Here is a 72,089-nt window from a genome sequence, read left to right as displayed (position 1 = left end):
TCCTAGAGAAAACTAAGTTGAAAGATGATGGTAGCAATTACATGGACTGGGTCCGTAACTTGAGGATTATCCTCATTGCTGCACAGAAGAATTATGTCCTTGAAGCACCGCTAGGTGTACCACCTGCGACAGCAACTGCAGACATTGTGAATGCCTGACAGACATGTGTTAATGACTACTCGATAGTTCAGTGTGCCCTTCTTTATGGCTTAGAATCGGGACTTCAAAGATGTTTTGAACGTCATGGAGCATATGAGATGTTCTAGGAGTTGAAGTTAATATTTCAAGCAAATACCCAGGTTGAGAGATATGAAGTCTCCAACAAGTTCTATAGATGCAAAATGGAGGAGAATAGTTCTGTCAGTGAACATATACTCAGAATGTCTGGGTACCATAACCACTTGACTTAGCTGGGAGTTAATCTTCCTGATGATAGTGTCATTGACAGAGTTCTTCAATCACTGCCACCAAGCTATAAAGGCTTCATGATGAACTACAATATGCAAGGGATGAACAAGACAATTCCCGGGCTCTTCGCGATGCTAAAAGCTGCGGAGGTAGAAATCAAAAAGGATCATCAAGTGTTGATGGTCAACAAGAACACTAGTTTCAAGAAAAATAGCAAAGGAAAGAAGGGGAACTTCAAGAAGAACGGCAAGAAAGTTGCTGCTCAGGAGAAGAAGCCCAAGTCTGTACCTAAGCCTGAAACTGAGTGCTTCTAGTGCAAAGGGATTGGTCACTGGAAGCAGAACTGCCCCAAGTATTTGGCAGATAAGAAGGATGGCAAAGTGAAAGGTATATTTGATATACATGTTATTGATGTGTACCTTACTAATGCTCATAGTAGCGCCTAGGTATTTGGTACTTGTCCTGTTGCTCATATTTGCAACTCGAAACAGGGGCTACAGATTAAACGAAGATTGGCTAAGGACGAGGTGACAATGCGCGCCGGAAATGGTTCCAAGGTCGATGTGATCGCCGTCGGCACGCTACCTCTACCTCTACCTTCGGGGTTAGTTTCAGACCTGAATAATTGTTATTTGGTGCCAGCGTTGAGCATGAACATTATATCTGGATCTTGCTTGATGCAAGACGGTTATTCATTTAAATCAGAGAATAATGGTTGTTCTATTTATATGAGTAACATCTTTTATGCTCATGCACCCTTACCGAGTGGTCTATTTTTGTTGAATCTCGATCATGGTGATACACATGTTCCTAATATTGAAGCCAAAAGATGCAAAATTGATAATGATAGTGCATCTTATTTGTGGCACTGCCGTTTAGGTCATATTGGTGTAAAGCGCATGAAGAAACTCCATGCTAATGGGCTTTTGGAATGACTTGATTATGAATCACTTGGTGTTCGCGAACCATGCCTCATGGGCAAGATGACTAAAACTACGTTCTCCGGAACAACGGAACGGGCTACTAACTTATTGGAAATAGTACATACCAATGTATGCAGTCCAATGAGTGTTGAGGCTCGTGGCGGGTGTCGTTATTTTCTTACCTTCACAGATGATTTGAGCAGATATGGGTATATCTACTTAATGAAGCATAAGTCTGAAACGTTTGAAAAGTTCAAAGAATTTCAGAGTGAACTGGGAAATCATCGTAACAAGAAAATAAAGTTTCTGTGATCTGATCGTGGAGGAGAATATTTGAGTAACGAGTTTGGTCTTCATTTGAAACAATGTGGAATAGTTTCGCAACTCACGCCACCTGGAACACCACAGCGTAATGGTGTGTCCGAACGTCTTAACCGTACTTTATCAGATATGGTGCAATCTATGATGTCTCTTACTAATTTACCGCTATCATTTTTGGGGTTATGCTTTAGAGACGACTGTCGTGGTATTAAGACTGACAGTAGAATAGGGGGGTAGGTATGGAGAGGCAAGATCCTAGCTATGGAGTAGTTGTATACGCAAGAGATTTACGAGTTCAGGCCCTTCTCGGAGGAAGTAACAGCCCTATGTCTTGGAGCCCGGAGGCGGTCGACTGGATTAGATGCGTATGAGTTACAGGGGTGCGAACCCTCTGCCTGTGGAGGAGGGTGGCTTATATAGAGTGCGCCAGGACCCCAGCCAGCCCACGTAGCGGAGGGTTCAATGTACATAAAGGCCTGGCGTTACTGGTAACGCCCTACATAAAGTGCTATCATGGCCATAAAGACTATTTAATAACAGACCGTTTGGGTGCAGAATGACCTTAGACCTCCTGGTGGTCGAGTGAGTCTTCATGGTCGAGTGTCTTCGAGTCTGTCGAGTGGAATCCTTCCAGGTCGACTCGAAGGTGGTTTCTTATAAAGATGTCCTTGGGGAGGGTACCTTGGACAGGTCCATGATCCTACCCTAGGTACATGACTTCATCATTAGCCCCCGAATGGATCGAGGTTTGAGTGAGGAAGGAGTTGATAATTTTTCCGACCTGTTTTTCGTGCTGTGAGTGTGTCTTACTCTGGATCAATGACTTTTAGTGACGGTGTCAACTTCCCTTTCAGTCGCCTTGATCCATTCTTTACATCTGTCGAGTGAACTTTATGAACTTGGAGATTTCCGAGCGACGGATCGGAGGAAATCTGCCGTCTGACAAGTTGCTCTGTTGTTAGCGGATTTAGCGGGATCCAAATTTCGGGAAGCGCGCAAAGCGGAGAAGGCTGTGGTACTCGGATGGGATAAGGCAAAGACGCCTTGATCTCCGCGCCGCCTTTTTTGCCACGTATCGCGCGCGCGACTGTTGCGGGATTTGACAGGATTGCCCGGGCCTACCAGTCGGTCACTCGGAAGCGACTTCATATAAGGCGTCGGGCGGGGGGTTTTGAACAGTGCGCCGTCATCTTTTTCTCCCCCGTCCTCAGATTCATCCGCTGCGCTCGCCACCTGCTCAGTGCTGCTGCTCTGTGCCTGCTTCGCCGGCGACAATGGTGAAGGAGAAGATGGCGGCTTTGGAGCGGGCGAAGAAGGCGACGGCGAAGGCGAAGGGGAGAGCGACCAGTCGGGGCGGATCCACGTCGCGGTCCAGCCTGCCGCAAGGTTGGATCCAGGGAGATTGGATCCGCTCGACCATCACCTAGAAGGACCTCGATGACCTGGCCAACGAAGGGCTGATCTCCCACGGGTCAGCAAGGCTTCCGGGGACGGAGTGGCAGCCGCAGCCTCAGGAGGGTGAGTGTGTGCTCTTAGCCACCCATGTCGATCGCGGGTTTTCTCTGCCGCCGAATCTTTTCTTTCGGGGGTTTCTGAACTTCTTTGGGGCACAACTCCATATCACTTCACACCCAACTCCATTGCCTATCTCGCCGCTTTCGTGTCTTTGTGCGAAAACTTCTTGGGTTGTCGGCTGCACTGGGGCCTCTTCAAACACATATTCACCTGTCACTCTTAGACGGTGAAAAAGGCTAGTCCGAATGACGAGAGAACCCAAGTAATCCAGATGCATGGGGGTCTTGGGGTCTAGATGAGGAGTAAGAGTGCTTTTCCAGCCATGACTCTTCCCGAGTCAGTTAGAGGGTGGCAGTCGACCTGGTTCTACTGCCAAGACCAGTCGACGCCAGGGCAGTCGACTGGACTCCCTCCTTTCTCCATGGGTCGAGTGAACAAGCCGTCCTCTCTGAAGGTGCTTCCGGAGGAGAAGGCTCAGGTTAAAATGTTGATGGAGCGTGTAGTCCAGCTCATTCGCGACGGTGTGACTGGCATGGATCTGCTGGAGGTTTTCCTTTGACGGTGCATTCAGCCACTCCAATACCGAGGCCACCCGATGTGGTCGTACTCTAGTACCGAAGACACCACTCGGGTCCACCCAGAGGAGGTCGACGACGCCACACTGGAGAGGTGGATGACTGCCATCACAGGGAACAAAGATAACCCTCGTGGAGCTAGGAGGATCCCACCACTCGACCAGTCTTATGAACCAGACAAGGTATGACCACTTATCTCCGACTGTGATCCTGTTTCGTTCATTCTGTTTTGCTGCAACTCAGTCAATTGACTTTTGTCTTGTTTTGTTGTCTTTCAGATCACTACTGAGTTGTATTCGATGCTCAACGAGGTGCAAGCACAGACCAAGGAGAAGGAAGGAAGCGGAGGCGAAAGTCAGGAGGAGTGGGAATCAGATGGCGATGAGGGTGATGAAGATGCTGGCTTTGATGAGGAAGAGGAGGAGGAAGAAGAGGAGGAAGTCGCACCTCCCCGTACTGAAAGGAGAACCAAGCTCGTTCATGACCCTGCAGTCGAGCGCGGCAAGGGGGTAGTGCCCGTTGTGCAGTCGACCAAACGTCCTCGGACGACCTCTCCGGCGCCGACTGAGAAAGCGTTGAAGCAACCCCGAGCAGCATCATCAAAACCGACGAAGGCCCTGCCGAAGATGAGGATGGTGATTCCCACTATTTCCGGGTAATGGCTTAACTTGTGTTTTGTTGTTTGACACGGATATACTCTTGGTCGACTCGTTCGCTGACCGACTGATTTTTGAAATTGCAGTGCTGCTACTTCTAAGACTTCAATCAAACATGACGATCAAGAAATGGAGGATGTTGTCACTTCCAACCCTAGTACGATCTCTGTAGTTTTGCTTTCAGTCGATAGGATCTTCATCTTTAACTTTTGAATCTTTACTGCAGCTCCACCTAATATCATCATTGACCTCCCTGATGATGACGATGAGGAGCCACTGAGGCAGAGGAGGAACAGGAAGGCGTCTGCTGGCAAGACTGCTCAGGTCGTATCAGCACCTGATACGCTGGTTTCGGAGGGGGCATCGCCACTCGGACCACCGTGTCCTTTGCTGTGCCGCTGACGAGTGCTCGCCCTCCATCGTCGAGTGCAGACCCGCCTTCTCTTTTTTCCACCCATCACGTCCCAGAGGACCAAGCAGGCGCTGCTAAAGAAGCCATACGTCAAGCGGGGGTCATGATGGAGCAAGTGAAGGCGATCCGAGACGCCAGTCAAGCGGCCTATGACGCAAGTTCAGATCTTCAAAGTAATGTCCAGGTTAGTTGATCACTGCCTGTTCTGTTAGGATATGATACCTGAAAACTTTTCTTTTTGAAGATCTTAGTATCTGTACACCCACTGGGTGTGTCGATTGAATATCTGAATTGGTGGGGGCACGCTGAGTGCACCCACTAGGTGTAGTCCCCGAGGCTATGGTGGACTGCTGGCAGTCGACCATAGTCTTTATACTTTGAACTTTTTCTCCTTACTTTCTCCACTCGATCTGGTCGAATGGAATCATGGAACCAGTGGGGGCACGCTGAGTACACCCACTGGATGTAGTCCCCGAGACCGTGGTCGACTGCTTGCAATCGACGATGGTCTTAAGAACCCTTTTTTTTAGGTTAACTGCTGACAGTTAGCTATGGTTTAGGATCATAACCTTTTTGTCTCTTTCGGTCGACTGATCGAACCGAATCGGTAGAACCAGTGGGGGCACGCTGAGTGCACCCACTAGGTGTAGTCCCCGAGACTACAGTTGAATGTTTTGATTCGGCTGTAGTCTTAGAGATACTACGATCTTTCTCTTAGTCACTCGGAAGTGATCTATCTTTGACGTCTGTCGGCTGATTTTTCGCAGAAATCTTGCGAGCTCGTGGCTCGTTATATTGAGTTGGAGAACAAGCACATCCATCTCGAACTTGATCTGAAGCTTGTCCAGGAGAACTTCACGAAGGCGAAGGAGGAGGCAAAATGTATGTTTGGTGAGAACTTTGACGACTGCCTTTGTTTCTTGTCCACTCCCGAGTCTGATCTCACTGCGATTTTGCAGATAAACTGAGGGATTCTCTGAATAAGAAGGACCTTGACCTCGCTGAGGCGCAGAAAGCAGCTTCAGAGAAGAACAAACTCGCAGAAGAAAAGCTGGCCTCAGTCAGCAAACTTGAAGAGGAGAATACCAATATGAAAGCTGCTCTTGACGCGGCCAACAAAGAGGTCAGTCGACTGAAGAATGACAAGATAGCCCTGAGTGACAAGGCCATCGAATTGGCGGAAAAGAAGAACGATCTGGAGGCTTATCTGGGTGGACTCGCCAAGAAGCTATTCCTCATGCTTGAAGGTAATCCCTTGTATCCGACAGGCTTTTTAATTATGGACTTACCACCAAACTGCTGCCTCATCTTTGGGTTGTGTCTACAGAGTTCTGCCAGAACTTTGAGGAAGAGACTGGTCGACTGGAGACGAGCCTGGATCCCATCAACTCTCCTGTGAAGGATGAAGCCGCCATGAACGTGCTCCGTCTCGAGTCTCGTGTTGCTGCTGTGGTCGACTATCTTGCAAGGCTGAAGGTTGCAACGTCGTGCATCGACATAGCACTCTGGCTAGGAGAAACACTTCAGAATGATCTCTGATGACTCGACTGAACGAAGTTCCAAGCCAAGTGCAAGAATGGAAAAAGTCTTCTGCCAGGTGTGGTGCCGATGTTGCTCTGTCTCTGGTCCGTGTTCATTGCAAGGACGCGCGAGAGGACAAGCTGGCTTATCTCAAGGTGGCCAATACCAAGAAGCATGACTTCTGATCCTTCATGGAGACCTTCATCGCTGCTGCCACTCGGATCGCAGATGGAATCGACCTGGACGAGTTTGTTGCGCCTTCCAGTCCTCCGCGGGAGGGGTAAAAAACTTCTATGCTTGATGCCTTAAATTTGCCTCGGTATGCCGAGTGGTTTTTGTAACTGGTAAACTTTAACAGGCTTGGTGCCTGAGCACTTCTGGATCCGTAGGACGCTATCTGAACTTGGGTTTGATGTTGAATATGTTTGCATCTGCCTTCGAACGAACATTGTCCTTCGCTCGGAATATATGCCAGTGTTTGCACTTTTGCAGGTAGGGATGAAACACAGACTGCAATCAACTTGTACCTCGTCATACTTAGGCTGGCACTGGGGTGCAGCTAAGCCCCCGAGTGGGAGGTTTGCTCTCCACTCGGTAGGATTTTCAAAAACTTAGGCGAGCACTAGGCTGTAGCTAAGCCTCCAAGTGGGAGGTTTGATCTCCACTCGGTAGGATTTTCAAAAACTTAGGCGAGCACTGGGCTGCAGCTAAGCCTCCGAGTGGGAGGTCTGCTCTCCACTCGGTAGGATTTTCAAAACTTAGGCGAGCACTGGGCTGCAGCTAAGCCCCCGAGTGGGAGGTTTGCTCTCCACTCGGTAGGATCTTCAAATACTTAGGCGAGCACTGGGCTGCAGCTAAGCCCCCGAGTGGGAGGTTTGCTCTCCACTCGGTAGGGTTTTTGTGGCGTAGCTCAGAAGGAGACGGTAGCAGTCGACCTGCACCTCGTCCTCCTTGCAGAGCGCACGTTGTATTTGTGGCGTAGCTCGGAAGGAGAGGGTAGCAGTCGACCTGCGCCTCGTCCTCCTTGCAGAGCGCATGTTGTATTTGTGGCGTAGCTCGGAAGGAGAGGGTAGCAGTCGACCTGCGCCTCGTCCTCCTTGCAGAGCGCACGTTGTATTTGTGGCGTAGCTCGGAAGGAGAGGGTAGCAGTCGACCTATGCCTCGTCCTCCTTGCGGAGCACACGTTGTGTTTGTACTTAGGCGAGCGCTAGGCTGCAGCTAAGCCCCCGAGTGGGAGGCTGGCTCACCACTCGGTAGGATTTTGTTAAACTTAGGCGAGTACTTGGACTGCAGCTAAGCCCCCGAGTGGGAGGCTGGCTCACCACTCGGTAGGATTTTGTTAAACTTAGGCGAGTACTTGGACTGCAGCTAAGCCCCCGAGTGGGAGGCTGGCTCACCACTTGGTAGGATTTTGTTAAACTTAGGTGAAACAGATTCACAGCTAAGCCCCCGAGTGGGAGGCTAGCTCACCACTCGGCAAGGATTTTTTTTTTTACAAACTTAGGCGAAACGGATTCGCAGCTAAGCCACCCACTGGGGGACTAACTTTATGTGAACAAAAGTAACAACAATCACTGGGAAAATTATAACACTCTTGTCTTTGATAAATAAACTACAGAAGTACTTTTATTACATCTCATCCGAGTGAATACTTAAGTATAAAAGGGGCGGAGCAGCTCCGCGTTCCAAGCTCGGGGCTCATCAATCTGGTGCTCGACATTGTAAAGGCGATACGCCCCATTGTGGAGAACCTTCGTGACGATGAAGGGACCTTCCCAAGTAGGAGCAAGCTTGTGTGGCTTCTGCTGATCCACTCGGAGAACCAAACCTCCTTCTTGGAAGGCTCGACTCTTCACGTTTTTGGCATGGAAGCGACGCAAGTCCTGCTGATAGATGGTCGATCGGATCAAAGCCATTTCTCTTTCTTCTTCTAGAAGGTCGACTGTCTCCTACCGGGCTTGCTATGCTTCAGCTTCAGTGTAGAGTTCAACTCGGGGTGCGTTGTGAAGCAGGTCACTCGGCAAGACTGCTTCAGCTCCGTAGACCAAGAAGAACGGAGTTCTCCCAGTCGACCGATTAGGTGTGGTCCTTAATCTGCAAAGTACTGATGGAAGTTCGTCGACCCATGCACCAGCAGCATGCTTGAGATCGCGCATCAGTCGAGGTTTCAGCCCTTTGAGAATTAAACCATTTGCTCGTTCTGATTGTCCATTCGACTGGGGGTGAGTGACTGAAGCATAGTCGACTCGCGTGCCCTGAGATGTGCAAAAGGCTCTAAATTCTTCGGAATCGAAGTTCAACCCATTGTCAGTGATGATGCTATGTGGTACTCCATATCTGAATATCAACTCTCTGATGAAGCTGACACAGTGCTGGCATCAAGATTCTTGATGGGTTTAGCTTCAATCCACTTGGTGAACTTGTCGACTGCCACCAGCACATGGGTGAAGCCGCTTCTGCCTGTTCTCAGTGGTCCAACCATATCCAATCCCCATACAGCGAGAGGCCAGATGAGTGGGATGGTCTTTAAGGCTGAGGCGGGCTTGTGTGACATATTGGAGTAAAATTGACATCCTTCACACTTGTCGACTATATCCTTTACCATTTCATTTGCTCTTGGCCAGTAAAATCCCGCTCGGTGTGCTTTAGCCACAATGGTCCGAGAGGACGCATGATGGCCACAGGTCCCCGAGTGGATATCGTCAAGGATTATCCGACCTTCTTCTGGCGTGATACACTTCTGACCAACTCCAGTCGCACTTTCTCTGTACAACTGTCCCTTTATCACGGTAAAGGCCTTAGATCGGCGGACGATCTGTCGAGCTACTTCTTCATCTTCTGGGAGCTCTTTCCTTAAGATATACGCGATGTACGGCACTGTCCAATCGGGAGTGATCACCAACGCTTCCATGATCAGGTCGACCACTGCTGGAACTTCAACTTCAGTCGGATCTGTGACACTTTTAGGCTGCGGAGCTTCTTCGGTAAAAGGATTTTCCTGAACTGATGGAGTATGGATATGTTCCAAGAACACATCACTAGGAATGGCTTCTCTCTTGGAACCTATCTTTGCCAAATCATCAGCCGCTTGATTCTTCAGTCGGGGTATATGATGGAGCTCTAACCCTTCAAATTTCTTTTCAAGCTTTCTCACTGCATTGTAGTATCCAGTCATGGCTGGGCTTCTAACGTCCCACTCCTTCATCACCTGATTGACCACCAAATCTGAGTCGCCATAAAGCATAAGGCGACGGACGCCGAGTGAAATGGCCATGCGTAACCCATACAAAAGTGCCTCGTATTCTGCTTCATTGTTGGAGGAATCAAAGTGGATCTGGAGCACATATCTGAGCTTATCTCCTCGGGGGGAAACCAATACTACCCAAGCACCAGAACCATTCAACATCTTAGAGCCGTCAAAGAACATGGTCCAGTGCTCCGAGTGAACTTGAGTCAGTTGTTGCTGTTCAATCCACTCGGCGATGAAATCTGCTACTGCTTGGGACTTAATGGCTTTATTTGCCTCAAACTTGATATCAAGGGGAAGGAGTTCAATCGCCCATTTTGCCACTCGACCAGTTGCATCTCTGTTGTGCAGAATCTCTGACAGTGGGGCGTCGCTGACGACTGTAATGGAATGATCAGAGAAATAATGAGCAACCTTCTTCGTGGTCATGTAAATCCCATATACCAGCTTTTGATAATGAGGTGTCTTTGCTTTGATGGGGTCAACACTTCGGAAAGATAATATACTGGGCGCTGAACTTTGAAGGCTTTCCCTTCTTCTTCTCGCTCGACCGTAAGTACTGTACTGATGACTTGTCCTGTGGCTGCAATGTAAAGCAACAGAGGCTCTTTGCTGATTGGAGCAGCAAGCACCGGCTGGGTGGAGAGCAGAGCTTTTAGCTCGGCAGACGCTGCATCAGCTTCTGGAGTCCACTCGAACTTGTCTGACTTCTTCATCAGTCGGTAAAGAGGCAATGCCTTTTCACCGAGGTGAGAGATGAATCGACTTAACGCGGCCAAGCATCCAGTAAGCTTCTGGACATCGTGTTCATGCACTGGGCGTTTCATTCGGAGTATTGTGCCAACTTTTTCTGGGTTGGCGTCGATTCCTCGTTCGGAAACGAGAAAACCGAGTAACTTTCCGCCAGGAACTCCGAATGTGCACTTTGATGGATTAAGCTTGATATCATACCTCCTGAGATTGGCAAATGTTTCAGCGAGGTCAGTCAATAGGTCGGAACCCTTCCGTGATTTGACCACAATATCATCCATGTATGCTTCCACGTTCCGACTGATTTGAGTGAGTAAACCCTTCTGAATCATCCTCATGAACGTGGCTCCGGCATTCTCGAGGCCGAATGGCATGGTGACATAGCAGAAGCACCCGAATGGACTGATTAAAGCTGTTTTGATCTCGTCGGGTCCATACAGACGGATCTGATGGTAACCGGAATAAGCGTCTAAAAAAGACAGGCGCTCACATCCCGCAGTCGAGTCGACTATTTGGTCGATGCGGGGGAGAGGAAAATGATCTTTCGGGCAGGCCCGATTGATGTGTTTGAAATCAATGCACATGCGAAGTGACTTGTCCTTCTTGGGGACCATGACAACATTGGCGAGCCACTCGGAGTGATAAATCTCTCGGATAAACTCTGCTGCCAGGAGCCGAGCCACCTCCTCGCCAATGGCCTTTCTCTTCTGGACGGCGGACCGTCGAAGATGTTCTTTGACAGGTTTTGCTTTTGGGTCGACTCGTAAACGATGCTCAGCCAGCCCCTTGGGAACACCCGGCATGTCAGCAGGCTTCCATGCGAAGATGTCCCAGTTCTCATGGAGGAACTGGATGAGCGCTTCTTCCTATTTGGAGTCGAGTGTTGTGGAGATATGAGTCGGAGCAGCACTGGGGTCGGTCGGGTGAATGTGAACAGGCTTCGTCTCACCAGACGACTGGAACGCTAACTCTGTGGCGGGCTTCTTGGCCCGCAATAAATCACTTGGATCTGCATTTTTCTGATATTCTTGCAGCTCCACCACTGTTATCTGAGCATCGGCAATCTTTGAGCCCTTCTGAAAGCACTCTTCTGCCTTTTTTCGATTGCCAGTGATGGTGATCACACCCTTGGGACTAGGCATCTTCAATTTGAGGTACACGTAACATGGTCGAGCCATGAACTGTGCATAAGTTGGCCTGCCCAAAATAGCATGATAAGCACTCTGGAAATCCACGACTTCAAACGTTAGCTTTTCTTTGCGGAAATGCTTCAAATCGTTGAAAACCACATCAAGAGCAATTTGGCCGAGTGACTCAGCCTTCTTCCTAGGAATGACTCCATGGAAACTCATGTTGCTGGAACTGAGTCTGGACATCGGAATGCCCATTCCCTTCAGTGTCTCCGCATACAATATATTCAGTCCACTGCCACCATCCATCAGAACCTTAGTCAGTCGAGTGCCTTCGACGACTGGGTCGACCACCAAAGCTTGCCTCCCAGGGGTGGCTATGTGTGTCGGATGATCAGACTGGTCGAATGTGATGGCGGTCTGAGACCATTTCAGATAGCTGGGTGTCGCCGGAGCAACCATATTCACCTCACGGTTGATAACTTTCAATCGACTTTTGCTCTCCACATCAGCAAAAATCATCAGGGTGGAATTGACATGGGGGTATCCTCCATCACTGTCCTCTTTGTCCTCAGCCTTGTCTGACTCCTTTTCCTTATCCTTGGGCTGTTTCCCCTGAAACTGCTGGATTAAGAGTCTGCACTGGCGAGTGGTATGTTTCGGGTAGATGAAGTTACCCTCTTCGTCTTTCTTCGTGTGGATGTGGCATGGAAAATCCATCACGTCGTTTCCTTCCTTGTCCTTCACCTTCTTGGGGTTCCAGGATCCTTTGGGATTCCCTTTAAACTTGCCCTGAGTCACGGCCAAGGCTTCTCCAGGAGCAGCTGGCTCGGCTTTCCGCTTCTTCTTCCGACTAGAGTTCCCTTTTTCCGACTGGCTCGGCTTGTACTTGCCACTCCGGAGCCGATCCTCTTCTTCACCATTGGCATATTTGGTGGCAATCTCCATCATTCGACTCAGGGTCATGTCCCCAGTCCGACCAAACTTCAAACTTAACTCTCTGTTCTTAACGCCTTCCTTGAAGGCACAGACTGCTTGGTGATCAGATACGTTCTCCACCGTATGATGCAATGTGATCCACCTCTGGATGTAATCTCTCAGGGTCTCATTCGACTTTTGCACGCAGGCCTGCAGCTCTGTCAAACCTGCTGGTCGCTTGCAAGTTCCCTCAAATGTCCTGACGAACACTCGGGCAAGATCTTCCCAAGTGTAAATGCTGCTAGGCGCCAACTGATTCAGCCAGGCTCTGGCTGAGCCCTCCAACATAAGCGGTAGGTGTTTCATGGCCACCTCATCATTGCCACCGCCAATCTGAACAGCCACTCGGTAGTCCTCAAGCCAAGTATCGGGCTTGGACTCACCAGTGAACTTACTCACCCCAGTCGCCAACCTGAAGTTGGGAGGGATCACCGCGGCTCTGATGGATCTGCTAAAACACTCTGGTCCTGAGACATGAACTCGGCTGTTGGTGGGTACATCTCTGTCATGGACTTCTCGGTGAGCTTTGTTTCGGTTGACCAAACCTTGCACGATAATGGATCTCGCGTCAAAGCCTGGTTCCCTGGGGTCGACCGGAGCTCTTCGCCCAACACTATGCTGGCGTCTGTCATCTTGCTGTCAAGGGGCGTAAGACCCACCCCTCGGAGGAGGAGTGGGCACTCGACGCCGATCATCGCGATCAAATCGGTCATCATACTGATCACGTCGACCTCCACGCCCCTCATACCGTGGAGGCGATCTTGGTCTATGGGCCGACTGGACCGTATTCGCAGCAACGGATCGACTGTGAATCCTATTACGCGACTGCGATACAGCTGAATTTTGATCTCCTGCTGCCCGGAGCAAATCTCTGATCTGCATCAAGCCTCTGCCAGCCTCTGACTGAGAGGGCTGAATTGACTCCGCTATACGGGCTGCAGCTGCTAGATTCTGAATCGGGGTTCGATATACCTGAGTCGGTTGCGTAAAGAGTTGACGTCGATTGGAGTCTGGTACTCGTTGCCGCGCGCACTCATCGAGTGCTCGCTAGAGGTTCTCCAGTCGAGTGTGCTCAGCCAAGTTGGCCAAACGCGCATCCTCCAAGGCACGAGCCTCGGGGGTTTCTCCTACGATAGGAGTATGCAGAGCATCCATGTTCCGGCGGCGAAGATCTTCCCTTTGCAGCAAAGTGAGTGGCTCGGGTTGATACTCCTCGTGGACCTGCGCTGGGTCACCTCCACCGTCCCCTCCGTTGGTGCAGGGGAAACCGGGAGGACTACGCGGCCCATTGACCATTAGGACCTCCGCCGCTAGATCACTGCTGTCGCACTCGGATGCAGTCTCTACGGAGCCAGTCGACAGATCGAACAAGCCGTAGAGAGATTCGTCGGGCTCGATTGCCGCGACTTGGGTGGTGGCCGATTGGCGGGCCACTGTGTGTCTCACCCACCATTGAAGCCTCGACCGACCAGAGCGCTTGCGCTGGCGGGAGACAGGGAGGGAGGACGACATAGGAGTCGATCGATACGGAGCCGACGGTTGCCGCAGCAGGACGCCATGGACACATGCGCGAAAGTGCGTCGCCCCGCGGACGGGAAGCGCGTCGATGTCGAGTGGAGCCTCCTGGAGCCAAGCGGAGTCGTCGGCGATGAACGTGAGCATGCCGAGACGGATCTCGCGGCCCTCAACCAAAACTCCACCGGAAACCATGATGAAGGCGATCGGAACAATTGCAACTTCTCCAATAAGTCGCTAAGACACCTGCCCCACGGTGGGCGCCAACTGTCGTGGTATTAAGACTGACAGTAGAATAGGGGGGTAGGTATGGAGAGGCAAGATCCTAGCTATGGAGTAGTTGTATACGCAAGAGATTTACGAGTTCAGGCCCTTCTCGGAGGAAGTAACAGCCCTACGTCTCGAAGCCCGGAGGCGGTCGACTGGATTATATGCGTATGAGTTACAGGGGTGCGAACCCCTCTGCCTGTGGAGGGGGGTGGCTTATATAGAGTGCGCCAGGACCCCAGCCAGCCCACGTAGCGGAGGGTTCAATGTACATAAAGGCCTGGCGTTACTGGTAACGCCCTACATAAAGTGCTATCATGGCCATAAAGACTATTTAATAACAGACCGTTTGGGTGTAGAATGACCTTAGACCTCTTGGTGGTCGAGTGAGTCTTCATGGTCGAGTGTCTTCGAGTCTGTCGAGTGGAATCCTTCTAGGTCGACTGGAAGGTGGTTTCTTATAAAGATGTCCTTCGGGAGGGTACCTTGGACAGGACCATGACCCTACCCTAGGTACATGACTTCATCAATGACTGCATTCACTTTAAATAGGGCACCATCAAAATCCATTGAGACGACGCCTTATGAACTATGGTTTGGCAAGAAACCAAAGTTATTGTTTCTTAAAGTTTGGGGCTGCGATGCTTATGTGAAAAAGCTTCAACTTGATAAGCTCAAACCCAAATCGGAGAAGTGCGTCTTCATAGAATACCCAAAGGAAACTGTTGGGTACACCTTCTATCATAGATCCAAAGGCAAGATATTCCTTGCTAAAAATGGGTCCTTTGTAGAGATGGAGTTTCTCTCGAAAGAAGTGAGTGGGAGGAAAGTAGAACTTGATGAAGTAATTGTACCTTCTCCCGAATTGGAAAGTAGTTCATCACAGAAATTAGTTCCAGTGATTCCTACACCAATTAGTGAGGAAGCTAATGATGATGATCATGAAACTTTAGTTCAAGTTACTACAGAACCTCGTAGGTCTTCCAGAGTATGGTCCGCACCAGAGTGGTATGGTAATCCTGTTCTGGAAGTCATGTTACTAGACCATGATGAACCTACAAACTATGAGGAAGCGATGATGAGCCCAGATTCCACGAAATGGCTTGAGGCCATGAAATCTAAGATGGGATCCATGTATGAGAACAAAGTGGGGACTTTGGTGGATTTGCCCGATGATCGGCAAGCCATAGAAAATACATGGATCTTTAAGGAGAAGACTAACACTGATGGTAACATTACTATCTACAAAGCTTGACTTGTTGCGAAAGGTTTTCGACAAGTTAAAGGATTTGACTATGATGAGACTTTCTCACCCGTAGTGATGCTTAAGTCTGTCCGAATCATGTTAGCAATTGCCGCATTTTATGATTATGAAATTTGGAAGATGGATGTCAAAACTGCATTCCTTAATGGATTTTTGGAAGAAGAGTTGTATATGATGCAACCAGAAGGTTTTGTCGATCCAAAGGGTGCTAACAAAGTGTGCAAGCTCCAGCGATCCATTTATGGACTGGTGCAAACCTCTCGGAGTTGGAATAAACGCTTTGATAGTTTGATCAAAGCATATGGTTTTATACAGACTTTTGGAGAAGCATGTATTTACAAGAAAGTGAATGGAAGCTCTGTAGCATTTCTAATATTATATGTGGATGACATATTGTTGATTGGAAATGATATAAATTTTTTGGATATCATAAGGGGAAACTTGAATAAGAGTTTTTCAATGAAAGACCTCGGTGAAGCTGCTTACATATTGGGCATAAAGATCTATAGAGATAGATCAAGACGCTTAATTGGACTTTCACAAAGCACATACCTTGATAAAGTTTTGAAGAAGTTCAAAATGGATCAGTCAAAGAAAGGGTTCTTGCATGTGTTACAAGGTGTGAAGTTGAGTCAGACTCAATGCCCGACCACTACACAAGATAGAGAGAAAATGAAAGTCATTCCCTATGCTTCAGCCAGAGGTTCTATCATGTATGCAATGCTGTGTACCAGACCTGATGTGTGCCTTGCTATAAGTATAGCAGGGAGGTACCAAAGTAATCCCGGAGTGGAGCACTGGACAGCAGTCAAGAACATCCTGAAATACCTGAAAAGCACTAAGGATATGTTTCTCGTTTATGGTGGTGACAAAGAGCTCGTCGTAAATGGTTACGTCAATGCAAGTTTTGACACTGATCCAGATGACTCTACTCCGGGATGTATCTGTATTGCGACTTAGTCATAATACAGATACAAATAGAGAGATAATAATTTTGAATGGAGGAGCTGTCAGTTGGTGTAGTTCCAAGCAAAGCGTCATGGCGGGATCTACGTGTGAAGCGGAGTACATAGCTTCTTCGGAAGCAGCAAATGAAGGAGTCTGGATGAAGGAGTTCATATCCAATCTAGGTGTCATACCTAGTGCATCGGGTCCAATGAAAATCTTTTGTGACAATACTGGTGCAATTGCCTTGGGAAAGGAATCCAGATTTCACAAGAGAACCAAGCACATCAAGAGACGCTTCAATTCCATCTGTCATCAAGTGTCGGAAGGAGACATAGAGATTTGCAAAATACATACAAATCTGAATGTTGCAGGAATGCGAGCTACCTATGGCGTTTCTTACCTGGTCTGCAACGCGAGCTACATCGGCGTTTCTTATTTGGACAGGAACGCTAGCTAGCTCGGCGTTTTCATTTTGGGCAGAAATGCCGCGGGCTATGGCGTTGCTAAAAAGGTTAGATCATGAAATACTTTCATGTCGAGTTCACTTTGTGACAAAGTTTGCTGAAAGGGTCAGAATAGTGATTTCGGCCCGGAAGTGTGACGTGGGGCGGGACGGTAGGGCTTCTCTTTTCTGTATGCGAGAGAACATTGGGTAAGAGAACATTGGGCTTGAGTTGGTAGTTTAAGTATGGAAATAGATCGTCGTTGCCACACGTTAAAATTCCAACAGAAATTTGTTACTCCTACTAAAAAGGTAAAAATATGCTTATGTGGAAAATTGCTAAGGTGGATAGGCTTCATGTCAAGAGAAATAAGATAGTGGGGATGAACTATTTAGGTATTATAGATTTGATACAGTGTTATTAATGCAAGGTTAATGGATGGGCATGATTTTTCTTGAAGCTACTATTGAGAGGCTAGATCATTGACCTTCAATTATCCATTACCTCTGACTATATGTAGTTGGAGAAGAAACTAGATATGCAATCAGATAGATGTATGTGTCACATTTTGAACAAGCCCGGCAACCTTAAAGCCCACGCCTCTCTAAAATTACAGTGGTCTGCTTAGAGTCTTAGATTTCCAACACAATTTTTGTTTCTCCTATTGAGATCGTAAACAAAACGTTTATACTATGCAAGGAAATCATGCTACTCTCACACCAAAGCTCTTTTATTATGAAATCCGATTCGCCGATAGTGTGATTACTACATGAGCTTATCTGCGTGTTTTTCACTTCTATTTGTATTGAGCTATCGTATTGAGCAGAAATAGGGCAAAATTCAGGTGTCTGATTTGAGGTTGGTAGAGAAGAAGATTCGTGAGATGATCTCAGCTTATCACTTTCTTTCCTAGCTATTATGTTAGAGGTTGAATATTAACTGGGATAAGAAAATATGTAGTCCTGACATGACAAGCCTCATGTTTTATACAGCACAATAGCTACTTGTAATTTGTTTGAAAATAGTTTTTGAGTCAGTCGATTTTGGAAGGAAGGAAGCAGCCGCTGGAGGTAAGGAAGAAGCAGTCGCAACCTTGCCGGAGAAGCCCTCTGGGTCTATCTTAGGGTGGCAGGTGACCCCATTATCTATATGAGGGGCATTGGGGTGGGGGTGCAGTTTGCCAGAAAAAATGGTTCATGGTCGGGGTTAGAGGGATGGCTAGGTGTAGCGGCAGCACGACAATGGGCGACGGTTGGGGGGGGGGACAGCAAGGCTAACGCGGGAGTGCCATTGGCTGCCGGCAGTGGCGGCAGGCGGTTAGTCCGGTGGTAGTGTTGGGGAACGTAGTAACCCAAAATATTTCCTACGATCACGCAAGATCTCTCTAGGATATGCATAGTGACGAGACGGGAGAGTGTGTCCATGTACCCTCGTAGAGCGAAAGCGGAAGCATTTAGTAACGCGCTTGATGTAGTCGAACGTCTTCACGATCCAACCAATCCAAGTACTGAACATACGACACCTCCGTGTTCGGCACACGTTCAGCACGATGATGTCCCTCGAGCTCTTGATCCAGTTGAGGATGAGGGAGAATTCCGTCAGCACGACGGTGTGACGACGGTGTTGATGATGTTACCGGCGCAGGGCTTCGCCTAAGCACTACGACGATATGACCGAGGTGTTGAACTGCGGAGGGGGCACCACACACGACTAAGAGAACAACTGTTTTGCTTTGGGGTGCCCCCTGCCCCCGTATATAAAGGAGGGAGGAGGAGGAGGCCCGCCAAGGAGGGGCACACCTATAGGGGGAGTCCAACTAGGATTCCCAATCCTAGTTGGAGTCCCCTTCCTTTTTCCAAGAGGGAGAGAGAGGGAAAGAGGTGGAGGAGAAAGAGGAAAGGGGGGAGGGCACCCCCTCCCCTAGTCCAATTTGGTTTGGGCTAGGGGGGCGCGCGCCTCCACCTGTCCGCTGCCTCCTCTTTTCCACTAAGGCCCATGAAGGCCCATTAATCCCCGGGGGGGTCCCGGTAACCTCCCGGTACTCCGAAAAATGCCCGAACCTTTCCGAAACCTTTTCGGTGTCCGAGCATAACCTTCCAATATATCAATCTTTATGTATCGACCATTTTGAGACTCCTCGTCACGTCCGTGTTCTCATCCGAGACTTCAAACAAACTTTGGTGACCAAAAACACATAACTCATAATACAAATCATCATCGAACATTAAGCGTGTGGACCCTATGGGTTCGAGAACTATGTAAACATGATTGAGATACATATCTGATCAATAACCAATAGCAGAACCTGGATGCTCATATTGGCTCCTACATATTCTACGAAGATCTTTATTGGTCAAACTGCATAACAACATACGTTCTTCCCTTTGTCATCGGTATGTTACTTGCCCGAGATTCGATCGTCGGTATCATCATACCTAGTTCAATCTCATTACTGGCAAGTCTCTTTACTCGTTCTGTAATGCTTCATCCCGCAACTAACTCATTAGTCACATTGCTTGCAAGGCTTATAGTGATGAGCATTACCGAGAGGGCCCAGAGATACCTCTCCGATACGCGGAGTGACAAATCCTATTATCGATCTATGCCAACCCAACAAACACCTTCAGAGACACATGTAGAGCATCTTTATAATCCACCAGTTATGTTGTGATGTTTGATAGCACACAAGGTGTTCCTCCGGTATTCGGGAGTTGCATAATCTCATAGTCAGAGGAACATGTATAAGTCCTGAAGAAAGCAGTAGCAATAAAACTGTAATGATCATAATGCTAAGCTAACGGATGGATCTTGTCCATCACATCATTCTATAATGATGTGATCCCGTTTATCAAATGACAACACATGTATATGGTCAGGAAACATAACCATCTTTGATTAACGAGCTAGTCAAGTAGAGGCATACTAGGGACACTTTGTTTTTTGTCTATGTATTCACACATGTACTAAGTTTCCGGTTAATACAATTCTAGCATGAATAATAAACATTTATCATGATATAAGGAAATATAAATAACAACTTTATTGTTGCCTCTAGTGCATATTTCCTTCGGCTCCCACTTACACTAGAGTCAATAATCTAGTTCACATTGCCATGTGATTTAACACTAATAGTTCATATTTGTATATGATTAACACCCATAGTTCACATCGCCATGTGACCAACTCCCAAAGGGTTTACTAGAGTCAATAATCTAGTTCACATTGCTATGTTATTAACACCAAAATAGTACTAAGGTGTGATCATGTTATGCTTGTGAGAGAAGTTCAGTCAACGGGTCTGCCACATTCAGAGCCGTAGGTATTTTGCAAATTTTCTATGGCTATCATGCTCTGCATGGATCTACTTTAGCTAATTGCTCCCAATTTCAATATGTATCCAGATTGAGTCTCAGAGTCATCCGGATCAGTGTAAAAGCTTGCATCAATGTAACTCTTTACGACGGACTCTTTATCACCTCCATAACCGAGAAATATTTCCTTAGTCATCTTAGGTAACTAAGAATAACTTTGACCGCTGTCTAGCAATCCACTCCTGGATCACTATCGTACCCCCTTGCCAAACTCATGATAAGGTATAGAATAGGTCTGGTACACAACATAGCATACTTTATAGAACCTATGGCAGAGGCATAGGGAATGACTTTCATTCTCTTTCTATTTTCTGTTGTGGTCGGGTTTTGAGTTTGACTCAACTTTACACCTTGCAACAGAGGCAAGAACTCCTTCATTCACTGTTCCATTTTGAACTACTTCAATATCTTGTCAAGGTATGTACTCATTGAAAAAATCTTTATCAAGCGTCTTGATCTATCTTTATAGATCTTGATGCCCAATATGTAAGCAGCTTCACCGAGGTCTTTCTTTGAAAAACTCCTTTCAAACTCTCCTTTATGCTTTCCAGAAAATTCTACATCATTTCTGACCAACAATATGCCATTCACATATACTTATCAGAAAGGTTGTAGTGCTCCCACTCACTTTCTTGTAAATACAGGCTTCACCGCAAGTTTGTATAAAACTATATGCTTTGATCAACTCATCAAAGCATATATTCCAAGTCCAACATGCTTGCACCAGTCCATAGATGGATCGCTGGAGCTTGCACACCTTGTTAGTACCTTTAGGATCGACAAAACCTTCTGGTTGCATCATATACAACTCTCCTTAGATATATTCATTTAAGGAATGCAGTTTTGACATCCATTTGCCAGATTTCATAAAATATGGCAATTGCTAACATGATTCAGATGGATTTTAAGCATCGCTACGGTTGAGAAGATCTCATTGTAGTCAACACCTTGAACTTGTCGAAAACCTTTCTACGACTAGTCGAGCTTTGTATATAGTAACACTACCATCATTGTCCATCTTCCTCAGATTCTCAATGGCTTGCCAATCATCGGGCAAGTCAACCAAAGTCCATACTTTGTTCTCATACATGGATCCCATCTTAGATTTCATGGCCTCAAGCCATTTCACGGAATCTGGGCTCATCATCGCTTCCTCATAGTTCGTAGGTTCATCATGGTCTAGTAACATGACTTTCAGAATAGGATTACCGTACCACTCTGGTGCGGACCATACTCTGGTTGACCTACGAGGTTAGGTAGTAATTTGATCTGAAGTTTCATGATCATCATCATTAGCTTCCTCACTAATTGGTGTAGGAATCACTGGAACTAATTTCTGTGATGAACTACTTTCCAATTCGGGAGAAGGTACAATTACCTCATCAAGCTCTACTTTCCTCCCACTCACTTCTTTCGAGAGAAACTCCTTCTCTAGAAAGGATCCATTCTTAGCAACGAATATCTTGCCTTCGGATCTGTGATAGAAGGTGTGCCCAACAGTTTCCTTTGGGTATCCTTATGAAGACGCATTTCTCCGTTTTGGGTTTGAGCTTATCAGGTTGAAGCTTTTTCACATAAGCATCGTAGCCCCAAACTTTAAGAAATGATAGCTTAGGTTTGTTGCCAAACCACAATTCATACGGTGTCGTCTCAACGGATATTGACGGTGCCCTGTTTAACGTGAATGCAGTTGTCTCTAATGCACAACCCCAAAACGATAGTAGTAAATCGGTAAGAGACATCATAGATTGCACCATATCTAATAAAGTGTGGTTACGACGTTCGGACACACCATTACGCTGTGGTGTTCCAGGTAGCGTGAGCTGTGAAACTATTCCACATTGTTTTAAATAAAGGCCAAACTCATAACTCAAATATTCTCCTCCACGATCAGATCGTAGAAACTTTTATTTTCTTGTTATGATGATTCTCCACATCACTCTGAAATTCTTTGAACTTTTCAAATGTTTCAGACTTGTATTTCATTAAGTAGATATACCCATATCTTCTCAAATCATCTTTGAAGGTCAGAAAATAATGATACCCGCCACGAGCCTCAACACTCATTGGACCGCATACATTGGTATGTATTATTTCCAGTAAGTCGTTAGCTCGTTCAATTGTTCCGGAGAACGGAGTTTGAGTCATCTTGCCCATAAGGCACGGTTCGGAAGTATCAAATGATTCATAATCAAGTGATTCCAAAAGTCCATCTGCATGGAGTTTCTTCATGCGCTTTACACCGATATGACCCAAACGGAAGTGCCACAAATATGTTGCACTATCATTATCAACTTTGCATCTTTTGGCATCAATATTATGAATATGTGTATCACTACGATCGAGATTCAATAAACCATTAACATTGGGTGTATGAACATAGGAGGTTTTATTCATGTAAACGGAATAACAATTATTTTCTGTTTTAAATGAATAACTGTATTGCAATAAACATGATCTAATCATATTCATGCTTAACGCAAACACCAAATAACATTTATTTAGGTTCAACACTAATCCCTAAAGTATAGGGAGTGTGCGATGATGATCATATCAATCTTGGAACCACTTCCAATATACATCGTCACTTCGCCCTCAACTAGTCTCTATTTATTCTGCAACTCCTATTTCGAGTTACTAATCTTAGCAACTGAACATGTATCAAATACCCAGGGGTTACTATAAACACTAGTAAAGTACACATCAATAACATGTATATAAAATATACCTATGTTCACTTTGCCATCCTTCTTATCCACCAAATATTTGGGGTAACACCATTTCCAGTGACCATTTCCTTTGCAGTAGAAGCACTCAATTTCAGGCTTAGGTCTAGCTTTGGGCTTCTTCACGGGAGTGACAACTTGCTTGTCATTCTTCTTGAAGTTCCCTTTCTTTCCCTTTTCCCTTTTCTTGAAACTAGTGGTCTTGTTTAATCATCAACACGTGATGCTTTTTCTTGATTTCTACCTTCGTCAATTTCAGCACCATGAAGAGCTCAGGAATTGCTTTCGTCATCCCTTGAAATTATAGTTCATCACGAAGTTCCAGTAACCTGGTGATGGTGACTAGAGAACTTTGTCAATCACTATCTTATCTGGAAGCTTAACTCCCACTTGATTCAAGTGATTGTAGTACCCAGACATTCTGAGCACATGCTCACTAGCTGAGCTATTCTCCTCCATCTTTTAGGCGAAGTACTTGTCAGAGGTCTCATACCCCTCGACACGGGCATGAGTCTGAAATACCAATTTCAGTTCTTGGAACATCTCATATGCTCCGTGGCGTTCAAAACGTTTTTGAAGTCCCGGTTCTAAGCCGTAAAGCATGGTGCACTAAACTATCAAGTAGTCATCATATTGAGCTAGCCAAACGTTCATAATGTCTGCATCTACTCCTAGGTCTGTCACCTAGCAGTGCATCAAGGACATAATTCTTCTGTGCAGCAATGAGGATAAACCTCAGATCACGGACCCAGTCCGCATCTTTGCTACTAACATCTTTCAACTTAGTTTTCTCTAGGAACATATATAAACATAAGGGAGCTATAACGCGAGCTATCTACAACAGAATTTGCAAATACTATCAGGACTAAGTTCATGATAAATTAAAGCTCAATTAATCATATTACTAAAGAACTCCCATTTAGATAGACATCCCGCTAGTCATCTAAATGATCACGTGATCCATATCAACTAAACCATGTCTGATCATCACGTGAGATGGAGTAGTTTTCAATGGTGAACATCTCTATGTTGATCATATCTACTATATGATTCAAATTCGACCTTTCGGTCTCAGTGTTCCGAGGCCATATCTGCATATGCTAGGCTCGTCAAGTTTAACCCGAGTATTCTGCATGTGCAAAACTGGCTTGCACCCGTTGTATGTGAACATAGAGCTTATCACACCTGATCATCACGTGGTGTCTCGGCACGACGAACAGTAGCAACGGTGCATACTCAGGGAGAACACTACCTTGAAATTTAGTGAGGGATCATCTTATAATGCTACCACCGTACTAAGCAAAATAGAATGCATAAAAGATAAACATCACATGCAATCAAAATATGTGACATGATATGGCCATCATCATCTTGTGCCTTTGATCTCCATCATCGAAGCACCGTCATGATCTCCATCGTCACTGGCTTGACACCTTGATCTCCATCGTAGCATCGTTGTCGTCCCGCCAACTTATTGCTTCTACGACTATCGCTGCCGCTTAGTGATAAAGTAAAGCAATTACATGGTGATTGCATTTCATACAATAAAGTGACAACCATATGGTTCATGCCAGTTGCCGATAACTCTGTTACAAAACATGATCATCTCATACAACAATTTATATCACATCACAACAAGCCCTGCAAAACAAGTTAGACGTCCTCTACTTTGTTGTTGCAATTTTATGTGGTTGCTACGGGCTTCTAGCAAGAACCGTTCTTACCTACGCATCAAAACCACAACGATTTTTCGTCAAGTGTGATGCTTTAACCTTCAACAAGGACCGACCGTGCTCAAACTCGATTCAACTAAAGTTGGAGAAACAGACACCCGCCAGCCACCTGTGTGCAAAACACGTCGGTAGAACCAGTCTCATGAACGCGGTCATGTAATGTCGGTCCGGGCCGCTTCATCCAACAATACCGCTGAATCAAAGTAAGACATTGGTGTTAAGCAGTATGACTATTATCGCCCACAACTCTTTATGTTCTACTCGTGCATATCATCTATGCATAGACCTGGCTCTAATACCACTGTTGGGGAACGTAGTAATCCAAAAAAAATCCTACGATCACGCAAGATCTATCTAAGAGATACATAGCAACAAGACGGGAGAGTGTGTCCACGTACCCTCGTAGACCGAAAGTGGAAGCATTTAGTAACGCGGTTGATGTAGTCGAACGTCTTCATGATCCAACCGATCCAAGTACCGAACTTACGACACCTACATGTTCAGCACACGTTCAACATGATGATGTCCCTCGAGCACTTGATCCAGTTGAGGACGAGGGAGAGTTCCGTCAGCATGACAGCGTGACGACGGTGTTGATGATGTTACTAGCGCAGGGCTTCGCCTAAGCACTACGATGATATGACCGAGGTGTTGAACAGTGGAGGGGGGCACCGCACACGGCTAAGAGAAACATTGTTGTGCTTTGTGGTGCCCCCTGCCCCCGTATATAAAGGAGGGAGGAGGAGGAGTCCAGCCTAAGAGGGGCGCGCCTATAGGGGGAGTCCAACTAGGATTCCCAATCCTAGTTGGAGTCCCCTTCCTTTTTCCAAGAGGGAGAAAGAGGGAAAGAGGTGGAGGAGAAAGAGGAAAGGGGGGGCTGCGCCCCTCCCCTAGTCCAATTCGGCTTGGGCTAGAGGGGGGCGTGCCTTCACCTGGCCGCTGCCTCTTCTCTTCCACTAAGGCCCATGAAGGCCCATTAATCCCCCGGGGGGTTCCCGTAACCTCCCGGTACTCCGAAAAATGCCCGAACCTTTCTGAAACCTTTTCGGTGTCCGAACATAACCTTCCAATATATCAATCTTTTTGTCTCGACCATTTCGAGACTCCTCGTCACATTGGTGATCTCATCCGGGACTCTGAACAAACTTCGGTCATCAAAAACACATAACTCATAATACAAATCATCATCGAACGTAAAGCTCGCAGACCCTACGGTTCGAGAACTATGTAGACATGATCGAGACACATCTCAGATCAATAACCAATAGTGGAACCTGGATGCTCATATTGGCCCCTACATATTCTACGAAGATCTTTATCGGTCAAATCGCATAACAACATACGTTGTTCCCTTTCATCGGTATGTTACTTGCCCGAGATTTGATCGTCGGTATCATACTACCTAGTTCAATCTCATTACCAGCAAGTCTCTTTACTTGTTCCGTAATGCTTCATCCAGCAATTAACTCATTAGTCACATTCCTTGCAAGGCTTATAGTGATGAGCATTACCGAGAGGGCCTAGAGATACCTCTCCGATTCACGGAGTGAGAAATCCTATTCTCCTTCTATGCCAACCCAACAAACACCTTCGGAGACACCTGTAGAGCATGTTTATAATCACCCAGTTACATTGTGACGTTTGATAGCACACAAGGTGTTCCTCCAGTATTCGGAGTTGCATAATCTCATAGTCAGAGGAACATGTATAAGTCATGAAGAAAGCAATAGCAATAAAACTGTAACGATCATAATGCTAAGCTAACGGATGGGTCTTGTCCATCACATCATTCTCTAATGATGTGATCCCATTTATTGATACGTCTCCAACGTATCTATAATTTTTGATTGTTCCATGCTATTATATTACCCCTTTTGGATGTTTATGGGCTTTATTTTACACATTTATATCATTTTTGGGACTAACCTACTAACCGGAGGCCCAGCCTGTGTTGCTGTTTTTTTGCCTATTTCAGTATTTCGAAGAAAAGGAATATCAAACGGAGTCCAAATGGAATGGAACCTTCGGGAGCGTGATTTTTGGAACGAACGTGATCCAGAGGACTTGGAGTGCAAGCCAAGAAGCAGCCGAGGCAGCCACGAGATAGGAGGGCGCGCCGACCCCCTGGGCACGCCCTCCTGTCTCGTGGGCCCCTCGGGCGGCCACCGACCTACTTCTTCCTCCTATATATACCCACGTACCCCGAAAACATCTATGGAGCCAACGAAAAACAATTTCCACCGCCGTAACCTTCTGTATCCGCGAGATCCCATCTTGGAGCCTTCGCCGGCGCTCCGCCGGAGGGGGGATCGACCACGGAGGGCTTCTACATCAAGACCATAGCCCCTCCGATGAGTTGTGAGTAGTTTACCATAGACCTTCGGGTCCATAGTTATTAGCTAGATGGATTCTTCTCTCTTTTTGGATCTCAATACTATGTTCTCCCCCTCTCTTGTGGAGATCTATTTGATGTAACTCTTTTTGCGGTGTGTTTGTCGAGATCCGATGAATTGTGGGTTTATGATCAAGTTTATCTATGAGAAATATTTGAATCTCCTCTGAATTCTTTTATGTATGATTGAGTTATCTTTGCAAGTCTCTTCAAATTATCAGTTTGGTTTGGCCTACTAGATTGATCTTTCTTTCCATGGGAGAAGTGCTTAGCTTTGGGTTCAATCTTGCGGTGTCCTTACCCAGTGACAGCAGGGGTTGCAAGGCACGTATTGTATTGTTGCCATCGAGGACAAAAATATGGGGTTTATATCATATTGCATGACTTTATCCCTCTACATCATGTCATCTTTCTTAATGTGTTACTCTGTTCTTATGAACTTAATACTCTAGATGCATGCTGGATAGCGGTCGATGTGTGGAGTAATAGTAGTAGATGCAGGCAGGAGTCGGTCTACTTGTCACGGACGTGATGCCTATATACATGATCATGCCTAGATAATCTCATAATTATTCGCTTTTCTATCAATTGCTCGACAGTAATTTGTTCACCCACCGTAATACTTATGCTAACTTGAAAGAAGCCACTAGTGAAACCTATGGCCCCCGGGTCTATCTTTTATCATATAAGCTTTCAATCTACTTTTATTTGCATCTTTACTTTTCCAAGTTATATCATAAAATACCAAAAATATATTTATCTTATCATACTATCTCTATCAGATCTCACTTTCGCAAGTGGCCGTGAAGGGATTGACAACCCCTTTATTGCGTTGGTTGCGAGTTCTTTGTTTGTTTGTGTAGGTGCGTGGGACTTTTGAGGAGCCTCCTACTGGATTGATACCTTGGTTCTCAAAAACTGAGGGAAATACTTATGCTACTATTGCTGCATCACCCTTTCTTCTTCAAGGAAAACCAATGCAAGCTCAAGACGTAGCATTTATCAAATGACAACACATGTCTATGGTCAGGAAACATAACCATCTTTGATTAACGAGCTAGTCAAGTAGAGGCATACTAGGGACACTTTGTTTTTTGTCTATGTATTCACACATGTACTAAGTTTCCGGTTAATACAATTCCATGAATAATAAACATTTATCATGATATAAGGAAATATAAATAACAACTTTATTATTGCCTCTAAGGCATATTTTCTTCAGGTAGATTGGCGGTTCTGAAGGTAGAAGATGAACAGTGAACCGTTTCGGAGGTTGAATAAGCTAATCTAGCCATCCAACTTGCATCCGACAGCTCATAGTGAATCGACTATCCCAAATTGGATTTTCTGTTACCTGACATCTAGCCAGACCCATTGGATGGTCATTTAAGTGCCCATTTCATATGTACCCCACAGAGTTATTGGTGCAGTATAATGGTTTTGTTCCTAGTATGTTCCATTGTTCTTAGCATCCATTTGACAAGTTTAAAGTTATTGGTTGGATCACTTGGGTTACATCGGAAGTTCGGCAGGAAAATGTCCCCATGTTATGTGCTTGTTGTCTAGCTCTATTCTTGTTATGTGTTGGCTTCTCATTCACAATCATGGCTACATTTTCACTGCTTATCAGGCCCAAGATGTATATATAGTTATATACTGGTAAACAACATTCAGCAATTACGATTAGAAACATAAATATTAGTAAATTATATTGATTGTTTTACAAATTATGTTCCAAAACACAACTTGCATATTCACAATCCTCGACATTAAAAGTGTTATAACTTTTGATCCACAACTCTAATTGAGGTGTTTTCATTTGCGTACTGACCCTATTGGGCCCTGTTTGTTTGGGATTATGCTTCAGCTTTTGGAGATTTTTCACTTTGGCTTCCTATTTCGGGCCTTTCGTAAAGGAGGTTACCAGACAACATGTGTTCCATCTAACCAAACACCACAAACTCAGCATATGCCTAGACAAGCTCGCAACCAAGCAGTGTTATTTGCATTTCTTTGCAGCCAGGCTGAGGAAGATGCAGGCTAATAGACGATGTGCCAACATGATTTTTAGCCTGCATCTACTCAGACAGGCCCAACTGAGTCACAGATACAATGAGGCAAAAAAAGATGCAGGTAACTAAACATGCTCCTAGTGTTTTGGCTCTCCTCTTGGGTGGGTTCCCCTGTATTTTTCTTGTGTGCCTCGTTGCGCTTAACTTGTATTTGTATTGACTGGCAAGTTTCGTTCGAGTTGGAGTACAACAAATGGTGGGGTTCCTTGCCTCACCCCCACCCCTTAATGTCAAAAGAAAAGTTCATGCACTATATTTCCACACCTTGACCAGAAAAATTCTAGGGAACTAGTGTTGGGGAACGTAGTAATTTCAAAAAAAATCCTACGCACACGCAAGATCATGGTGATGCATAGCAACGAAAGGGGAGAGTGTTGTCCACGTACCCTCGTAGACCGAAAGCGGAAGCGTTAGAACAACACGGTTGATGTAGTCGTACGTCTTCACGACCCGACCGATCAAGCACCGAAACTACGGCACCTCCGAGTTCTAGCACACGTTCAGCTCGATGACGATCCCCGGACTCCGATCCAGCAGAATGTCGGGGAAGAGTTCCGTCAGCACGACGGCGTGGTGACGATCTTGATGTTCTACCATCGCAGGGCTTCGCCTAAGCACCGCTACAATATGATCGAGGACTATGGTGGAGGGGGGCACCGCACACGGCTAAGAGATCCAGAGATCAATTGTTGTGTCTTAGAGGTTCCCCCCTACCCCCGTATATAAAGGAGCCAAGGGGGAGGGGGCAGCCGGCCAAGGAGGGGCGCGCCAAGGGGAGACCTACTCCCACCGGGAGTAGGAATCCCTTCTTTCCTAGTTGGAATAGGAGAAGGGGGGAAGGAGGAGGGAGAGGGGAAGGAAAGGGGGGGCGCCGCCCCCCTCTCCTTGTCCTATTCGGGCTAGGGGGAGGGGGCGCGGCCCAGCCCTTGCCTCCTCTCTTCCTCTCCACTAGGGCCCATATAGGCCCATTAAGCCTCCCGGGGGGTTCCGGTAATCTCCCGGTACTCCGGTAAAATCCCGATTTCACCTGGAACACTTCCGACATCCAAATATAGGCTTCCAATATATCAATCTTCATGTCTCGACCATTTCAAGACTCCTCGTCATGTCCGTAATCTCATTCGGGACTCCGAACAAACTTCGGTACATCCAAACTCATAAACTCATAATATAACTGTCATCGAAACCTTAAGCGTGCGGACCCTACGGGTTCGAGAACTATGTAGACATGACCTAGAACTGTTTCCGGTCAATAACCAATAGAGGAACCTGGATGCTCATATTGGCTCCTACATATACTATGAAGATCTTTATCGGTCAAACCGCATAACAACATACGTTGCTCCCTTTGTCATCGGTATGTTACTTGCCCGAGATTCGATCGTCGGTATCTCAATACCTAGTTCAATCTCGTTACCGACAAGTCTCTTTACTCGTTACGTAATGCATCATTCCATAACTAACTCATTAGCTACATTGCTTGCAAGGCTTATAGTGATGTGCATTACCGAGAGGGCCCAGAGATACCTCTCCGACAGTCGGAGTGACAAAACCTAATCTCGAAATACGCCAACTCAACATGTACCTTTGGAGACACCTGTAGAGCTCCTTTATAATCACCCAGTTAAGTTGTGACGTTTGGTAGCACATAAAGTGTTCCTCCGGTAAACGGGAGTTGCATAATCTCATAGTTATAGGAATTCTGTATAAGTCATGAAGAAAGCAATAGCAACATACTAAACGATCAAGTGCTAAGCTAACGGAATGGGTCAAGTCAATCACATCATTCTCCTAATGATGTGATCCCATTAATCAAATGACAACACATGTCTATGGTTAGGAAACATAACCATCTTTGATTAATGAGCTAGTCAAGTAGAGGCATACTAGTGACATTAAGTTTGTCTATGTATTCACACATGTATCATGTTTCCGGTTAATACAATTATAGCATGAATAATAAACATTTATCATGATATGAGGAAATAAATAATAACTTTATTATTGCCTCTAGGGCATATTTCCTTCAACTAGTACTTCCTTCGGTTCTTTTTACTCCACATGTAAGATTTGTCTGTAAATTTGACCAACTATTGGCCAACTTCATATAAATATGGTCAAATTTGATGAAGTTTGCCTTCAAACAAATCTTACTATGAGAAGTATAAAATGGACCGGGGAAGTACTATCGAGTCGCATAAAGTCGCTAGAGCAAAGATTGACGTAAAAAAATGGACTAGTGGAGTATTATTCAGCCTTGATTGATGATTTTGCCAATGGAACATTAGATATAGCTAGACTTAACTATAGTATCATCACACTTGTTCCTAAAACTATTGATGTCAAACAAATTCAGAAGTCCATGGCCATATGTCTTTTGAATGTCAGCTTTAAAATAATTACTAAGGTGCTAATGAACAAACTGAGTAAATGTGTGTCTCAAGTGATATCTACCACCCAAACAACATTTGTTAAAGGAAGGTTCATTATGGAGGGAGTGGTTGTCCTTCATGAGGCACTCAATTCCATTCATGCTAAAAAAACAAAATGTTTTGGTTTTTAAAGTGGACTTTGAGGAAGCATATGACAAAATAAAATAACATTTTGTTATTCAGATGCTAAAACTCAAAGGGTTTCCTGATAAATGGTGTGATTGGAAAATTTTAAACAAAGGGGGTAACATATCTTAAGAAAAAACTAGAGGATGGGGGTAACACCAGGTTTTGGGAGGATATTTGGGTAGATGATAGAGCACTTAAACATGAATATCCTAGACTCTATGCCCTTTTTTTGATCATAACATAAATGTGGCTGGAACTATTCAGATACGGTGGAGGGGATTCAAATATAGAAGAACCCTTCATTTGGAATCACTTGACTTGTGGAATAATTTAAAGGGTAGATGTGATGAGGTGGAAATGGGAAATGGCAAAGACAGGGTTGAATGGACCCTGAGTGTTGGCAAGAAGTTCTCTATGAAATCTTTACATAGGAAAGTGAAAACTGAGGATTGCAACTTTCCACACAAAAAAATGTGGAAGGTGAAAGTTCCTGCTAAAAGCAAAAGTTTTCTTGTGGTTGGTGAATAGAAAAAGTATTTTAACTAGGGACTCTCACCTTAAAAGAGGATGGAAAGGTAGTAAAACTTGTGAGCTTTGTGGTAAAGATGAAACTACAAAGGCTGGTTGTACTACCTCCGTCAGGGTTTATTAGGCCTAAAGACAACTTCTCTTAGACCAAGACACGTAGTAATTTACTCACATTAATTATTTCATTCCACTTCCAATGCACTCTCTCACATGCATGCAACCAATGAAAAAGCACCATGAAGTGTATTAATTTCTCAGTCATGGCACCAACAACAATGACTTTTAATGCAACCAATAAAATGGCTGCATGCATGCATCTTTCCAAAGCGACGCCTTATAAAAAGGGACATGCTTGTGATGCTAAGAGGCCTAAAACCCAGACGGAGGGAGTAATAGGTAGTATCATATACTAGTATCATGCATATGATACTAGTGCATGATACTACCCCCCTAATGCATAGTATCATATATTAGTATCATGTAGTATTCTATTTATTGTCATGCATGAAACAAAGTAGCAAAGCATTTATTATGATATGGTATCATGATATGATATTCCACCCTCTCTTTCTTCATTTAATGTTATGACACCTCATCAAAATTGCCTAGTTGGCATGCATAATACTAGCTATGATACTACCATTACGACCAGCCTAATCATCTAATGTTTTGTTGTTCTGTTGCTTCCCTGATATGGAGTTTACTTAAATGCACTTTTGGGCGGAGATCCACTCCCTCTTTAATTGAAGAATGTTTTGGGAGCTGGATTAAAACCTTTCCGAAAAATGATAAAAATTAGTCCTGATTGGGATCTCTTCCCTCTTCTGGACCATTTGGAAATGCATAAATGGTGAAACTTTTTAGAATAAGAACTGTAATGATCCCATGACTTTGGTCAAACTAATGTGCCACTGGATTGTGGGATGCTCTATCTTGCAGACAAAGGAACAAAACAAAGAGGTGTTGAAGCTGGGAACAAAGCTGCTAGAACATGTAGCAAATGATGTCTATAAAGCTTCACAAGGGTGGAGAGACAATGTGCTACGCCTAGAGGGATGAAGATTGTTGGTGGACGTTTGAGGCTGCTTGAGGCTGCTCGTTCTGGGAGTGACTTGGTCCTCTTCTTCAGTACTCCTTCCGTTCCATAATGTAAGATGTTTTTCGACACTACATTAATATAAAAAAGCATCTTACATTATGGGACGGATGGAGTAGTTCTTTCTAGATGTTTTCATTTTAAGCTTTTGTGGATGTAGGAAGTGTTGATCGTGTGAGACCATGGCTGTGTTTGTGTCTGTGGTTTTCCTCATTAAACCTGGCACCTGTGCTTTTTTTAGAAAAGGAGGATGACCCCCGGCCTCTGCATCTGGGCGATGCATACGGCCATTTTATTAATTATTCTCACAAGACCTTACAAAGTCATACAACAGCAAGACTAAAGCCATCGTCTAAGCAACAACTGTCGCTACACCTATCCAATTGATGAAGGGGCGCTGATAGCCTGGGCCTAATACCAAACAGACATCGCAGCCAAACCTAAACATCTAAGACCCGAGGTCCCAACCAGGACGCCTGCCTGGTATGGGGCACCTACCAGTCCGGCGCACTCCTCAACCAGGACGCCTGCCGGGTATGAGGCCGCCGCAGCCACCTGTCATGAGTCCATCTTCAGAGTTGTACTGTTGCATCTACCTTGCCAGGTCTCTCTACCATCGACGCCACCACGACGCCAGATAGCTCGTCCTCCTGCGCTAGTCCATCCTCCCACATCGCACTCCGAATCTGCACTGCGCCACGCCGTGAAGATCCGTCGCCATCAATGGATGGATGAAGCACCGGTCCACCAAAGAAACCGTTCGTTGGTCCCGCGAAGCAAGGCGCGACACCAAGAAGAAGGCCGAAGCCGCACCGCCACCCCGCCACCAGCAGCCCCGCCACCAAGAGCTGTTCCCAGCCGCTGCCTTCAAGAAGGAACACGACACCGAGGTGCCGTCGACGCCCAGAACAGGGGAACAAAGGCTTTCGCCATAGTTCGAGGAGGAGGCGGAAGGGAGAGGATCCACCCCAAAGCCTCCAGGAAGGGGATCGGCGCCAAAGGCGTCGACTTTGGGGAGGCCGCCGCGCCAGCCAGGGGTTTCCCCGGGACCCTCACCCACACGCCAGATCCGCCAGGCCGGCAATAGGGGACGCCGAAAGCAACCGCCAAGGACTGGTGCCAGCAGGGATCGGGACAGATCGGAGCAGGGGCGGATCTTCTACATGGAGCCATGACGGATTGCGAGGAGCCGCCACTACGCCAGCGTCCGCAGCCCCCAAGCCGCCCGCACGACCGTGGGAGGCTGCCCACCAGAACCCGCTGGCGTAGCCCGCCGGCTGCACCACGCCCACCGGCCGGGGCCACCTCCCCCGGGAACCAAGGCCCTCCAAAGGAGAGGAGGCGCCAGATCCCGCCGCCACCATCATTGGGGCCGAGCACCCGCGCCTTGGAGGCCCTCAGGCGGCGGCGGAGGGAGGGGAGGAGAGGGGGAAAACGCTGCGGCGGCGCTAGGGTTGGCTTCCGAGTCGCCTCAGAGGAGGCGACGCGGGGGGTGCCGTGGGTCCGACAGACAGCACATGTTCATTATAAAATGGAGAGAGATTTTCACCTCCCGGCCTCTGCACTAATCAGGGATGCATACAGCCATTTTAGTATGAGTACCAGGATAAACATGATCCTCAGATTTTTTTTTAAATGAGTATCAAGATATTTCTCGATGTAGGTTCCCCTACACACCAAGCTTGATCCTCAATAAACGTTCTAGGAATTGAACTAGGGTCGCTAGGCTGCACAACCGCAATGCCCAACCAGGGCCGGCCCTGGGGCATGGGCGACGGGGCGACGGCCCAGGGCCCTGGCGAGGGGGGGCCCATGATGGAGTATATACATATACTATAGCCCAGCAAAAAGCAAAAAAAAAATTACAAAAGAATTAAAGAAAAGAAATACGATGGGCTAGGAGGCCCAGATATAGCTACTAGCTAGCGATCGCTGGATACGCGAAGGCCAAGCGGCACCGTGACTCACGCTGGTTTCTACGTTTCCTCGTCGCCCTCGCACGCCCATCGGCCTTCTCGCTCGTCGCTCGGCGCCTTGCCCCTTGGCCCTTGCCGCGTCGCCGTCGCCTCGCCGGCTCGCCATCGCCGCCACACAGCAGTTCGACGGGCAGGCGGCAGCCCGGCCATCCGGCATCCGGCACCGCGGCAATACGGCAATATCTATACGAGTACGCATCTGACTGGAAGTCAACAAGTACGCATCCATGTTTCCTGTCCATCCCCAAACCTGAATTCGACAATCTCACTATCTCAGTAGTTTATTTATTCTTTATTTAGTATGTACGTATTCTAATCCAATCTATCAATTTTTTGTCATTCTATATAACATGTCTAGGGTTTCAATCATCCGATCTATAAACTCATAATTCTTTGTATGCTATTTTGATCTTTTCCTCATGATTTTAGGACATTAGCCTGCCATGTTACCTAAGAAGAAGCAATTGTCGGGTGCTGAAAAAAGGAGGGAAAAAAAAGAAAGTGATCTGAAAATTCTAGCACTGAAGGATATCTTGGACAGTGTTGATCTTGATTGTGCCCTTAATGACTTCGCATCAAGAAATGCCCGAAGAAACTTTTTTTGAAGCACTGAAGTATTATTGTTGTCGATGGAGTCAGTCTAATTTCGTTCTTATTTGAGGTAATCATGTCATGTTAGTTTCATTTTGCGATCTTTTTAGTATCATTATTTTTTATGGAGTCGGTTCGAATTTGATTATTATTGTTCTCGATGGAGTCATTTGAATTATTATAGTCATATTTTAAACTAAAGATGTGTGATTGAAAATTACTTTTAATAAGTTATATATATAACATACGCATACATATATATTGTCTTAGGACTTAGGACATAGGGGCCCATGTCGTCGAGTTCGCCTAGGGCCTCCCGAAACACAGGGCCGGCCCTGTGCCCAACCACTGAGCCAAGGCTCTCTTTGCGATGGTCTGTTGGTTGCTCTTGTTTGGATCTTGATGCTGGTGACATTGTTAGAGATGTCTAAGAATGCGATTTGATCGCTTCCTTTTGCGTTATCTTCCCTAGTAATAGTGCGTGTGTGATTAGTTGTAGGTCGCGGGGTTGTGCTTTGTGGTCGAACCAGTTAGTTTCTTTAACACAAATCAGAAGGGGGCCCTTCTTTCATAAAAATAAATAAAATGGACCGGGGGAGCATTGTTCGGTCGCAAGAGGTCGCTAGAGCAAAGATTGAATTAAATGCGTTGCACGCAGCAGCAAAAGCATCATAACGGTAGAGTCATGACTTGCAGCTGCCCCAGACCCCAGCTGCACCGCACCGCAGCGCACAGGCAGCACCGCCACCGAACCGAACCATGCATGCCGCGCCTCGCGAGGCGCGCTCGCCACTCGCCGGGCGGGAGCGCCTGCCTGCCTCCCTCCCTCCCTCCCTCCCTCCCTGCATGCGCTAGCTAGCTAGGGCTGCGCAGCGCCGCGCCCGCCAATCGCCGCGCCGCCACTCGTCGCGCCACCTTCCTGTCCGCTCGACACGGCACGCAGCACATGCCGCGCATGCATGCATGCATGCAGAACCCGGGTTAAATTAAAGTATTCCTACCAGTAGCGTCCAAAGTTTCGGTTCTCCAGTGGGGCCGGCCGGAGGAGAGGACCAAACAGTAGGACATGCATGTCCCACGTGTAGACCTTTGGCCACTGAGGTTTCGTGTACAAGGGAATACGTAACTACGGACCGTATGTGTAGGAGTACGTGCCATGCACCCAAGGTTGCTGCAAGTAATGTGCCAGTTCCATGCACCCCAAAAAAAGTAATGTGCCAGTTACCGTATGCTAGCACTGCAGTGTATCTATGGGCTTGTCTAGATTATTTGGACTAGAGTTTCGCTAGGAAACGGACGAGCCATCGGACGTACGCATGGTGGCGTCGTAGGTACGTAGTGCGGTGCTCCTGTGCGCCACGTGCTAAGAGTGTTTCGTCACCACCTTTGATTTCTTTGGACGATAGGGTTAGATCATTTCGGATTACTCTCACAAATTTGTACGTATATGTAAAGTCTATGCCTTATGCTCGCCAACACGTGTGGAGATACGCGTACGCTAGGCGGTTTTGGCGTTGGTTGTTGGTGAGCAATGTTATTATATATAACGTCTACCATACCTAATACCCCTACGCATTTATACAGACTGGGAAAAGTACTCCCAAGCCATTATCTCAAAGGAACATATATGTTCTGTGCATAAGCATGTACATAAGTACATTGCACCTGGACAACAGGATGAAACAGGGGACGGGAAAGCAAGCAATTCCTTAGCGCGAAACATCGACCTTGTCGTGGAAGGAAAAAACGTGAAGGGCTTTGTGGTGGAGGAGCAGCACCCGGTTGGCGGCTAATGTCGCAGCATCTGCCAACGTGACCCCACCCCACGCCCCATGAATGGAGCGGCAGCCAGCCAGTGACCGCGGCGGGACGCGCCACGGGGGACGAGGCGACACGAAGCGAGCAGGCGCGGTGCGGCGAACGCGATCGCGCCGCGCATGCAACGGGCCTCGCGCCTCCCCGTGCCCGCCCGCCCGTCCGGTGCCTCCCCCCACTCCGTCACACGCCTGACGCCCCTCTCACTGGACGCCACTGGAATCCACAGTCCTCTCCCTCCAAAGCAGCGCGCCCCGCGACTCGCCTCCGCCTACGTGTCGGCCCCGTCCCCGCCCGCTCGCCCACGTACCCCGCGCCTCGTTCCCACGTGCCCCTCCCTCTGCGCGCATCCGATTGGCCGCCCACGCCTTCTTAAGCCGGCACGGCACCGGGACCCAACGCCGTGCACTCCGTCCACCCCCGTCAGCAGACTTCGACTCGCACGTGCACGCAATGGCCATGGTGCAGCCGGCGGACATGGCCGTCAAGGCCAACGAGATCCTCGCGCGGTTCCGGCCCATCGCGCCCAAGCCCGCCCTGCCGGCGTCGCCGGTGCAGGCGATCGACGGCGCCGCCGACCGCGTGCTCTGCCACCTGCAGAACAGGCCGTGCCGGGCAAGGAAGCGCGGGCGCCCGAGCGCCGTGCCGGTGTCCGCGCCGGCCGCTGCCGCCAAGAGGAAGAGGGCGGCGTACCCGGTGCCGCTCCGGTGCGCGGCGGCGGCGGCCACCGACGCGGTGGTGTCCACCGCGACGAGGGCCTATGTGTCCGTGCCGGGCAGTGCATGCATGCCGTTTGCGTCCCTCCCGCCGGCGACCGCGAGTACCGGCGGGAATCTGACGATGCTCTCGACGACCATGGTGGCGGGCGACGACGAAGAGGAGGAGAGGGACGTCCCCGTGGAGCGCGACCTGCTGCGGAAGCTGCTGGAGCCCAAGGTGATCTCGCCGCGGGCGATGCGCCCCGTAGGATCCACCATCCACGTCGAATCCATCGTCCCCGGCGCCGTCGACGCGACCAGCACCGCCGCCTCGAAGACGGCGGAGGAGGTGGAGGCGGAGGTGGAGACCGACGCGCTCCCGGCGGTCGTCACGGACTCGAGCAACCGCGTCCGGCTGGTGAACGACGCGTACAAGGAGATGGTGGGCGCGCCCGAGTGCCTGTGGCTCGGCGCGGTGGCCGCGTCGAGGAGGATCAGCGGGGAGGTGGCGCTGGTGGTGGCCGAGCAGGCGACGCTGCCGGAGTCCCCAGGGGGGTTCTCGTGCACGGCGAAGATCGAGTGGGAGTGCCGCGGCGGCGAGCGGGCTTCCTTCCATGCAGCGTGCGACGTCAGCCGGCTGCAGTGCGAGTACAGGCACTACCTCTTCGCCTGGAGGTTTCGCACCGCCGATGCATCATCGTCCGGCAGCAGCCACCGCGCCGGCGGCGACGCATGAGACACTCAAGACCCCAAGCAGCGTGCGAAACTAAGTGCATAGGTCATAGATTAAGGTGCATGTTTTGTTACTGTTAAACTACTAGGTTAAGGTGCATGTTTAGTGGTACTGGTAAACCTAGGTGAACTGTTTCCTTTTTTGGGAAGCCTGCATGGTGCATGCCCGGGTTCTAAAGTACATATGATGTTGACCGGACAATGCAAGGGAAAAATATGACGTGTGCTTTAGTCAATTGCACGTCTGCTGTTGTGTTCTGAGATAGTGAGCTTCTTGTACTCCGTTTGATAATGACTGGTGATTGCCTACGTATGTAGGGACAGGGCAGGATGTACAAAAGCCTAGCCACAGACTGGCAGCAGTCACGATCTACCTGGCCTTCTTTGCGTGCACTAAGTTGACAAATATAGTATTAGTAGCCAAGAAATTCTGTGTGAAGGGGAATTTTACAGGCAAGGCTAATAACAAGCATTTTGATGAGATGAGCGACGAGTTCAGTTGCAATGCGTGCTTATTACACGTTTAATGGAGACATGTTCTAGCTCATATTGCACGACAGGTATTGAACAAAGTGAAATCAGCACGAGCGGCAGGGGAAAACAACATCTTATGAAAATCTCCAGACAACATACAAATCCACAGCTTAGGCTGCTTCCTCCGTCTTCGGGGGGCCCTTCCACTTGAAGTTCTCTGCATACGTTTTGGGCTGCATGATTGAATATCAACCGTTAATTACGAGTATAACAGCCAATCCATCCTGTAAATACAACCTATACAAACAGATCGCAAAATTATGCTTATTATACCAAAGTATCGTGTGTGTTAGTTCCATGAATGAAAAGACGATCTATTTTTGCTATTTCGAAGCAGGGTAAACGAACTATAATTAAGAACTCAGACCCTGTCCAACCTATGTGCAGGAGTAACATGTAAATATTTAGTGTAGAGTTGTAATTTCATATATTCTTTAGGGCCTGTTTGGACTGGGGGTATCCGTACGAGCTTTGGTACTTGGTTAGAATTTAAACTAAGTATCGAAACTATGCTCTTCTTCCAAACTGGCCCTTAATCTTTCTGTCCGAATCCGATGTCTTTTTTTTAGGTGATTCACTTGTATGCGATGACTCTAGAGAATCATATAACCTACTCCCTCTGGCCCAAAATATAAGTGTCAAAAATGATACTCCCTCCGTTCACTTTTGTAAGTTGTTTAAGACAGCTGAAAATTGAACTATTTTAGATGTTGTCTTAAATGTCTAAAACGTCTTACAAAAATGAACAGAGGGAGTATTATATTTTGGGATGGAGGGAGTACTTGCTAACATAAACCTGAAAGCCCTGGTAATATAGTTGTGTTTGTGGGATAGCGAAGTCAAATCCTTTGGCAGGGGATATGACGAGTGCACACACGGTGATAGAACTGCCAAAACAGTGGTCTCCTTGCATCAGTGGGAACATTGGTTCAAACAGTATGGCAGCCAGTACTGACTAGCTTGTCCTCATCGAGTTGCTAGTAACAAAAAGATAAGGGTCGAGGAGCATGGTATCACTCTGTCTCTGGTCAAGTGCACATTCGATGTACTTCTAAAGTTGATGTCAGTTTTGGCTTCTCTCTACAACCTTTGACTTCTAAGTCCTGAGAACTAATGGAGAACCCGGACCAATGTCTAGCTAGTTTTCATGGATGAGATGAGCGCCTTCAGTTCAAAGTGCCGGTCTGCCGGAGACACGAATAATGTGAACGTCAACAAATTTGGTCAGGCGCTGTGACAAAGAAGCAACGGGCTACCCATTAAGTCCCAGTGCCCTCCGTCATGGGGTATTCGCAGACTCCCGGTGCTCAAGGACAGAAAACCGAATCTTAAAATTCACAGAAAGTTCCGAAAACAGGTCATGGCATTGACTTTATTAAGACGTAAATTTTCAAATCCAAATCTAAAACAGTTTAAAAACACAAAAAGAACAAATACAGTGTTTATAGTGTACTGATAATGTGCCGAATTCACAACCCAGTTTGAACTAGCTACTATTCAGAGGTAGATTAGTCTCTTGTTTTTGGAGTAACTGGTCAAATTTGGATCAAATTTTGTGAGACACTAGATGCTCTTACATGGGGTGTCAACAGTGTGTTGTTTCTCAGAATTTTTGGCGGTTTCTAGAAAGGAAAAAACACTTGCGTGCACCGGGAGTACGTAAATTCTCCCGTCCTGCCTTGTCTACACATTTCGGTCCTTTATTGACCCCAAGTTGGTCTTCACCCAGTACCATGACATTTCATTCTCCCTTACCTCTAATATCCCAAGATGCCCCTGGCACCATTGCCCTCCACCACGTAGGTGGCAATACCCAAGACACCGCCCTCACATCCACCTTCCATATATGCCATAATTCCATCTCCACATCATTTCCCGTAGTATAATGGACTGACATAATTTATTGCATCTAACATTGATTGCATTACTTGTGGAGTTACACGCACTAAGTGCTTACCATCAAAATCATCTCCAATGTTTTTCTTTACCAGCAGATTTTACTCGCTTTCTTGCTTACAACTCAATGTTAAATACTCCTATGACGATATATCCATGTTGTATTGGGAAAACAACTCAAAAGTGTGCAAGCACACACTGAAAGTGATGATACATGTAAACACAAACAGATTTAAAAGACATGTAGGATATACAGAAAAGGTGTATTCAGTTTTTGTTTTTTTTAAGATGCAAGATATGAACTGTGTAAAGCAGGAAGATGCATTAACCAAGTCAAAACGAAGGATATGTAGGATATACAGACCTTCAGAAGAGGTGTATGGCGCTTCCTAACCTGCAGAAAGATAGATATAAATGTAAGTATACAATTCTCTTTTTCAAAGAAATATAAATGGCGCATTCCAAGAAGAATGTGTTATCAAATAATACTACACAACAGCGCAAGGAGATTCAACTCAGCATACATTTTACTCCAGAAATAGACTTGATTTATGACAGCTTCAGCTAAAAAATGTTCCTTGCAGAGTAACACCAAAACCCTCGGTGTCGCTAAATTTGGAAAGAATACAGTGAGCCCATGGATGACAACCTCTGGCTCTAATGGGTTTCAGAGAAAAGGAAGATATAAAAGTTTGACTTCTAGTGGACATAATTTACAGCATATCTCCAAGACATATAAAGGATATATCATATATTATCTTCAAAACATTTAATAGCAATCTAATCAAACAACTGACCTTTAAGTCATGTGGCATAAATGATAAATTTCAACGCAGAACAGATGAGAGGTAACTTGCGGAGAAAAGAATTTCAGCTAAATTAATTGAGCAAAATGACCAAGATAAGAACTATTCAGCAAAAATTTCGAGGAGGCATCAACAGGCAGCAGCCGAGACATACTTAAATGCCTATTTATCAAGAACAAGGACTTCACAGTTACTGGAAAATAAACTTCATATGGAGTATATGACTAGCATGAAATCTATCTCTATATGTACTTCATCAAATAGGCCTAGCCCAGTTTGGAAATGCACCTATGGGATGATGGGAAACCTTTACGACCTGCCCAGCTTGAACATTTTAATTAGAAGAAGAATCAAGAATTGAATTATCCTAGATGTTCAAAAGTGTAACCAATCATTGTTTGATCTTTCCCAATATTCCTGAAGTTCCAGTCCTGAATAGAACATCTTATTGGCCAAGTCAACTTATCTACCAGAATACCAGCGAGGGGGGAAAAGAGTCAAAGACCCACCACATATTCCCATCCGTGCTTTTCAGCAAATGCCTTCGCTGATTCGGCACTGTCAAACGTAAGTCCAGCTTCACCAACATTAGCATACGGATCACCAGTCGATGTCCATCCCATCAATGGGTTCTCCCACCTATCACGAATTCAAATGTTAGAACCAGTTTCTCAAAAGAAAAAGAAGATATTTTAGAAGGAATAGTATCTGATAGTATTAGTTTGCTAACCAAACCCTAATCCACAGAAACGAGTGATGAACATGCTAAACGGAATAACTGCATGAGCCGTGACATGAGCCACACAATAAAGGACACGCTAACACCTCAACAAAGAGACCTGCTCAATCGGAGGTAAAAAATCAGCTGTGGGCTTTAATGCTGTCACAGTATAATAATCAATGGAACCTCTAAACATCCAGCACAAATAGGTACAGGATGCATTTAAGTACGTTCCAATCAGGCTACTGAAAGTCTGAAACATAAATGACCTGCAGCAGCAGTGGCAGAGCATTCTTTTCATGTTCTTATCCTCAATCAAGGTAATACACCAGAGGTTTCAAATATTAATTGTGAGATATAACAAGTAAAAGAGCGCAGATATGGCATCCAGTGCCCCTGGTAGAACCAAAACCCATTACATAATTTTATGGTACTACTACACATGTAGAGCACTTCCGTAATACATATAATAAATATAGAAGGAACTCCTCACATGTCATTCTTGTTTAAGTTCAACAAATAAGAACCAATAACACACAGCACCTCAGGGAAAAAAACAGAACACTTCCAGTATTAATAAATACTTCCTCCGTTCCTAAATATAAGTCCTTTTAGAGATTTCAAATGGACTACCAAATACGGATGTATATAGACATATTTTAGAGCATAGATTCATTCATTTTGCTTCGTATGTAGTCACCTGTTGAAATCTCTAGAAAGACCAATATTTAGGAACGGAGGGAGTATAACTATGTTGGAGATGTTTGTTAATTTTTTGCCCAGCTCAACGATGCTTAAAGGGAATGCCTGGGCCTCATCAATTCTTCATAAACATTACTCCCCCCGGTCCAACATAAGTGTCGCAGTTTTGAACTAGGCGTTAGTTCAAAACTGCAACACTTATTATGGATCGGAGGTAGTTCAATAATCAGTGAGATATGGTATAGTCACAGGTATAATCACATCTTTCATCAAGTTGATTGTTCATTCAAACTTACCAAAAGTGAGGTGATTGCAAACAACAATTGTTCAATAGATATACTCATTCTGATAATATCTATGATACGGATTTGTGCTTGCATAGGTGGACTCCCACCATTTCAACCATTGAATGGGCCTGGAGATCTGCATATTCACTAACTGCACACTCATAGCCATAGCAATGAGAGAATGTGCACAGAACTCAAGGCAAATTCAGTGGTTGAGAAGTGGTAGTATTATATATAAGTGCCTCGATAAATACAATACCTACCACTGAGCTAAGATTATAGTAACCCAAAGCGAAACTGCACAGGCATGATGTATAAGAACATTCGGAAGTTAGCTGGAACTACAGTCTAGCTGCACAAGCAGGCAAGTAGTAGCCTAGTACCTCAGTCACTGATAGTTTGAACTATTAACTGCCTCATGTGAGTGCTAGTTTGTTATTAACAGAAGCATATTTATAGTTTTGATCTGCTTGAAAGCTAAGTTTTGAATTTAAAATTTTAAGTCTAGGTTAAATTTACATGAGGCTTATTTTAATTTCGTTTTATTTTGAGGTAGCCCTTCTGACAGCATCACAGGCTTTTGGGATGTATGACCCGTGAGAAAGAACAAGATAACCAACAAAGTACAACAAGAAACATACTTTTGGGTTGACACGAAATTGATTTTCCACCTCCCGACTTTGCCAGAACCTTGCTGAGATGCAGTCCTAGCTGGTGAATAGATTAGAACCTGCTTGATCACAAGGATAAGGTGACCTTTAGAAAAGGGGCAAAATGATGAAATAAAAACAACTTGGGCTTTAGCACCAATCCTCGAAAGTGAATTCGTGAAATAAAATCAGGTATTTAGGCTTTACAGTTTAGGACCTATCCTTCTGAAAGTTTTATAACTAGCACATAACCCATCATACCGCAAACACCAAAGATACAGTTTCTGACCCAAAACTGTCAACTCCCATTCGAATATTCTTTGAGGCAAACATATAACTGACGACTGTGGACAATGCACAAATCTATTCCAAGGTCTAAACTATGGCAGAATACAAAGCAAACTAGGGTCATTTATCCAAAGTCACAGAGCGCAAGGAGAATTGCTGCCCTTGACCTCTCTCTCTCTCTCTCTCTCTCTACCCATTTTTCATTTTCCCAGATATAGGAGTCTCTCATCCGAATCCCCCAAGATGGTCAAACTCAAACACACTTTGCCCCATATCATCATTGGGTTGGAAATTCGGTATAATCTATGCGGGGGAACCCAAACTCCCACACATTCCTCCTCACCACATCTGTGGCCAATTGAAAGAGACCTACTACCGCTAAATTCGCATTTCGATCAAATCCAAACTCCAACCACAACTAACGCATAGACACATCGCCTCGACGCCTATAACAACCTAAAATGCTTGAAGCCCGAACATTTCGAAAGATGCCCACAGAGATCCAGCTGATATAAATCTATCGCGACGAAAGTGAAGCAGGGAAGGTCGAGGGAACGTTACCTTGCGGCGGAGGTGCTCCTCGGGGATCCCGGAGACCATGCCGATCTCCCCGGGCTTGATCTCCACGAGGGCATCGGAGGCCTCCGCGGAGAGCATCCGCGCCGGCGTAGGCGAGAGCAGGGCCCGGCCGAGGGAGGGGAAGACCCGCCGGAGTGGGGCGGCCATCGCGTCGGAGCCGTGCGCCGGAGAGAGGTGGGGGCGAAAGGAGAGATGCGGGGGAGGAGGAGCTTCGGAGCAGACGGCCTGCAAATGTGCGATCAGGCCGCACCGAGAATATGATGAGCCCAGAGCAGTATAGGGTGTCCATTGCTCTCTGGGCTCGGCCATTGGGCCCTGTAGATCGTTATCGTACAGGCCTACGCCATAAAAAAAATGTGGCGCCAGCGGTCACGACTTGAATGGCTTTCAGCAAGAGACCAGAACACGCGTTTCTTCCACCTTCGGGCTAGCCAAAGACGCAAGAGAAATATGATCAAGGCACTTGCAAATTTCTTAGACGTCATCACAGAGGATCCGGAGGAGCTGAGGACCATGATTGCGGATTTTTACAAAAGCCTATATACTTTCGAGGGTGCAGTCGGCATGGACCAAGTCCTATCTACTGTGCCGGTGAAGGTTACTCAGCACATGAATGATCTTCTGACATCACCCTACACTAACGAGGAAATAAAAACAGCTCTTCTTCAGATGTTCCCCACAAAGTCACCGGGACCGGATGGCTTTCCAACTCATTTTTATCAGCATCATTGGGACATTTGTGGAGACGAGGTCACCCGTGCAGTGCTGAGAATTGTTAGAGGTGAGGAGAGTGCCGACTATGTGAATGACACGGTTCTTGTGCTCATCCCAAAGGTTCTAATTCCAACCCATCTTTCTCGGTTTCGCCCCATAAGTTTATGCAATGTCATTTACAAAATTGCTTCCAAGGTTGTTGCAAATAGGCTCAAGCTAATTCTTTCGGATATAATCTCACATGAACAATCAGCTTTTGTTCCCGGGAGGCTAATTACTGACAACATTATCTGTGCCTATGAGTGTCTACATTTTATGAAGCGAAGCAAGGCCAAGTCCAATAGTTTTGTGCTTTAAAACTTGATATGATGAAGGCATATGGCAGGCTTGAGTGGTCCTATTTACAGGCCATTATGGAGAAACTTGGTTTTGCGCAAGCCTGGGTGGTGACAGTGATGAGTATGGTCAAATCGGTTACTTCCTTGGTGTTATTCAATGGAGAAAAGCTAGAACAATTTACACCATCGAGAGGTATTCGACAAGGAGATCCCATCTCCCCTTACCTTTTCTTGATTGCAGCAGAGGGCATTTCGTGCCTTTTAAAATCCATTTCTGAATCGACAATTCTTGAAGGGATTAAGGTTGCGCCAACAGCTCTGGCTGTGAACCACCTCCTTTTTGCTGACGATAGCATGTTGCTTTTTAAGTCAAGTGTTGAGGGTGCGACAGAGGTATCAAACCTGCTGAATATATATTGTAATGCTTCGGTGCAAAGGATAAATCATGACAAATCCTCAATTTTCTTCAGTAAAGGGTGCCCTCAAGAGAGGAGAGTCAATATTAAGAATACCTTGAATGTTCACAATGAATCTCTGAGCGACAGGTATCTAGGAATGCCTACGGATGTTCGCCAATCCAAGATGGGCACTTTTAAGTACCTGCGAGACCGTGTATGGGGAAAGGTGAGAGGATGGATGGAAAAACTCTTGTTGGCGGCAGGAAAGGAGGTGTTGATTAAAGCGGTAACTCAAACTATTTCGGTATATTCTATGGCTTGCTTCAGATTACCACGAGGCCTCTGTGAGAACATAACTTCAATAATAAGATAGTTTTGGTGGGGGAGCAAGCATGGCAAGAGGAAACCTTGCTGGGTGTCTTGGGATGTTATAACAAAACCTAAGCATTTAGGCGGTTTGGGCTTTGGAGACATGGAGATATTTAATCTTGCTTTGCTCGCTAGGCAGGCTTGGAGGCTATTAGACGATCCACACTCCCGTAGCGCAAGACTCTTGAAGGCAACATGTCTCCCGAATGGATGTATACTTGATGCAGAATTGGGAAACCACTCGTCTCAGATATGGCGGGCGATTATCGACGGAAGGGACATCTTGAAGCAGGGCTTAATTAAAAGGATAGGTAATGGAGCTTCAACTGACATTTGGGAAGATAACTGGATCCCGAGTGTGTGACCCATGAGACCTATCACTTCGTTGATCCCTAACCCGCCAAGGATGGTTTCTGAGCTCATTGACATGACCACTGCCACATGGAAGGAAGGCCTTATGAGGTCGTTCTTTCTCCCCTTTGATGTGGATGTCATCTTGACAATATCGCCGTGCACGAGAAACATGAGTGACTTTTGGTCATGGAGCGATGAACGTTGGGGTTTCTTTACTGTCAAATCTGCTTATCAGATGGTGTTGCAACACAAAGCTGCAGAGAGAAAACTGGTTGGAGGAAAACGCGGGCACCTCGAACACGGCGACAAAGAGCGAGGCTTGGACATCTCTGTGGCGGATCAAAGTGTCGTCGAAGCAAAAGATTTTCGTATGGCGTCTTACTCGGAGTTCGGTGCCAACTGCTGATTTACTACACCACCGTCATATGGCAGAATCACCTTTGTGAATTCTGTGCGGAGCAAGAGACTCATGGAGGCGTGCTTTACTAGACTGCATGAAGGAAATATGCCCTAGAGGCAATAATAAAGTTATTATTTATTTCCTTATTTCATGATAAATGTTTATTATTCATGCTAGAATTGTATTAACCGGAAACTTAGTACATGTGTGAATACATAGACAAAAAATATTGTCCCTAGTATGCCTCTACTTGACTAGCTCGTTAATCAAAGATGGTTATGTTTCCTAACCATAGACATGTGTTGTCATTTGATGAACGGGATCACATCATTAGGAAAATGATGTGATGGACATGACCCATCTGTTAGCTTAGCATTATGATCGTTACAGTTTTATTGCTATTGCTTTCTTCATGACTTATACATGTTCCTCAGACTATGAGATTATGCAACTCGCGAATACCAGAGGAACACTTTTTGTGCTATCAAATATCACAACGTAAATGGGTGATTATAAAGATGCTCTACAGGTGTCTCCGGAGGTGTTTGTTGGGTTGGCATAGATCGAGATTAGGATTTGTCACTCCGTGTTTCGGAGAGGTATCTCTAGGCCCTCTCGGTAATGCTCATCACTATAAGCCTTGCAAGCATTGTAACTAATGAGTTAGTTGTGGGATGAAGTATTACGGAATGAGTAAAGAGACTTGCCGATAACGAGATTGAACTAGGTATGATGATACCGACGATCGAATCTCGGGCAAGTAACATACCGATGACAAAGGGAACAACGTATGTTGTTATGCAGTTTGACCGATAAAGATCTTCGTAGAATATGTAGGAACCAATATGACCATCCAGGTTCCTCTATTGGTTATTGAACGGAGATGTGTCTCAGTCATGTCTACATAGTTCTCGAACCCGTAGGGTCCGCACGCTTAACGTTCGACGACGATATGTGTTATGAGTTATGTGTTTTTGATGACCGAAGTTTTTTCGGAGTCCCGGATGAGATCAGGATGTGAAGAGGAGTCTCGAAATGGTCGAGACATAAAGATTGATATATTGGACAGCTATATTCAGACACCGGAAGTGTCCGGAAAGTTTCGGGTAAAACCGGAGTGCCGGAGGGGTTACCGGAACCCCCCGGGGGAACTAATGGGCCTTAGTGGAGAGAGAGAGAGAGAGGCGGCTAGGGCAGGCCGCGTGCCCTCTCCCCCTTGGGTCCGAGTTGGACTAGGGAAGGGGGGCCTTTCCTTCTCCCTCTCCCTCTCCTTCCTTCTCCCTCTCCCTCTCCCTCTCCTTCATTCCCCCTCTTTCCTAGTAGGACTTCCCTCTTGGGGCGCACCTACAGGGACCGGCCGGCCTCCCCCTTGCTCCTTTATATACGGGGGAAGGGGGTCACCCTAGAACACACAAGTTTCTCTCCCTACCGTGTGTGGTGCCCCCCTCCATAGTTACACACCTCGATCATACCACCATAGTGCTTAGGTGAAGCCCTACGCCGGTAACATCATCATCACCGTCGCCATGTCATCATGCTGAAACTCACCCTCGTCCTCAACTGGATCAAGAGCACGAGGGACGTCATCGAGTTGAACGTGTGCTGAACGCAGAGGTGTCATACGTTCGGTACTTGATCGGTTGGATCGCGAAGAAGTTCGACTACATCAACTGCGTTATTGAAACGCTTCCGCTTTTGGTCTATGAGTGTACGTGGAAACACTCTCCCCTCTCGTTGCTATGCATCACCTAGACAGATCTTGTGTGATCGTAGGATTTTTTTGAAATTACTATGTTCCCCAATAGTGGCATCCAAGCCAGGTCTATGCGTAGATGTTATATGCACGATTAGAACACAAAGAGTTGTGGGCGATAATAGTCATACTGCTTACCACCAACGTCTTACTTTGATTCGGCGGTATTGTTGGATGAAGCGGCCTGGACCGACATTACATGATCACATTCATGAGACTGGTTCTACCGATGTGCTTTTGCATAAAGGTGTCTGGCGGGTGTCTGTTTCTCCAACTTTAGTTGAATCGAGTTTGACTACGACCGGTCCTTGTTGAAGGTTAAAATAGCACACTTGACAAAAAATCGTTGTGGTTTTGATGCGTAGGTAAGAACGCTTCTTGCTAGAAGCTCGTAGCAGCCACGTAAAACTTGCAACAACGAAGTAGAGGATGTCTAACTTGTTTTTGTAGGGTTTGTTGTGATGTGATATGGTCAAGGCATGATGTGATATAAATTGTTGTATGAGATGATCATGTTTTGTAACAAAGTTATCGGCAACTGGCAGGAGCCACATGGTTGTCGCTTTATTGTATGCAATGCAATCGCTATGTAATTGTTTTACTTTATGACTAAGCAGTAGTGATAGTCATAGTAACAATAGTTGGTGAGATGACAACGATGCTACGATGGAGATCAAGGTGTCGCGCCGGTGACGATGGAGATCATGACGTTGCTTCCGTGATGGAGATCATGAGCACAAGATGATGATGGCCATATCATGTCACATATTTTGATTGCATGTGATGTTTATCTTTTATGCATCTTATTTTGCTTAGTACGGCGGTAGCATTATAAGATGATCCCTTACTAAATTTAAAGGTATAAGTGTTCTCCCTGAGTATGCACGGTTGCTACAGTTTGTCGTGCCGAGACACCACGTGATGATCAGGTGTGATAAACTCTACGTTCACATAAAACGGGTGCAAGCCAGTTTTGCACATGCAGAATACTCGGGTTAAACTTGACGAGCCTGGCATATGCAGATATGGCCTCGGAACACTGAGACCGAAAGGTCAAACGTGAATCATATAGTAGATATGATCAACATAGTGATGTTCACCATTGAAAACTACTCCATCTCACGTGATGATCGGACATGGTTTAGTTGATTTGAATCAAGTGATCATTTAGATGACTAGAGGGATGTCTATCTAAGTGGTAGTTCTTAAGTAATATGATTAATTGAACTTTAATTTATCATGAACTTAGTCTAGATAGTTATTTTGCATGTCTATGTTATTGTAGATCAATGGCCCGTGCTACCGTTCTTTTGAATTTTAATGCCTTCCTCGAGAAAACTAAGTTGAAAGATGATGGCAACAACTACACAGACTGGGTCCGTAACTTGAGGATTATCATCATTGTTGCACAGAAGAATTACGTCCTGGAAGCACCGTTGGGTGCCAGGCCTACTGCAGATGCTACTGATGATGTTAAGAACGTCTGCAGAGCAAAGCTGACGACTACTCGATAGTTCAGTGTGCCATGCTTTACGGCTTAGAATCGGGACTTCAAAGACGTTTTGAACGTCATGGAGCATATGAAATGTTTCAAGAGTTGAAGTTAATATTTCAAGCAAATGCCCAAGTTGAGAGATATGAAGTCTCCAACAAGTTCTACAGCTGCAAAATGGAGGAGAATAGTTTTGTCAGTGAACACATACTCATAATGTCTGGGTACCATAACCACTTGACTTAGTTGGGAGTTAATCTTCCTGATGATAGTGTCATTGACAGAGTTCTTCAATCACTGCCACGAAGCTATAAAGGCTTCATGATGAACTATAATATGCAAGGGATGAACAAGACTATCCCGAGCTCTTCGCAATGCTAAAAGTTGTGGAGGTAGAAATCAAGAAGGAGCATCAAGTGTTGATGGTCAATAAGACCACTAGTTTCAAGAAAAGGGCAAACGGAAGAAGGGGAACTTCAAGAAGAACAGTAAGAAAGTTGCTGCTCAGGAGAAGAAACCCAAGTCTGGACCTAAGTCTGAAACTAAGTGCTTCTACTGCAAAGGGACTAGTCATTGGAAGCGGAACTGCCCCAAGTATTTGGCGGATAAGAAAGATGGCAAAGTGAAAGGTATATTTGATATACATGTTATTGATGTGTACCTTACTAATGCTCGTAGTAGCACCTGGGTATTTGATACTGGTTCTGTTGCTCATTTTGCAACTTGAAATAGGGGCTACAGATTAAACGAAGATTGGCTAAGGACGAGGTGACGATGCGCGTGGGAAATGGTTCCAAGGTCAATGTGATCGCCGTCGGCACGCTACCTCTACATCTACCTTCGGGATTAGTTTTAGACCTGAATAATTGTTATTTGGTGCCAGCGTTGAGCATGAACATTATATCTGGATCTTGTTTGATATGAGACGGTTATTCATTTAAATCAGAGAATAATGGCTGTTCTATTTATATGAGTACTATCTTTTATGGTCACGCACCCTTGCTAAGTGGTCTATTTTTGTTGAATCTCGATCGTGATGATACACATGCTCATAATATTGAAGCCAAAAGATGCAAAGTTGATAATGATAGTGCAACTTATTTGTGGCACTGTCATTGGGTCATATCGGTGTAAAGCGCATGAAGAAACTCCATGCTGATGGACTTTTGGAATCACTTGGTGCTTGCGAACCATGCCTCATGGGCAAGATGACTAAAACTCCGTTCTCCGGAACAATGGAACGAGCCACCGACTTATTGGAAATAATACATACCGATGTATGCGGTCCAATGAGTGTTGAGGCTCGTGGCGGGTATCGTTATTTGCTTACCTTCACAGATGATTTGAGCAGATATGGGTGTATCTACTTAATGAAGCATAAGTCTGAAACATTTGAAAAGTTCAAAAACTTTCAGAATGAAGTGGAAAATCATCGTAACAAGAAAATAAAGTTTCTACGATCTGATCGTGGTGGGGAATATTTGAGTTACGAGTTTGGTCTTCATTTGAAACAACATGGGATAGTTTCACAACTTACGCCACCTGGAACACCACAACAAAATGGTGTGTCCGAACGTCGTAACCGTACTTTATTGGATATGGTGCAATCTATGATGTCCCTTACTGATTTACCGATATCGTTTTGTGGTTATGCTTTAGAGACGGATGCATTCACTTTAAATAGGGCACCATCAAAATCCGTTGAGACGACGCCTTCTGAACTGTGGTTTGGCAAGAAACCAAAGTTGTCGTTTCTGAAAGTTTGGGGCTGCTATGCTTATGTGAAAAAGCTTCAACCAGATAAGCTCGAACCCAGGTCGGAGAAGTGTGTCTTCATAGGATACCCAAAGGAAACTGGTGGGTACACCTTCTATCACAGATCCGAAGGCAAGATATTTGTTGCTAAAAATGGATCCTTTCTAGAGAAGGCGTTTCTCTCGAAAGAAGTGAGTGGGAGGAAAGTAGAACTTGATGAGGTAATTGTACCTTCTCCCTTATTGGAAAGTAGTTCATCACAGAAATCAGTTCCAGTGATTCATACACCAATTAATGAGGAAGCTAATGATGATGATCATGAAACTTCAGATCAAGTTACTACCGAACCTCGTAGGTCTTCCAGAGTGAGATCCGCACCAAAGTGGTATGGTAATCCTTTTCTGGAAGTCATGTTACTAGATCATGGTGAACCTACGAACTATGAGGAAGCGATGATGAGCCCAGATTCTGCGAAATGGCTTGAGGCCATGAAATCTAAGATGGGATCCATGTATGAGAACAAAGTGTGGACTTTGGTGGATTTGCCCGATGATCGGAAAGCCATAGAAAATAAATGGATCTTCGAGAAGAAGACTGACGCTGACGGTAATGTTACTGTCTACAAAGCTCGACTTGTTGCGAAAGGTTTTCGACAAGTTCAAGGAGTTGACTACGATGAGACTTTCTCACCCGTAGCGGTGCTTAAGTCTGTCCGGATCATGTTAGCGATTGCCGCATTTTATGATTATGAAATTTGGCAGATGGATGTCAAAACTGCATTCCTGAATGGATTTCTGGAAGAATAGTTGTATATGATGCAACCAGAAGGTTTTGTCGATCCTAAAGGTGCTAACAAAGTGTGCAAGTTCCAGCAATCCATTTATGGACTGGTGCAAGCCTCTTAGAGTTGGAATAAATGCTTTGATAGTGTGATCAAAGCATATGGTTCTATACAGACTTTTGGAGAAGTCTGTATTTACAAGAAAGTGAGTGGGAGCTCTGTAGCATTTCTAATATTATATGTGGATGGCATATTGCTGATTGGAAATGATATAGAATTTTTGGATAGCATAAAGGGATACCTGAATAAGAGTTTTTTTGATGAAAGACCTCGGTGAAGCTGCTTACATATTGGGCATCAAGATCTATAGAGATAGATCAAGATGCTTAATTGGACTTTCACAAAGCACATACCTTGGTAAAGTTTTGAAGAAGTTCAAAATGGATCAGTCAAAGAAAGGGGTCTTGCCTATGTTACAAGGTGTGAAGTTGAGTCAGACTCAATGCCCGACCACTGCAAAAGATAGAGAGAAAATGAAAGTCATTCCCTATGCTTCAGCCATAGGTTCTATCATGTATGCAATGATGTGTACCAGACCTGATGTGTGCCTTGCTATAAGTATAGCAGGGAGGTACCAAAGTAATCCCGGAGTGGAGCACTAGACATCGGCCGAGAACATCTTGAAATACCTGAAAATGACTAAGGATATGTTTCTCATTTATGGAGGTGATAAATAGCTCGTCGTAAACGGTTACATCGATGCAAGCTTTGACACTGATCCGGATGACTCTAACTCGCAAACCGGATATGTATTTTTATTGAATGGAGGAGTTGTCAGTTGGTGCAGTTCCAAGCAGAGCATCATGGCGGGATCTACGTGTGAAGCGGAGTATATTGCTTCTTCGGAAGCAGCAAATGAAGGAGTCTGGATGAAGGATTTCATAACAGATCTAGGTGTCATACCTAGTGCATCGGGTCCAATGAAAATCTTTGGTGACAATACTGGTGCAATTTCCTTGGCAAAGGAATCAAGATTTCACAAGAGAACCAAGCACATCAAGAGACGCTTCAATTCCATCCGTCATGAAGTGTCAGAAGGGGACATAGAGATTTGCAAGATACATACAGATCTGAATGTTGCGGACCCGTTGACTAAGCCTCTTCCACGAGCAAAACATGATCAGCGCCAAAGCTCCATGGGTGTCAGAATCATTACTATGTAATCTAGATTATTGACTCTAGTGCAAGTGGGAAACTGAAGGAAATATGCCCTAGAGGCAATAATAAAGTTATTATTTATTACCTTATTTCATGATAAATGTTTATTATTCATTCTAGAATTGTATTAACCGGGAACTTAGTACATGTGTGAATACATAGACAAAACATATTGTCCCTAGTATGCCTCTACTTTACTAGCTCGTTAATCAAATATGGTTATGTTTCCTAACCATAGACATGTGTTTTCATTTGATGAACGGGATCACATCATTAGGAAAATGATGTTATGGACATGACCCATCCGTTAGCTTAGCATTATGATCGTTACAGTTTCATTGCTACTGCTTTCTTCATGACTTATACATGTTCCTCAGACTATGAGATTATGCAACTCCCGAATACCGGAGGAACACTTTGTGTGCTATCAAACGTCACAACATAAATGGGTGATTATAAAGATGCTCTACAGGTGTCTCCGAAGGTGTTTGTTGGGTTGGCATAGATCGAGATTAGGATTTGTCACTCCGTGTTTCAGAGAGGTATCTCTGGGCCCTCTTGGTAATGCTCATCACTATAAGCCTTGCAAGCATTGTAACTAATGAGTTAGTTGCGGGATGAAGTATTACGGAATGAGTAAAGAGACTTGCCGGTAACGAGATTGAACTAGGTATGATGATACCGACGATCGAATCTCGGGCAAGTAACATACCGATGACAAAGGGAACAACGTATGTTGTTATGCGGTTTGACCGATAAAGATCTTCGTAGAATATGTAGGAGCCAATATGAGCATCCAGGTTCCACTATTGGTTATTGACCGGAGATGTGTCTCCGTCATGTCTACGTAGTTCTCGAACCCGTAGGGTCCGCACGCTTAACGTTCGACGACAATATGTATTATGAGTTATGTGTTTTTGATGACCGAAGTTTGTTCGGAGTCCCGGATGAGATCACTAACGTGACGAGGAGTCTCGGAATGGTCGAGACATAAATATTGATATATTGGACGGCTATATTCAGACATCGTAAGTGTTCCGGAAAGTTTCGGGTAAAACCGGAGTGCCGGAGGGGTTACCGGAACCCCCGGGGGAACTAATGGGCCACATGGGCCTTAGTAGAGAGAGAGAGAGGGGCGGCCAGGGCAGGCCGCGCCCCCTCCCCCTTGGGTCCGAATTGGACTAGGGAAGGGGGTGGCCGCTACCTCTTGAGCACTGCGTTGGTTTTCCCTTGAAGAGGAACGGGTGATGCAGCAAAGTAGTGTAAGTATTTCCCTCAGTTTTTGAGAACCAAGGTATCAATCCAGTAGGAGGCTCCTCACGTACCTACACAAACAAACAAGAACCTCGCAACCAACGCGATAAAGGGGTTGTCAATCCCTTCACGGTAACTTGCAAAAGTGAGATCTGATAGAGATAATAGATAAGATAAATATTTTTGGTATTTTTATGATACAGATTGAAAAGTAAAGATGCAAAATAAAAGTAGATCGGAAACTTATATGATAAAAGATAGACCCGGGGGTCATAGGTTTCACTAGTGGCTTCTCTCAAGATAGCATAAGTATTACGGTGGGTGAACAAATTATTGTCGAGCAATTGATAGCAAAGTGCATAGTTAAGAGAATATCTAGGCATGATCATGTATATAGGCATCACGTCCGTGACAAGTAGATCGACTCCTGCCTACATCTACTACTATTACTCCACACATCGACCGACTCGTGCCTGCATCTAGAGTATTAAGTTCATAAGAACAGAGTAACACATTAAGAAAGATGACATGATGTAGAGGGATAAACTCAAGCAATATGATATAAACCCCATCTTTTTATCCTCGATGGCAACAATACAATACGTGCCTTGCTGCCCCTACTGTCACTCGGAAAGGACACCGCAAGATTGAACCCAAAGATAAGCACTTCTCCCATTGCAAGAAAGATCAATCTAGTAGGCCAAACCAAACTGATAATTCGAAGAGACATGCGAAGATAACCAATCATACATAAAAGAATTCAGAGGAGATTCAAATATTTCTCATAGATAAACTTGATCATTGATACGTCTCCAACGTATCTATAATTTTTGATTGCTCCATGCTACTTTATCTACTGTTTTGGGCAATATTGGGCTTTATTATCCACTTTTATATTATTTTTGGGACTAACCTATTAACCGGAGGCCCAACCCAGATTTGCTGTTTTATGCCTATTTCAGTGTTTCGAGGAAAAGGAATATCAGACGAAGTCAAAACGGAACAAAATCAACTAGAGAAGTTATTTTTGGAAGGAAAGCCACCCGATGGACTTGGAGTGCACGTCAGGAGATACGGGAGGTGCTCACGAGGGTGGGGGGGCGCCCCCCCCCCCGGCGCCCCCCCCCCCGGGCGCGCCCCCTACCTCGTGGGGCCCTCGTAGCTCCACCGACGTACCCCCTGCACCCATATATACCAACATACCCTAAAACTTCCAGAACAGAAGATAGATCGGGAGTTCCACCGCCGCAAGCCTCTGTAGCCACCAAAAACCTCTCGGGAGCCCATTCCGGCACCCTGCCGGAGGGGGATCCCATCACCGGTGGCCATCTTCATCATCCCGGCGCTATCCATGACGAGGAGGGAGTAGTTCACCCTCGGGGCTGAGGGTATGTACCAGTAGCTATGTGTTTGATCTCTCTCTCTCTCTCTCTCTCTCGTGTTCTTGAGATGATACGATCTTGATGTATCCCGAGCTTTGCTATTGTAGTTGGATCTTATGATGTTTCTCCCCCTCTACTCTCTTGTGATGAATTGAGTTTCCCCTTTGAAGTTATCTTATCGGATTGAGTCTTTTATGAGAACACTTGATGTATGTCTTGCCGTGATTATCTGTGGTGACAATGGGATATCGTGTGCCACTTGATGTATGTTTTGGTGATCAACTTGCGGGTTTCGTGACATTGGGAACCTATGCATAGGGGTTGGCACACTTCTTGACTCTCCGATAGAAACTTTGGGGCACTCCTTGAAGTACTTTGTGTTGGTTGGATGAATCTAAGATTGTGTGATGCATATCGTATAATCATGCCCACGGATACTTGAGGTGACAATGGAGTATCTAGGTGACATTAGGGTTTTGGTTGATTTGTGTCTTAAGGTGTTATTCTAGTACGAACTCTTTTATAGGTCGATCCGAAAGAATAACTTTGAGGTGGTTTCGTACCCTACCATAATCTCTACGTTTGTTCTCCGCTATTAGTGGCTTTGGAGTGACTCTTTGTTGCATGTTGAGGGCATGTCATATTATCTATCTATGTTATTATTGTTGAGAGAACTTGCACTAGTGAAAGTATGAACCCTAGGCCTTGTTTCCTATCATTGCAATACCGTTTACGCTCACTTTTATCGCTTGTTACCTTGCTGTTTTTATATTTTCAGATTACAAATACCTATATATACCATCCATATTGCACTTGTATCACCATCTCTTCGCCGAACTAGTGCACCTATACAATTTACCATTGTATTGGGTGTGTTGGGGACACAAGAGACTCTTTGTTATTTGGTTGCAGGGTTGTTTGAGAGAGACCATCTTCATCCTACGCCTTCCACGGATTGATAAACCTTAGGTCATCCACTTGAGGGAAATTTGCTATTGTCCTACAAACCTGTGCACTTGTAGGCCCAACAACGTCTACAAGAAGAAGGTTGTGTAGTAGACATCAAGCTCTTTTCTGGCGCCGTTGCTGGGGAGGTGAGTGCTTGTAGGTATATCATTAGATCTTGCAATCGAATCTTTTTGTTTCTTGTTTTAGCACTAGTTAGTCTATAAAAGAAAATTACAAAAAAATGGAGTTAAGTTTATCTCATACGCTTCACCTTTTTAATATCTTTCGTGAAAATGATGGGAAGGAAAATTGTGCTCAAGTACTAGAAGAAGAATTACATAGAATGCTTGGCATAAAATATGTGAATGATGAGCATGATTGCAATGTTGTTAGTATGAATTCCTTGAATATCCATGATGCTAATGATATGCAAAGCCACAAGCTTGGGGAAGCTATGTTAGATGAAGATGATATCTTTTGTCCCCCAAGCTTTGATGAGCAAATTTACTATGATGAAAGCATGCCTCCTATCTATGATGATTATTGTGATGACACGTATGCTTTAAAGAATAATGATAACCATGAAACTTGTCATCTTGATCCTAATTTTAAATCATATGATAGTTATTTTGTTGAGTTTGCTCCCACTACTATTCTTGAGAAGAATTTTGCTTATGAGGAGAGTAGTAAATTTTCTATGCTAGTAGATCATGAAAAGAATGCTTTAGGTGCTGGTTACATTGTTGAATTCATTCATGATGCTACTGAAAATTATTATGAGGGAGGAACATATACTTGTAGGAATTGCAATAATGTCAAGTTTCCTCTCTATGTGCTTAAAATTTTGAAGCTATGCTTGTTTTACCTTCCTATGCTAGTTGATTATTATTCCCAAAAGTTGTTTGCTCACAAAATCCCTATGCATAGAGAGTGGGTTAGACTTAAATGTGCTAGTCATATGCTTCATGATGCTCCCGTTATGTTTCAATTCTTATCTTTTATGTGAGCATCATTCTCATCATCATGCCTAGCTAGAAAGGCATTAAAGAAAAGCGCTTGTTGGGAGACAACCCAATATTTATCCTTACTGTTTTTGTGTGTCCACATGATTATGCTACTGTAGTAATCATGTTTTATAGCTTTTGTTTTAATAAAGTGCCAAGTAAGACCTTTAGGATGGCTTACGGTGATAGTTGTGTTGATCCTGCTGAAAATCAAAAACTTTTGCACCCAATAAACTAGTTTTATTAATTCACATAAACGTGCTTCTGATCTGATTCTTTTTGCTCTGTATTGGCACACAAATTTCTTAGTACTTACTAATTTTGTAGGATTTTTGGAGTTCCATAAGTATACGTTTGATACAGATTACTACAGGCTGTTCTGTTTTTGACAGATTCTGTTTTCTATGTGTTGTTTGCTTATTTTGATGAATCTATGAGTAGTATCGGAGGGTATGAACCATAGATAAGTTAGAGTACAGTAGATATTACACCAATATGAATTTAGAATGAGTTAATTGCAGTACCTTGAAGTGGTGTTTTGTTTTCTTTCGCTAACGGAGCTTACGAGTTTTCTGTTGAGTTTTGTGTTGTGGAGTTTTCAAGTTTTGGGTAAAGATTCGATGGACTATGGAATAAGGAGTGGAAAGAGCCTAAGCTTGGGGATGCCCAAGGCACCCCAAGGTAATATTCAAGGATAACCAATAGCCTAAGCTTGGGGATGCCCCGGAAGGCATCCCCTCTTTCGTCTTCGTTCATCGGTAACTTTACTTGGAGCTATATTTTTATTCACCACATGATATGTGTTTTGCTTGGAGCGTCATTTCCTTTTATTATTATTTGCTTGCTGTTATTTATAATAATGTATTGCATCTTTAGTTTCAATAAGAAAGTCAAGGATAGCCTTTGCCATGCTTATTTTGCTAGTATACATGTTGCTGTTTGAAAACAGAAAGTTTACCGCTGTTGCAAAAATTCCCTAGAAAAGTCAGAGAGTGGTATAATGTTGAATCTTTTTTCATATTGAGATCTGATAAATTTATTATAGTGTTAATTTTAGTTCATAATTTTTGGAGTTAGGGAAGTATTGATGCTCTTGCATTCTTTATAGACTGTACTGTTTTCGCAGATTGCTGTTATGGTTGCATTGTTTGCATATGTTTGCTTGTTTAATCATTCTATTTGAAGATAGGAGTATTAAATATGCAGAGGCATTTAGTATTCAATGTTGAATAATAATTTTAGTAATTTTTTACAGTAGAAAATGATAAGGTTTTGCATTGGTTTATACTAACCTATCTCACGAGTTCTTGTTGAGTTTGTTGTGAATGAAGCTTTTGATAAAAAGAGAAACCATGGTATGAGAGGAATTAAGGAGACACAAAAGCACAAGCTTGGGGATGCCCAAGGCACCCCAAAATAATATTTCAAGAAGTCTCAAGCATCTAAGCTTGGGGATGCCCCGGTAGGCATCCCACCTTTCTTCTTCAACAACTATCGGTTAGTATCGGTTGAACCTAAGTGTTTTTGCTTCTTCACTTGAGTTGTGCTATCCTTGCAATGTAGTTTTCTTTAGCTTTGCTTGCTGTTTGAATAAAGTATCAAGATCTGAAATTATTAAATGAGAGAGAGTCTTCGCATAGTTGCATAATTATTTAGCTACTCATTGACCTTCACTTATATCTTTCGGAGTAGTTTGTCATTTGCTCTAGTGCATCACTTATACCTTTTAGAGCACGGTGGTGGATTTGTTTTAAAGAAACTATTGATCTCTCATACTTCACTTAGATTATTTTGAGAGTTGTTAACAGCATGGTAATTTGCTTAATATTAATATACTTGGTATTCAAGATATTTTAAATTTTCTTATGAGTGTGTTGAATACTAAGATAACTTTGATGCTTGATAATTGTTTTGAGATATGGAGGTGATAATATCAAAGTCGTGCTAGTTGGGTGATTATGAATTTGAGAAATGCTTGTGTTGAAATTTGCAAGTCCCGTAGCATGCACGTATGGTTAAAGTTGTGTAACAAATTTGAAACATAAAGTGTACCTGGCTTGTGCATCCTTATGAGTGGCGGTCGGGGACGAGCGATGGTCTTTTCCTACCAATCTATCCCCCTAGGAGCATGCGCGTAGTACTTGATTTTTGATGGCTTCTAAATTTTTGCAATAAGTACATGAGTTCTTTTTGACTAATGTTGAGTCCATGGATTATACGCACTCTCACCTTTTCACCTTTGCTAGCCTCTTCGGTACCGTGCATTGCCCTTTCTCACCTTGAGAGTTGGTGCAAACTTCGCCGGTGCATCCAAACCCCATGATACGATACGCTCTATCACACATAAACCTCCTTATATCTTCCTCAAAACAGCCACCATACCTACCTATCATGGCATTTCCATAGCCATTCCGAGATATATTGCCATGCAACTTCCATCATCATCATCATGACATACATTACTTTTGTCATATTGCCATTGCATGATCATGTAGTTGACATCGTATTTGTGGCAAAGCCACCATGCATTATTTTCATACATGTCACTCTTGATCCATTGCACCATCTCGGTACACCACCGGAGGCATTCATATAGAGTCATATCTTGTTCTAAGTTTCGAGTTGTAATCCTTATGTTGTAATCAATAGAAGTGTGATGATCATCAATATTAGAGCATTGCCCAAAAAAAGGCCAAAAAAAGAGAAAGGCCAAAAAAAGGCCCAATAATAATAATAATAATAATAATAAGGGGCAATGCTACTATCTCTTTTTCCACACTTGTGCTTTAAAGTAGCACCTTGTTCTTCATGTAGTGAGTCTCATATATTGTGCTTCAAAGTAGCACCTTGTCCTTCATGTAGTGAGTCTCATAAGTTGTCTTTTCATACTAGTGGGAATTTTTCATTATAGAACTTGGCTTGTATATTCCTATGATGGGCTTCCTCAAATGCCCTAGGTCTTCGTGAGCAAGCGAGTTGGATGCACACCCACTAGTTTTCTTTTGTTGAGCATTCATAGCTCTAGTGCATCCGTTGCATGGCAATCCCCACTCCTCATGTTGACATCAATTAATGGGCATCTCCATAGCCCGTTGATTATCCTCGTCAATGTGAGACTTTCTCCTTTTTTGTCTTCTCCACACAACCCCCATCATCATATTCTATTCCACCCATAGTGCTATATCCATGGCTCACGCTCATGTATTGCGTGAAGGTTGAAAAAGTTTGAGATTATTTAAGTATCAAAACAATTGCTTGGCTTGTCATCGGGGGTATAGAAGTTGGGAACATCTTTGTGTGACGAAAATGAAGCATAGCCTAACTATATGATTTTGTAGGGATGAACTTTCTTTTGCCATGCTATTTTGAGAAGACGTGATTACTTTAATTAAGTATGCTTGAAGTATTATTATTATTATGTCAATATGAACTTTTGTCTTGAATCTTTCGGATCTGAATATTCATGCCACAATTAAGAAGATTTACATTGAAATTATGCCAAGTAGCACTCCGCATCGAAAATTCTTTTTTATCATTTACCTACTCGAGGACGAGCAGGAATTAAGCTTGGGGATGCTTGATACGTCTCCAACGTATCTATAATTTTTGATTGCTCCATGCTACTTTATCTACTGTTTTGGGCAATATTGGGCTTTATTATCCACTTTTATATTATTTTTGGGACTAACCTATTAACCGGAGGCCCAGCCCAGATTTGTTGTTTTATGCCTATTTCAGTGTTTCGAGGAAAAGGAATATCAGACGAAGTCAAAACGGAACGAAATCAACTAGAGAAGTTATTTTTGGAAGGAAAGCAACCCGATGGACTTGGAGTGCACGTCAGGAGATACGGGAGGTGCTCATGAGGGTGGGGGGCGCGCCCACCCACCCGGGCGTGCCCTCCTACCTCATGGGCCCCCCGTAGCTCCACCGACGTACCCCCTGCACCCATATATACCAATATACCCTAAGACTTCCAGAACAGAAGATAGATTGGGAGTTCCGCCGCCGCAAGCCTCTGTAGCCACCAAAAACCTCTTGGGAGCCCGTTCCGGCACCCTGCCGGAGGGGGATCCCATCACCGGTGGCCATCTTCATCATCCCGGCGCTATCCATGACGAGGAGGGAGTAGTTCACCCTCGGGGCTGAGGGTATGTACCAATAGCTATGTGTTTGATCTCCCTCTCTCGTGTTCTTGAGATGATACGATCTTGATGTATCCCGAGCTTTGCTATTGTAGTTGGATCTTATGATGTTTCTCCCCCTCTACTCTCTTGTGATGAATTGAGTTTTCCCTTTGAAGTTATCTTATCGGATTGAGTCTTTTATGAGAATACTTGATGTATGTCTTGCCGTGATTATCTGTGGTGACAATGGGATATCATGTGCCACTTGATGTATGTTTTGGTGATCAACTTGCGGGTTTCGTGACATTGGGAACCTATGCATAGGGGTTGGCACACGTTCTTGACTCTCTGATAGAAACTTTGGGGCACTCCTTGAAGTACTTTGTATTGGTTGGATGAATCTGAGATTGTGTGATGCATATCGTATAATCATGCCCACGGATACTTGAGGTGACAATGGAGTATCTATGTGACACTAGGGTTTTGGTTGATTTGTGTCTTAAGGTGTTATTCTAGTACGAACTCTTTTATAGATCGATCCGAAAGAATAACTTTGAGGTGGTTTCGTACCCTACCATAATCTCTACGTTTGTTCTCCGCTATTAGTGGCTTTGGAGTGACTGTTGTTACATGTTGAGGGCTTGTCATATTATCTATCTATGTTATTATTGTTGAGAGAACTTGCACTAGTGAAAGTATGAACCCTAGGCCTTGTTTCCTATCATTGCAATACCATTTACGCTCACTTTTATCGCTTGTTACCTTGCTGTTTTTATATTTTCAGATTACAAATACCTATATCTACCATCCATATTGCACTTGTATCACCATCTCTTCGCCGAACTAGTGCACCTATACAATTTACCATTGTATTGGGTGTGTTGGGGACACAAGAGACTCTTTGTTATTTGGTTGCAGGGTTGTTTGAGAGAGACCATCTTCATCCTACGCCTCCCACGGATTGATAAACCTTAGGTCATCCACTTGAGGGAAATTTGCTACTGTCCTACAAACCTGTGCACTTGCAGGCCCAACAACGTCTACAAGAAGAAGGTTGTGTAGTAGACATCAATCATAAACCCACAATTCATCGGATCTCTACAAACACACCGCAAAAAGAGTTACATCAAATAGATCTCCAAGAAGATCGAGGAGAACTTTGTATTGAGATTCAAAGAGAGAGAAGAAGCCATCTAGCTAATAACTATGGACCCGAAGGTCTGTGGTAAACTACTCACAACTCATCGGAGAGGCTATGGTGTTGATGTAGAATCCCTTCGTGGTCGATTCCCCCTCTGGCGGAGCGTCGGCGAAGGCTCCAAGATGGGACCTCGCGGATACAGAATGTTGCGGCGGTGGAATTAGTTTTTCGTCGTGATCCTGGATGTTTTCAGGGTGTGGAGGTATATATAGGCGAAGGAGGTAGGTCAGGGGAGCCACGAGGGGCCCACGAGGGTGGGGGCGCGCCCACCCCCCTAGGGCGCGCCCTCCTACCTCTTGGCCACCTCGGCTGCTTCTTGACGTCCACTCCAAATCTCCTGGATTGCGTTTGTTCCAAAAAGATCGCTCCCGAAGTTTTCATTCCGTTTGGACTCCGTTTGATATTCCTTTTCTTTGAAACACTAAAATAGGCAAAAAAACAACAATTCGGGTTGGGCCTCTGGCTAAATAGGTTAGTCCCAAAAATGATATAAAAGTGTGGAGTAAAGCCCATAAACATCCAAAATAGGTAATATAATAGCATGGAACAATAAAAAATTATAGATACGTTGGAGATGTATCAGCGGCGCCCCCTTTCCTTCTCCCTCTCCCTCTCCTTCCTTCCCCCTCTCTCCCTCTTGGTGGAATCCTACTAGGACTAGTAGTCCTAGTAGGACTCCCCTCTTGGGGCGTGCCTACAAGGGCCGGCCGGCCTCTCCCTTGCTCCTTTATATACGGGGGCAGGGGGCACCATAGAACACACAAGTTTCTCTCCCAAACATGTGCGATGCCCCCCTCCACAGTTACACACCTCGATCATACCACCATAGTGCTTAGGTGAAGCCCTGCACCGGTATCATCATCATCATCACAGTTGCCACACCGTCATGCTGACGGAACTCACCCTCGTCCTCAACTGGATCAAGAGCACGAGGGATGTCATCGAGCTGAACGTGTGCTGAACACGGAGGCGTCGTACGCTCGGTACTTGATTGGTTGGATCGTGAAGAAGTTCGACTACATCAAGTGCGTTATTGAAACACTTCCGCTTTTGGTCTACAAGGGTATGTGGACACACTCTCCCCTCTCCTTGCTATGCATCACCTAGACAGATCTTGCGTGATCGTAGGATTTTTTTTGAAATTACTACGTTCCCCAACACTGCACTATGTCCAGATGCATATGGGCCCTAGCAGATGAACATATGGTAGAACAAATGAGCTTGAACGGAGATACTAATGCCAAGAATTGGCTTTTTGCTTTGTACGATGCATTATCCCATGCAGATTTTGTGCGGATGATCATAACACTTTGGGCAGTGTGGAAATCAAGGAGAAAGGCAATATTTGAAGATATCTTTACCAGCCCGATGTCAACACATCAATTTATCCAGTCCTATCTACCAGACCTACAGGCAATGGACAAACCGAGAAGCATTCCGCCGCTGGGTCCCCAGTTGGCACGCTTGACTAACTGGTTGCGGCCGCCAGCTACATTGGTGAAGATCAATGTTGATGCATCAGTTGTAAACGTACATAGAAGAGGAGCTATTGCTGCAGTATGCCAAGAGCATGACGACAACTTTCTTGGAGCTTCAGTGATCATTTTCTCAGGTATAACCGACCCAACAACACTGGAGGCTCTTGCTGTCCGGGAGGCACAAGCCCTCACCGAGGATTTGAACCGACGGAGAATTCATGTTGCATCCGACTGCAAGGTGGTGGTGGACAATATCATGCATCGGAGTCTGGCCAGCTATGGAGCCATCATACATGAAACTAAGACTATAGTAGTTCTTTCATTTTATGTAACTTTGTCCATGAGTTTAGGAGCTCCAACTTTGAAGCTAACAATTTAGCGAATCATGCTTTGAAATTAGGGGTGGGTCGCCATGTTTGGTTAGGACACCCCGGTATTCTGATGTTCGTCCCTGTAAACATTGTGTCGTTATAAATAAAGCTTCATGAGATTGTCTAAAAAAATAAAAAAATGTTAATACCCCTAAAAAATCAAAAAATGTTAATAAATTAAAAAAAAGCACTCCTTCAGAAAAGTTGGAAGCTAGTAGTCACTCATGGATTCAGCTAACCATAGTTTGTGTTGGTTATGATGGAGGGGAGTGTAAAAACATGGGAACCACCATTAACATCTTTAGCATGAAAGATATTGGAGACCCTTGTCGTAAATTGTTGACAGGAAAAGTACACCTCTCAAAATAAGTTTATCTGTGTTTTAACCAAATGAGCTCTGGCATATGTTAATCTCTGATTCCCTTTGTGAAGGGTGTATCTATTTATCTTTATTGTTGAGTCAATTCCATTTTTCTTTCTTTTGGCACCACATATTGTGCATGGGATCACTCTTAACTTTGTATGCATTCTTCTAATATTAATTTGTTGAGAATTGTACAAGTATGGTGGTTATCTTTAAGTTGAGGTACCTAGTCGTCACATATACTTCATTGGTTGCTTTATTTTGTAATATAATCTTGAAGTTAATCCCATCTCACCGCTGGCTGGTCGATCGAACTTGGCCCCGCAGATTGTAAAGTACGCGTGGATATGGCAATCAATCCCATACCACCGCTGAGCAACAATCACCTTGCAATCGCGAAGATGAGCCGCTATGTCCTTCTGCATCTTCGTGAGGGCCTAAGGAACACGATGGAGGGAATGATGCATGAAGCTGGACTACTCACCACATAAGTCTCTGATCATCCTTTCGGCATTAGTATGTTTGCTTTTGCGGATTCTTTTGTCCGAGACACTGCTGTCAACACAACCTTTCAGTTAGATGAGGAGGATCTGGTTGTTTTTTTTGTCCGCCATGATGTTGCTTTGAATATGAGATCCACTACATATGGTCCTGAGGTTTGGCTACTCTATATTTGATTTCCTGATGATTACCAAACTGAGTTTTATTTGCAAAGATCTATGGATGATTATGGTAGATTGGTTTCCTAGAACAACCCTCATATGGGTCGCAGATTTGTGCTCATAAGAGTTAGGGTTATTCACATGTGCTTGATCCCTAAGAGCATCGTGGTTAGGCAACTTGGAGGGGACAGTAAGTGTTGGACTATGCAGGTGAACATACTGCGTGAGGCAGACTGGAACGCTCGTATCCCTGGAATTCCTCCTGCAAATGAGGAGCCACCACCTGCTAATGCTGTTCCACACCCGATGTTTGGAGATGGTATGATTGCAGAACATTTGTATCAGCAGCAGCTGCACAATTGGCTTGCTTAGAAGTAGGGATGAAACTGGAGTGGAAACTTTCCGCTTTTCCGAAGGAAAAATGGAAACGCAGAGGAAATATGAAAATGGAAATGGAAGTTTGCAAAATGGAAGTGTAAATGGAATTTTTTATGCGGAAACGGAACCATGTTTTCCGGTGGAATATGCGTGGAAATGGAACTTTCTGTTTCCATCAATATGGAATTTCCATTTTGACTATAAACTTGTGGCTACTTTGTAGCCGAACCACCAAACAACACACACTAAAACAATGAGTAGAATGGATCATTTGAGGCCCAACTTCTACTACCACACATGTACTTAGCTTGACCCTATATGCATTTGTCTAGTACTACTACGATAGTATGCTAAGTTGCTAACATAATGATATTATTTTGTAGCCATGTTAACAATTTATTAAAAAATTGTGTGTATTTCTCTATGATTCAAGGGTTTTTAAGTTCCGGTCAACGGCCACTTCCGTTTCCCTATTTGCTTTGTATTCGCTCTGTGTCCATTTTTAGTAGTATCTGTTTTTCATATTCATTTCCAGGGTTTCTGCATTCATTTCCGCTTCTGCATAAATATATGAAAACAAATGTGGTAGCACTTAGTTCCGCCCGTTTCCGCTCTATTTTCATCCCTACTCAGAAGGGCATTGGAAATGCTCCTGCTCAGATCAATGGTAATAATTCCCTGAATGCAACCAGCCTGCACAGTGAAGAGCTTGGCCTGAGCCTCCAGCACCTCAGATTCCTCCTGCCTTGGTGATTTTTCAAGCTTGGCTTGCTGCTCAGGGCCTACAGGTTCGGGATGGTATCCCGCCTGAAAACAACCTAAATGTCAGTCTGGGCTTTGCTTGGGATGATTTCAAGAAAAAATAGTATGAACTCATTTGAAATTGGAGAATCTAGTGGGTTAATCTCCACTATGATTGTTCCACCTCTTGCCCGACATACTATTGATGTTGATGTGGCCATCTCTGCGACTACTATGCAAGTTAGCTTGTCTATTCAGGGTGAAGATCTGGCCAATGTTCTCCTGAATGAGTATGTGCCTAGAAGTAACTTTACTAGGTACTTATCTAGGTCCATTATGAATGTGATTCGAGCTTATGGTCCTTGGAGCTTTGTCTATGTCTTACCTACACATTCAACTTAGTTTTCATCACCTCCTGATGTCATATATGAGATTAACATGGATACTTCTATGGTACAAGTTTAGTTTCAGGCTAGAATTTTTGACACACCCCATGTCATTACCTCTTCAGTCACCATCTCTAAAATCAAGAATGAGGATGACTTGGGTATTAATGTCATGCATGTCCCCAGGATCACCTGTGTAGCTGATTGATGCCTGCTTGAACTACGTCGGTATTTCCCTGATGTCTACTACACAACCTTCTTCTTGTAGACGTTGTTGGGCCTGCAAGTGCACATGTTTGTAGGACAGTAGCAAATTTTCCTCAAGTGGATGACCTAAGGTTTATCAATCCGTCGGAGGCGTAGGATGAAGATGGTCTCTCTCAAGCAACCCTGCAACCAAATAACAATGAGTCTCTTGTGTCCCCAACACACCCAATACAATGGTAAATTGTATAGGTGCACTAGTTCGGCAAAGAGATGGTGATACAAGTGCAATAAAGATAGTAGATATAGGTATTTGTAATCTGAAAATATAAAAACAGCAAGGTAACTAATGATAAAAGTGAGCGTAAATGGTATTGCAATGATAGGAAACAAGGCCTAGGGTTCATACTTTCACTAATGCAAGTTCTCTCAACAATAATAACATAGATAGATCATATACCAATCCCTCAACATGCAACAAAGAGTCACTCCAAAGCCACTAATAGCGGAGAACAAACATAGAGATTATGGTAGGGTACGAAACCACCTCAAAGTTATTCTTTCGGATCAATCTATTCAAGAGGTTTGTACTAGAATAACACCTTAAGACACAAATCAACCAAAACCCTAATGTCACCTAGATACTCCATTGTCACCTCAAGTATCCGTGGGCATGATTATACGATAAGCATCACACAATCTTAGATTCATCCAACCAACACAAAGTACTTCAAAGAGTGCCCCAAAGTTTCTACCGAAGAGTCAAGAAAACGTGTGCCAACCCCTATGCATAGGTTCATGGGCGGAACCCGCAAGTTGGTCACCAATACATACATCAAGTGGCACGTGATATCCCATTGTCACCACAGATAAACACGGCAAGACATACATCAAGTGTTCTCAAATCAAAGACTCAATCCAATAAGATAACTTCAAGAGGGAAACTCAATTCATCACAAGAGAGTAGAGGGGGAGAAACATCATAAGATCCAACTATAATAGCAAAGCTCGCGATACATCAAGATCGTGCCATAGAGAGAACACGAGAGAGAGAGAGAGATCAAACACATAGCTATTGGTACATACCCTCAGCCTCGAGGGTGAACTACTCCCTCCTCGTCATGGATAGCGCCGGAATGATGAAGATGGCCACCGGTGATGGATTCCCCCTCCGGTAGGGTGCCGGAACGGGCTCCCGAGAGGTTTTTGGTGGCTACAGAGGCTTGTGGCGGCGGAACTCCCGATCTATCTTCATATTCGATGTTTTCAGTAGGCTTATATAGGCAAAAGAAGTCGGTCGGGGGAGCCTCGAGGGCCCCACGAGACAGGGGGCGCGCCCAGTAGGGGGGAGGCACCCTCCTATCTCGTGGCTTCCTCGAGGATCTTCTGACGTGAACTCCAAGTCTCCCGGATCATATTCTTCCAAAAAATCACGTTGTCGAAGGTTTCATTCCGTTTGGACTCCGTTTGATATTCCTTTTCCTCAAAATACTAAAACAGGCAATAAAACAGCAATATGGGCCGGGCCTCCGGTTAATAGGTTGGTCCCAAAAAATGATATAAATGTGTAAAATAAAGCCCATAAACATCCAAAAGGGGTAATATAATAGCATGGAACAATCAAAAATTATAGATACGTTGGATACGTATCAAGCACCCCCAAGCTTAATTCCTGCTCGTCCTCGAGTAGGTAAATGATAAAAACAGAATTTTTGATGTGGAATGCTACCTAGCATAATTCTCAATGTAATTTTCTTTATTGTGGCATGAATGTTCAGATCCAAATGATACAAAATAAAAGTTCATATTAACATGAAAATGGTGATACTTCAAGCATACTAATCAAAGTAATCATGTCTTCTCAAAATAACATGGCCAAAGAAAGTTATCCCTACAAAATCATATAGTCTGGCTGTTGCTCTATCTTCATCACACAAAGTATTTAATCATGCACAACCCCGATGACAAGCCAAGCAATTGTTTCATACTTTAATAATCTCAAACTCTTTCAACTTTCACGCAATACATGAGCGTGAGCCATGGACATAGCACTATGTGTGGAATAGAATGGTGGTTGTGGAGAAGACAAAAAGGAGAACATAGTCTCACATTAACTAGGCGTATCAACGGGCTATGAAGATGCCCATTAGTAGATATCAATGTGAGTGAGTAGGGATTGCCATGCAACGGATGCACTAGAGCTATAAATATATGAAAGCTCAACAAAATAAACTAAGTGGGTGTGCATCCAACTCGCTTGCTCACGAAGACCTAGGGCATTTTGAGGAAGCCCATCATTGGAATATACAAGCCAAGTTCTATAATGAAAAATTCCCACTAGTATATACAAGTGACAACATAGGAGACTCTCTATCATGAAGATCATGGTG

The 72,089-nt window shown here is 44.8% G+C and overlaps 2 protein-coding genes across 2 annotated transcripts; one reads left to right on the top strand and one right to left on the bottom strand.

Annotated features, from left to right (window-relative positions):
• The first annotated feature begins 38,124 nt into the window (after positions 1-38,124).
• Positions 38,125-39,422, top strand: LOC123044392 (uncharacterized). The gene has a single exon (XM_044467123.1). It carries the CDS (start codon positions 38,188-38,190, stop codon positions 39,166-39,168), a length of 981 nt encoding a protein of 326 aa, XP_044323058.1. The 5' UTR covers positions 38,125-38,187; the 3' UTR covers positions 39,169-39,422.
• Positions 39,423-39,609: 187 nt separating this feature from the next.
• Positions 39,610-45,951, bottom strand: LOC123044393 (NADH dehydrogenase [ubiquinone] iron-sulfur protein 4, mitochondrial). The gene is made up of 5 exons (XM_044467124.1): positions 45,610-45,951; positions 44,752-44,840; positions 42,910-43,039; positions 41,959-41,988; positions 39,610-39,871 (listed from the first exon to the last, which is right to left on the bottom strand). Exons 1-5 carry the CDS (start codon positions 45,934-45,936, stop codon positions 39,809-39,811), a joined length of 639 nt encoding a protein of 212 aa, XP_044323059.1. The 5' UTR covers positions 45,937-45,951; the 3' UTR covers positions 39,610-39,808.
• Positions 45,952-72,089: the final 26,138 nt, after the last annotated feature.

This window comes from Triticum aestivum, chromosome 2B (assembly GCF_018294505.1).
Source record: "Triticum aestivum cultivar Chinese Spring chromosome 2B, IWGSC CS RefSeq v2.1, whole genome shotgun sequence".
Taxonomy (NCBI): Eukaryota; Viridiplantae; Streptophyta; class Magnoliopsida; order Poales; family Poaceae; genus Triticum; species Triticum aestivum.
Note: the sequence above shows the minus strand (reverse complement) of the source record. Positions and strands in the feature narration are given on the sequence as shown.

Coding starts and splice junctions, on each gene's coding strand:
- LOC123044392 (XM_044467123.1), top strand. CDS start 38,188: ATGGCCATGGTGCAGCCGGCGGACATGGCCGTCAAGGCCAACGAGATC.
- LOC123044393 (XM_044467124.1), bottom strand. CDS start 45,936: ATGGCCGAGCCCAGAGAGCAATGGACACCCTATACTGCTCTGGGCTCA. Junction 43,040..44,751: donor AATTTCGTGTCAACCCAAAA/GTATGTTTCTTG, acceptor AATTCGTGATAG/GTGGGAGAACCCATTGATGG. Junction 41,989..42,909: donor AGCACGGATGGGAATATGTG/GTGGGTCTTTGA, acceptor ATCTTTCTGCAG/GTTAGGAAGCGCCATACACC.